The following is a 72,089-nucleotide window of genomic DNA, read 5'->3' on the forward strand; positions in this document are numbered from 1 at the left end:
CAAAAGATACCAATTGAAGCAAGCAAACAAAGGATATCAATTGAACCAACTAGTACAAGGATCCTATGAGCCACATGAATAAAGGAAATTATGATATGAGCAAAGGAGTGTTCTATTGCAAAAGAATGATATGCCACAAAGACCTAACAATGAGAGAAACAAGCAATCAAAAGATACCAATTGAAGCAAGCAAACAGAGGATATCAATTAAACCAACTAGACCAAGGATCCTGTGAGCCACATGAATAAACGAAATTATGATATGAGCAAAGGAGTGTTCTAAAGAAACTAGAGAAGCTCCCCATGATTTGTGCACACATAAGAATTTTTTTATTTGGATACAAAGTGCACAAAATAGGATCATAGCTCCCCCAAAATCAATAGAAACTTACAACAAGTGCAAGTGAGCATATAGGAAACAAGGCCTAGCACTTGCAACAAACACATGGTTGAGCAACATGTAAAAGAGACAACTTAAGAAAAGGCTCAACCAAAACCTATGTGTCTGAGTCAAGGAAATGCACTTGAGAAGACTAATGTGCGGATGAGCATTAAGCATCAATATAGTCTTGAAAGAATGAGATACATGGTGCAAGGCTTGTCATTCCCACACACAACTAGCAAATGGGTTCACAAGTTCACTAATAAGTATAAAAAGAACCTATGCTTGTGACAACCCGTGGTGAAGATATAAAAGAAAGCTTCAGTAAGAGGAGGGATACCAATTGAATTGGCAAAAGTCTCATCATGCCAACCAAGAGGAAGACAATCTTCGCCACAAAAGAGTGCATCAAGATGCAACGAGAAATGACCCGCACTCAAGGCACCCACTTTCACGGAGCCACCAAAGAAATAACATGAGCAAGAATAGGTGGACGTGAAAGAAGGGGATATCAACTATATTCACAATTTATGGTAGATGAAGATCATGATGATATCAATCCACAAAGAAGGATGTACACACAAAATAGTTACAAAAAGGAAAGAATAAGATATCCACAAGGAAGTCATAAATATACCAATAAGATACTTGCTTGAAAGCATAGCACTTGGCTAGATATGGTATTATTGTATATAAATGAAGTCCAACCACACATCCATCAAAGACATCACAACTAGCAACAAGAGATGATCGTTGGGATGCTTTGAGAAAGGAAACAAGTATCACAAGATGGAATGAATATCATGCTCAGATGCAACCTACACAAGGTTGAATGCAAGAAAAGAATGCATGAAGAAATACTTGTTACCGAGATATCATTGGAAGGATGTAGAAGAAACCAATTGAAGGTAGTAGATAGTATTTCATTGAGCATTCCAGCTTGACCCCAATAAGCACATGATGACACCACCTTCCTTGTGAGTGAGCCGAGCATTCAATGCAGCTCCAATTGTTCCTAGATCAACAACACAAACAAAATGGTACCCAAACTCATTGGGACCAAAGAGTTAGAGAACCAACAATACATAGGACAAACTCCACATAAATATGTGCATATAGATATGAAAATGAATTTCATGCACATCCCATCAAATTTGAGATGTGGTAGAGTTTCCCCTATATATTGGGTCAAAGAAAGAAAGCATGCCAAAGAAACTACATGAAGTTAATATGCATGCTCAAGACTTTCAAGAACTGATACCAAAGGACAAAGAAATACCAAGTGAAGAAAAGATACCAAATGAATAAATAATCACTTGGAGGATATCCATAAAAGATACATTGAGGAATGAGATATCCATTGGTACACGCAAATAGAAAGATGTAAAACTCCCAAAGAAGAGAATGGTTCCAAACAAACCAAGTGCTCTACAAAGCTTCATGATGGCACAAAGTACCAAAAAGAAACGGTTTGCATTCTACCAACACACACTTGATAAGGATCACAAGGTAAGCGTTCTAAGAAAAATAGGATAGCTCCCCCAAGCATTGTGCATTATAGAGAATTTACATTTGAATACAAAATGCAAAAGATGGGATCACCACTTTCACTATATCTATACAAACACTAGACAAGCTCAAGGAAATAACAAGACCCACAAGTGGTATCGAATACAATGGGAGATGACACAATCCTAGGCAAGAGATAAGGCAAATAAATGCAAATGCCAATGTAAAGATGATCAATAATTTCTACCGCACATAAGTGAGTACCAATTGTCACAAGACAAGAAGTATTTGGAAATAATTCCTGTTGGTAGATAGCAATGGATATCCAACATCATCTTCATACCAAACACATAAGCAACTTGAAACTTGTAGATCTAACATGCCACCTAGGAGCAAGATAATCTACAATATCAACTCTAGGTGACACTATCTCAAATGTGCACATTTTCTAGGCTAGTAATATACACATAAGATATTACTCCCCCATAATGTGATACCAAATAAAGATAAACACGAGGCAAATAAAATGATCCAACAAGAGATAATTAATGGACTATTTAGAATTTGAATTTCTCATGAGAAGACATACCACATAGCGACTAGATAATCTTGTAGTATCAATACTAGATGGTATTCCTCATGTACACACATTTATAGGATTGTGAGGTGCACAAAGCACATCACTTCCCCAAAATGAGATTTTCCATTAATCTCTCACAAGAGCCAACTAATATACAAACAAGATGCGCAAAGGCTCAACGCACTACACACACGTACATGATGTGCGAACCAACACACACATACTTGATTACTCAAGATAAGCAAATTGGAGGCACAACATATACAAACACATGCAAGGAACAAAACTAAAACATGCAAACGGGCAAGTAACTTTCAATGTAAACAATTTAGGTACAAGTTACCGCAAGGAGGCACCTTGGATATAAGATAGAAACTTGATAACCCAATTGACTTGGCTTGAGACAATAAGAATGATGAAGTCCCCTTAATTCTTCATATTGTAGCCAAGTCTCCAATGCCCTCCAATGGCACCTATTGATCAAGTTTGAGCTAGTTGGTCCCCAACCAAGTTGGGTCCTAAGAAATTAGTCACAATAGGCTTGGCTACCCAAATGGTTCTTTTCTTGATACCACTTTGAGTACCAACAACTTTGGCAAACACATTGCCAACCTTATCCTTCCCAAGAGAATAGATATCATCAATAATAATTGGGTTGGGTAAGTTACCGCTAGTGCATGAAGAAGCAAGGTGACCTTTCTCACGACATAGGTAGCAACATCTACTCTTCACTTTCTTCTCACTTGATTTCTCAACTTGAGAAGCATTAGCTTGATTTTTCTTGGGAAGTGGCCTTTCTTCAACTTGAGGTTGAGCATGCGAATGAACTTGTGGCCGCTTCCCTTGTTGCTTGTCACTAATGGCCTTCTTCTTCAAAGGGCAAGATCTAACATGATGCCCTTCAATTTTGCACTTGAAGCAAATGATCTTGGCCGAATTCTTGACTTGTTCTTGGCCCTTCTTTTTTTCACCTTGGACTTCTTCTTCTTATTATTGGAGTTGAATCCAAGTCCACCTTTGTCATTGGGGGATTTTTGCATACTCAAGATATTGTTGAGTGTGAATTTCCCTTCATGACTCTTTTCCAAGTCTTTCTTCAAAGAAGTGACTTGGGCCTTGAGCTCTTTGATTTCCTCTACATGGTTAGTCTCAACACAAGTACTTGAGGAAGTATAAGCTTCATCGTTAGAGCAACAAGGCAAGGAAAGCAATTTATCACAAGATGTACCAACATTGTGAGTAGATGAATTACAAGGACTAGCACATGGCAATATAGCATTTTGACTAGAAGTAGTGCTAGTATCCATATGAGGCTCACTAGATGTTACCTTAGAAATCATGGCCTCATGGGCTATCTTTAGCACATTATGGAATACTAGAAGATCATCATGAGAGCTTGAGAGCTTTTCATGACTTTCTTCCAATTTCCCATAATTACTAGATATCAACTCAAGTTGAGCCCGTAGCTCAACATTCTCCTTCAAAATGGATGCTTCACTAGAAATAGAGTTAGTAGCACAAGCATCATCAATAATAGCAAGAGGAGAAGGCAACTTGGCAAGCTCTTCAGAATATGAAGCTTTAATTTGAGCATGAGACTCGGTGAGTTTGATGAGCTCACTTTTAATGACCCTTGAGCCATTTTCAAGGTGCCCAAAGTCCTCAAGGAGCTTAGCATGCGCAACTTCAAGCTTCTCACTTTTAGTTTCAAAAATATTGGCCACCTCAAGAGCTCTATCATGAGATTCCTTTACTCTAGATAATTCTAGAGCAAAAGTCTCCTCAAGAGATTCCTTGGTGGTTTGTTCAAGCTCAAGAGCTTTGGAGAGGTCTGCAATCTCATTAGCATAATCACGCTCATGACCTTCCACTTTATCAATGGTGACCTCATGCTCCTCAAGACGAGATTCCAACTCATCAATATATTTCTTGCCCTCAATAGCAATAGACATGATTTCCATGAAGTTGGAACGAGCAATTTTATTCTTAAGAAGAGCTTTAAAAATCATTTCCCCCTTAATTTTTAAGGAGGCAACATTATCATTCTCTTCTTCATAATCAACATCATCATCATTCTTGCCATCATCAATATCATCACAAGATATATTGGGATTCAAAGTGGGAGATACCTTTGAAACCTTCGCCACAAGGCAAAATGCAATAGATGATGGTGTAGGATCCCTTGAAGCACCATTCAAGACCACATCTTGTTCCATGGGGTGTTGGGTTTCCGCTACATTGTTAGCACAACAACTCGAGGAAATACATGCATTTTTATCATGGCAACAAGATATAGCAAGCATATCATCATGAGATTTAGTCAAGCAATTTATACATGATATGCACGGACTATCAACACAAGCATGTGAAACATGTAAGGTGCATGAAGTGTTAAAGTCCAAAGATGGAGCATTGCAATAAGACAGTGATGAAGAGTCATCAACGATAAGCACACTATCATCATTGCAATGACCAACACTACTCGCCATAGCATTACCTTGTGGCAATCCACATATAGGTGAAGTAGAAGAAGTTGAGAAGGCAACACGGCCGGAGGTGGAGGGAGAACAATCATCCCCACAAATCTTGGGCACGCCATATTTATCTTGAAGCTTTGTCCACAACTCATGAGCATCCCGAAATGGCATGAGTTGAAATATAACTACATTGCTCAAAGCATCGAAAAGCACATTAGAAGCTTGAGCATTGAGATAAGAGTTTTTCTCATCCTCTAAAGATAATCTTTGGAGATCCTTTGGAGAAGAAAAACCCATATCTACAATTCGCTCTAAATTTGGGTCGATGACCCTAAAGAGATTAAGCATGTGAATTACCCAAACATCAAAATTTGTGCCATCGAAACTAAGAGTGTCAGAGAATCCTAATCCCCTGGTCGACATCTTTACTCTCTAGACGGTCAAGCCTAATAAAGAGAGACGAGGCTCTGATACCAATTGAAAGATCGTGGATGTCACCTAGAGGGGGGTGAATAGGCGCTTTAAAATATACGGTTTAGGCTTGAACAAATGCAGAATAAACCTAGTGGTTAATTTGTCAAGGACAAAACCTACAACAACTAAGCTCACCTATGTGCACCAACAACTTATGCTAAGCAAGATAAACAACTAAGTGATAGCAAGATATATGACAAGAAACAATATGGCTATCACAAAGCAAAGTGCATAAGTAAAGGGCTCGGGTAAGAGATAACCAAGGCACTCGGAGACGATGATGTATCCCGAAGTTCACACCCTTGCGGATGCTAATCTCCGTTTGGAGCGGTGTGGAGGCACAATGCTCCCCAAGAAGCCACTAGGGCCACCGTAATCTCCTCATGCCCTTGCACAATGCAAGATGCCATGATTCCACTAAGGGACCCTTGAGGGCGGTCACCGAACCCGTATAAATGGCAACCCTTGGGGGCGGTCACCGAACCCGTACAATTTGGCAACCCTGGGGGGCGGTCACCGGTACCCGTCAAATTGCTCGGGGCGATCTCCACAACCTAATTGGAGACCCCTGTTGGAAATATGCCCTAGAGGCAATAATAAAATGGTTATTATTATATTTCCTTGTTCATGATAATTGTCTATTGCTCATGCTATAATTGTGTTATCCGGAAATCGTAATACATGTGTGAACACATAGACCATAACATGTCCCTAGTGAGCCTCTAGTTGACTAGCTCGGTTATCAATAGATGGTTACGGTTTCTTGACCATGGACATTGGATGTCATTGATAACGGGATCACATCATTAGGAGAATGATGTGATGGACAAGACCCAATCCTAAGCATAGCACTAGATCATGTAGTTCGTTTGCTAAAGCTTTTCTAATGTCAAGTATCATTTCCTTAGACCATGAGATCGTGCAACTCCCGGATACCGTAGGAATGCTTTGGGTGTACCAAACGTCACAACGTAACTGGGTGTCTATAAAGGTGCACTACAGGTATCTCCGAAAGTGTCTGTTGGGTTGGCACGGATCAAGACGGGGATTTGTCACTCCGTATGACGGAGAGGTATCTCTGGGCCCACTCGGTAATGCATCATCATAATGAGCTCAATGTGACTAAGTAGTTAGACACGGGATCATGCATTACGGAACAAGTAAAGTGACTTGCCGGTAACAAGATTAAACGAGGTATTGGGATACCGACGATCGAATCTCGGGCAAGTAACATACCGATTGACAAAGGGAATTGTACACGGGATTGCTTGAATCATCGACATCGTGGTTCATCCGATGAGATCATCGTGGAACATGTGGGAGCCAACATGGGTATCCAGAACCCGCTGTTAGTTATTGATCGGAGAGTTGTCTCGGTCATGTCTACGTGTCTCCCGAACCCGTAGGGTCTACACACTTAAGGTTCGGTGACACTAGAGTTGTAGAGATATTAGTATGCGGTTAACCGAAAGTTGTTCGGAGTCCCGGATGAGATCCTGGACGTCACGAGGAGTTATGGAATGGTCCGGAGGTAAAGATTTATATATAGGAAGTCCAGTTTCGGCCACCGGGAGAGTTTCGGGGGTCACCGGTATTGTACCGGGACCACCGGAAGGGTCCCGGGGTCCACCGGGTGGGGCCACCTATCCCGGAGGGCCCCATGGGCTGAAGTGACATGGGAACCAGCCCTTGGTGGGCTGGTGTGCCCCACCCAAGGGCCTAAGGCGCCTAAGGTTGGAAACCCTAGGGGGCCGTTGCCCCCCGAAGGGGCATGCGCCCCCCTCGTTGGAAACCCTGAGGCGGCCGTTGCCCCCCGAGGGGCCGCCCCCCCCCCCTCAGATGGGATCACCAAGGGGGGCATGCGCCCCCCCCATCCCCTATATATAGTGGAGGGGAGGGAGGGCAGCCGGATCCTAAGCCCTGGCACCTCCCTCTCCCTCCCGTGACACCTCTTCCTCCTCCAGTAGCACTTGGCGAAGCCCTGCTGGAATCCCGCTGCTTCCACCACCACGTCGTCGTGTTGCTGGATCTCCATCAACTTCTCCTTCCCCCTTTCTGGATCAAGAAGGAGGAGACGTCTCCGCTCCATACGTGTGTTGAACGCGGAGGTGCCGTCCGTTCGGCGCTAGGATCATCGGTGATTTGGATCACGACGAGTACGTCTCCATCAACCCCGTTCTTTTGAACGCTTCCACTCGCGATCTACAAGGGTATGAAGATGCACTCCCTCTCTCTCGTTGCTAGCATCTCCTAGATTGATCTTGGTGACACGTAGGAAAATTTTGAATTATTGCTACGTTCCCCAACAGTGGCATCATGAGCTAGGTCTATGCATAGATTCTATGCACAAGTAGAACACAAAGTAGTTGTGGGCGATGATTTGTTCAATTTGCTTACCATTACTAGTCTTATCTTGATTCGGCGGCATTGTGGGATGAAGCGGCCCGGACCGACCTTACACGTACACTTACGTGAGACAGGTTCCACCGACTGACATGCACTTGATGCATAAGGTGGCTAGCGGGTGTCTGTCTCTCCCACTTTAGTCGGATCGGATTCGATGAAGAGGGTCCTTACGAAGGGTAAATAGCAATTGGCATATCACCGTTGTGGCTTTTGCGTAGGTAAGAAACGTTCTTGCTAGAAACCCATAGCAGCCACGTAAAACATGCAACAACAATTAGAGGACGTCTAACTTGTTTTTGCAGGGTATGCTATGTGATGTGATATGGCCAAAAGGATGTGATGAATTATATATATGTGATGTATGAGATTGATCATGTTCTTGTAATAGGAATCACGACTTGCATGTCGATGAGTATGACAACCGGCAGGAGCCATAGGAGTTGTCTTAATTTATTGTATGACCTACGTGTCAATGAAAAACACCATGTAATTACTTTAGTTTATTGCTAATCGTTAGCCATAGTAGTAGAAGTAATAGTTGGCGAGACAACTTCATGAAGACACGATGATGGAGATCATGGTGTCATGCCGGTGACGAAGGTGATCATGTCGCGCCTCGAAGATGGAGATCAAAGGCACAAGATGATATTGGCCATATCATGTCACTTTATGATTTGCATGTGATATTTGTCATGTTTACATCTTATTTGCTTAGAACGACGGTAGCGTAAATAAGATGATCCCTCACTAAAATTTCAAGAGATGTGTTCCCCCTAAATGTGCACCGTTGTGAAGGTTCGTTGTTTCGAAGCACCACGTGATGATCGGGTGTGATAGATTCTAACGTTCGCATACAACGGGTGTAAGCCAGATTTACACATGCGAAACACTTAGGTTGACTTGACGAGCCTAGCATGTACAGACATGGCCTCGGAACACAAGAGACCGGAAGGTCGAACATGAGTCGTATAGTAGATACGATCAACATGGAGATGTTCACCGTTGATGACTAGTCCGTCTCACGTGATGATCGGACATGGTCTAGTCGATTCGGATCATGTATCACTTAGATGACTAGAGGGATGTCTATCTAAGTGGGAGTTCATTAAATAATCAGATGAACTTAATTATCATGAACATAGTCAAAAGGTCTTTGTAAATTATGTCATAGCTTATGCTTTGGTTCTACTGTTTAAGATATGTTCCTAGAGAAAATTTAGTTGAAAGTTGATAGTAGCAATTATGCGGACTGGGTCCGTAAACTGAGGATTCTCCTCATTGCTGCACAGAAGGCTTATGTCCTTAATGCACCGCTCGGTGTGCTGAACCTCGAGCTTCGTTTGTGGATGTTGCGAACATCTGACACACACGTTTTGATGACTACGTGATAGTTCAGTGTGTAATGTTAAACGGTTTAGAATTGAGGCACCGAAGACATTTTGAAACGTCGCGGAACATATGAGATGTTCCAAGAGCTGGAATTGGGATTTTAGGCTCGTGCCCACGTCAAGAGGTGTGAGACCTCCGACAAGTTTCTTAAGCCTGCAAACTAAGGGAGAAAAGCTCAATCGTTGAGCATCTGCTCGGATTGTCTGAGTACTACAATCGCTTGAATCGAGTGGGAGTTGTCTTCCAGATGAGATAGTGATGGTTCTCCAAAGTCACTGCCACCAAGCTACTAGAGCTTCGTGATGAACTATAACATATCAGGGATAGATATGATGATCCTTGAGCTATTCGCGATGTTTGACACCGCGAAAGTAGAAATCAAGTAGGAGCATCAATTGTTGATGGTTAGTAAAACCACTAGTTTCAAGAAGGGCAAGGGCAAGAAGGGATACTTCATGAAACAGCAAATCAGTTGCTGCTCTAGTGAAGAAACCCAAGGTAGAACCCAAACCCGAGACTAAGTGCTTCTGTAATGAGGGGAACGGTCACTGAAGCAGAATTACCCTAGATACTTGGTAGATGAGAAGGCTGGTAAGGTCGACAGAAGTATATTGGATATACATTATATTAATGTGTACTTTACTAGTACTCCTAGTAGCACCAGGGTATTAGATACCGGTTCGGTTGCTAAGTGTTGGTAACTCGAAATAAAAAGCTACGAAATAAATGGAGACTAACTAAAGGTGAGATGACGATATGTGTTGGAAGTGTTTCCAAGGTTGATGTGATCAAGCACTGCATGCTCCCTCTACCATCGAGATTGGTGTTAAACCTAAATAATAATTATTTGGTGTTTTGCATTGAGCATATACATGATTGGATTATGTTTATCGCAATATGGTTATTCATTTAAGGAGAATTTACTCTATTTATTTGAATAATACCTTCAATGGTCTTGCACCTAAAATGAATGGTTTATTGAATCTCGATCGTAGTGATACACATGATCATGCCAAAAGACATAAGATAGTAATGATAGTACCACATACTTGTGGCACTACCATTTGAGTCATATTGGTATAAAACGCATGAAGAAGCTCCATGTAGATGGATCTTTGGACTCACTCGTTTTTGAAAAGATTGAGACATGCGAACCATGTCTATTGGTATATATGCATGAAGAAACTCCATACAGATGGATCATTTGGACTCACTTGATTTTGAATCACTTGAGACATGCAAATCATACCACATGGGCAAGATGACTGAAAGGCCTCGTTTTCAGTGAGATGGAACAAGAGAGCAACTTGTTGGAAGTAATACATTTTGATGTGTGCAATCCAATGAGTGCTGAGGCACGCAGTGGATATCGTTATGTTATTACTTCACAGATGATTTGAGTAGATGCTAAGTATATTTACTTGATGAAACACAAGTCTGAATTATTGAAAGGTTCAAGTAATTTCAGAGTGAAGTTGAAGATCGTCGTGACAAGAGGATAAAATGTCTATGATATGTTCATAGAGATGAATATCTGAGTTACGAGTTTGGCACACAATTAAGACATTGTGGAAATTGTTTCACGACTAATACCGCCTGGAATACCATAGTGTGATGGTGTGTCCGAACATCATAACTGCACCCTATTGGATATAGTGCATACCATGATGTCTCTTATCGAATTACCACTATCGTCTATGGGTTAGGCATTAGAGACAACCGCATTCACTCTAAATAGGGCACCACGCAATTCCGTTGAGACGACACCGTATGAACTATGGTTTAGAGAAACCTAAGCTGTCGTTTCTTAAGAGTTTGGGGCTGCGATGCTTATGTGAAAAAGTTTCAGGCTGATAAGCTCGAACCCAAAGCGGATAAATGCATCTTCATAGGACACCCAAAAACAGTTGGGTATACCTCTTGTCTCAGATCCGGAAGCAAAAGGGATTGTTCCTAGAATCGGGTCCTTTCTCGAGGAAAAGTTTCTCTCGAAAGAATTGAGTGGGAGGATGGTGGAGACTTGATGAGGTTATTGAACCGTCACTTCAACTAGTGTGCAGCAGGGCATAGGAAGTTGTTCCTGTGGAGCCTACACCAATTGAAGTGGAAGTTGATGATAGTGATCATGAAACTTCGGATCAAGTCACTACCAAACCTCGTAGGTTGACAAGGATGCGTACTACGTTATAATGGTACGGTAATAATGTCTTATTGCTAGACAACAATGAACCTACGAACTATGGAGAAGCGATGGTGGGCCCGGATTCCGATGAATGGCTCGAGGCCATAAAATCCGAGAGCATCCATGTATGAAAACAAAGTATAGACTTTGGAAGAACTACTTGATGGTCGTGAGGCTGTTGGGTACAGATGGATTTTAAAAGGAAGACGGACAATGATCGTAAGTTTCACCATTAAGAAAGCTCGACTTGTCGTTAAGATGTTTTCCAACAAGTTCAAGGAGTTGACTATGATGAGACTTTCTCACTCGTAGCGATGCTAAGAGTCTGTTGGAATTATATTAGCAGTTACTGCATTATTTATGAAATCTTGCAGATAGGATGTCAAAACATTGTTACCTCGACGATTTTCATGAGGAAAGGTTGTATGTGATACAACCAGAAGGTTTTGTCAATCCTGAAAGATGCTAACAAGTATGCAAATCTCCATCGATCCTTCTAAGAACTAGAGTAAGCATCTCGGAGTTGGAATATGCGCTTTGATGAGATGATCAAAATTTTGGGTTTATACAAAGTTTATGAGAAACTTGTATTTCCAAAGAAGTGAGTGGGAGCACTATAGAAGTTTTGATGAGTATATGTTGTTAACATATTGTTGATCGGAAATGATGTAGAATTTCTGGAAAGCATACAGTGTTATTTGAAAAGTGTTTTTCAATGGAAAACCTGGATTAAGCTACTTGAACATTGAGCATCAAGATCTATAAGGATAGATCAAAAACGCTTAATAGTACTTTCAAATGAATACATACCGTGACAAGATTTTGAAGGAGTTCAAATAGATCAGCAAAGAAGGAGTTCTTGGCTGTGTTACAAGGTGTGAGTATTGAGTAAGACTCAAGACCTGATGACGGCAGAAGAGAGAGAAAGGACGAAGGTCGTCCCCTATGCTTTAGACGTAGGCTCTACAGTATGCTATGCTGTGTACCGCACCTGAAGTGTGCCTTGCCATGAGTTAGTCAAGGGGTACAATAGTGATCCAGGAATGGATCACATGACAGCGGTCGAACTTATCCTTAGTAACTAGTGGACTAAGGAATTTTCTTGATTATGGAGGTGGTAAAAGAGTTCGTCGTAAAGGGTTACGTCGATGCAAACTTTGACACTAATCCAGATGACTCTGAGTAGTAAACCGGATTCGTATAGTAGAGCAGTTATTTGGAATAGCTCCAAGTAGCGCATGGTAGCTGCATCTACAAGATGACATAGAGATTTGTAAAGCACACACGGATCTGAAAGGTTCAGACCCGTTGACTAATAACCTCTCTCACAAGCAAGATATGAACAAACCCCATGGGTGTTGGATTCATTACAATCACATAGTGATGTGAACTAGATTATTGACTCTAGTACAAGTGGGAGACTGTTGGAAATATGCCCTACACGCAATAATAAAATGGTTATTATTATATTTCCTTGTTCATGATAATTGTCTATTGTTCATGCTATAATTGTGTTATCCGGAAATCGTAATACATGTGTGAACACATAGACCATAACATGTCCCTAGTGAGCCTCTAGTTGACTAGCTCGTTGATCAATAGATGGTTACGGTTTCCTGACCATGGACATTAGATGTCATTGATAACGGGATCACATCATTAGGAGAATGATGTGATGGACAAGACCCAATCCTAAGCATAGCACTAGATCGTGTAGTTCGTTTGCTAAAGCTTTTCTAATATCAAGTATCATTTCCTTAGACCATGAGATCGTGCAACTCCCGGATACCGTAGGAATGCTTTGGGTGTACCAAACGTCACAACGTAACTGGGTGGCTATAAAGGTGCACTACAGGTATCTCCGAAAGTGTCTGTTGGGTTGGCACGGATCGAGACTGGGATTTGTCACTCCGTATGACGGAGAGGTATCTCTGGGCCCACTCGGTAATGCATCATCATAATGAGCTCAATGTGACTAAGTAGTTAGACACGGGATCATGCATTACGGAACGAGTAAAGTGACTTGCCGGTAACGAGATTAAACGAGGTATTGGGATACCGATGATCAAATCTCGGGCAAGTAACGTACCGATTGACAAAGGGAATTGTATACGGGATTGCTTGAATCGTCGACATCGTGGTTCATCCGATGAGATCATCGTGGAACATGTGGGAGCCAACATGGGTATCCAGATCCCGCTGTTGGTTATTGAGCGGAGAGTTGTCTTGGTCATGTCTACGTGTCTCCCGAACCCGTAGGGTCTACACACTTTAGGTTCGGTGACGCTATAGTTGTAGAGATATTAGTATGCGGTTAACCGAAAGTTGTTTGGAGTCCTGGATGAGATCCCGGACGTCACGAGGAGTTCCGGAATGGTCCGGAGGTAAAGATTTATATATAGGAAGTCCAGTTTCGGCCACCGGGAGAGTTTCGGGGTCACCGGTATTGTACCGGGACCACCGGAAGGGTCTCGGGGGTCCACCGGGTGGGGCCACCTATCTCGGAGGTCCCCATGGGCTGAAGTGGCGTGGGAACCAGCCCCTAGTGGGCTGGTGTGCCCCACCCAAGGGCCCAAGGCGCCTAGGGTTGGAAACCCTAGGGGCCGTTACCCCCCGAGGGGGCATGCGCCCCCTGGTTGGAAACCCTGAGGGGGCCGTTGCCCCCTGGGGGCCGCCGCCCCCCTCTAGATGGGATCTCCAAGGGGGGCATGCGCCCCCCTAGCCCCTATATATAGTGGAGGGGAGGGATGACAGCCGGATCCTAAGCCCTGGCACCTCCCTCTCCCTCCCGTGACACCTCTTCCTCCTCCAGTAGCGCTTGGCGAAGCCCTGCTGGAATCCCACTGCTTCCACCACCACGCCGTCGTGTTGCTGGATCTCCATCAACTTCTCCTTCCCCCTTGCTAGATCAATAAGGAGGAGACGTCTCCGCTCCGTACGTGTGTTGAACGCGGAGGTGCCGTCCGTTCGGCGCTAGGATCATCGGTGATTTGGATCACGACGAGTACGACTCCATCAACCCCGTTCTCTTGAACGCTTCCGCTCGCGATCTACAAGGGTATGAAGATGCACTCCCTCTCTCTCGTTGCTAGCATCTCCTAGATTGATCTTGGTGACACGTAGGAAAATTTTGAATTATTGCTACATTCCCCAACAACCCCGACGCTTGCCCGGAGCTTTACACCGTAATGATTGAGCTCCGAACACCACCAACTGTCTAGGGCGCCCAAGCACCCAAGAGGAACAAGCTCAAGGGTACCAAGCACCCAAGAGTAATAAGCTTCTCAACTTGTAACTTCCACGTATCACGTGGAGAACTCGAACCGATGCACCAAATGCAATGGCAAGGGCACACTAAGTGCCCAAGTCCTTCTCTCTCAAATCCCACCGAAGCAACTAATGCTAGGGAGAAAAATGAGAGGAAGAACAAGAAGGAGAACACCAAGAACTCTAAGATCTAGATCCAAGGGGTTCCCCTCACATAGAGGAGAAAGTGATTGGTGGAAATGCGGATCTAGATCTCCTCTCTCTTTTCCCAAAAACTAGCAAGAATCCATGGAGGATCAGCAATGGGGGAAGAACACGAGCTCAAAGAATAAGGTTCAATGGGGAAGAAGACCTCCTTTTATAGGTCCCCACGAATCTGCCTGTTATGTGCAGAAAACTGTAGGACCGGTACAACCGGTCAAAGTAGAGGAAAAATCAACCCGTAGGAAAAAGGCCTAAGCGGTACAACAGCCCGGGGAACCGGTAGTACCGGTTAAACTGAACTAACTAGTACAACCGGTCAACAACCGCCCAAGAACCGCTCCAAAACAGAAACTAGTCGGGTGGTAGAGCGGTACATGGCTGGTACAACCTTCGGACCAATTCTGGAGTGGTACAACCGCTCCAAACACCGGTTGTACCGGTCACAACCGCTCTAAGGGGCGGTACAACCTCTCTATGTAAAACAGGTAAGATCAAAACAGCCACAACTTTCGCATACGAGCTCCGAATTCGACGAAATCAAGTTTGTTGGAAAGCTAGCGACAAGGGCTAACACAACCTTGATAGAAATAGCAATAAGAAGGAAATTAGAAAAGGCCCATGAGAAAATGGTGAGAACCCTTCCTCGAATAAGACCAGTAAAACCTCCAACACCGAAATTGCAATAAAAGAAGCATATGAAAACCGTTTTCGATGTACTAGAGCTTGTCACGAAGATAACCACAAGCTCTAAAACCTCAAAAGAAAATACAAATAAGAATCAAGAAATATGATGGAAGGATGCAATGGTTTGAGCTCTCGATGAACGATACGATCAAGCTACTCACGTGAGAGCCCCCCTTGATAGTACGGCTATCTATCCTATAACCCGGTCTCCAAACTATCACCATGAGACCGGTAAAATATAAAACCTATCAAGGGAAAACATTTGCCTTGCACGAAGTCCACTTGAGCTAGATGATGACGATCTTGACTCCCTCAAGTTGGACCACCTTTCTTGATTGTATTCGCTCGATGAAGACTAGTTGATTGCTCCCCCATACTCCACTATGGGTGAGCCACTCTTTGGCACATATTCACAAGTCCATTGACACCATAATGGACGGCAAGCTACAAGCATGATTTCTTCGTGATGCTCCACTTGACTTGCACAACACAACCTTGATTTGATGTCATCCTCCATGGGTTGTATGTGATCTTCCTCTTGACGCAAGCCCACGGAAGCAAACCTAACCCCACATAGGACTCTCACAAAGACCATGGGTTAGTACATAAAGTACAATGGACAATGCTTACCAAACCGTGAGATCACTTGATCTCACTCGGTGTATCTTCTACGCTTTGTGTGATGATCAACTTGAATCACTCTCTGTACTTAGTCTTGATCAACCTTGACTCTTTCCAACTCTCTTCATTTGGATGATGTCTTGAAGGTAAACATGAATGATCACACAATCTTCTTCTTCAAGACATGCTTGCAATAAGCTCAATACTCACATGACCAATCTTTGGATAATTCCTTAATAGCACCTTGGTCAACTCATAACCTCCTTGAAACCAACACACGGACTTCAAAAAATGTTTATGGACAAATCCTTCAAATATAACTCAATGCAACCATTAGTCCATAGAGAATGTCATCAATTACCAAAACCACGCATGGGGGCACCGCATGTCCTTTCAACATAGAAATTTGCTAAATACATAGGATCTAAATGCGACAGACCCGTTGACTAAACTTCTCTCACAAGCAAAACATGATCACACATTAGTACTCTTTGGGTGTTAATCACATAGCGATGTGAACTAGATTATTGACTCTAGTAAACCCTTTGGGTGTTGGTCACATGGTGATGTGAACTATTGGTGTTAATCACATGGCGATGTGAACTAGATTATTGACTCTAGTAAACCCTTTGGGTGTTGGTCACATGGTGATGTGAACTATTGGTGTTAATCACATGGTGATGTGAACTAGATTATTGACTCTAATGCAAGTGGGAGACTGAAGAAAATATGCCCTAAAAGCATTAATAAAGTTGTTATTTTATATTTTCTTATTCATGATAAAGGTTTATTATTCATGCTAGAATTGTATTGATCGGAAACCTTAATACATGTGTGAATACATAAACAAACATCGTGTCCCTGGTAAGCCTCTACTAGACTAGCTCGTTGATCAAAGATGGTTAATGTTTCCTAACCATAGATAATGATGCCTGCATAACGATCGGGATCACATCATTAGGAGAATGATGTGATGGACAAGACCCATCTGTTAACTTAGCATAATGATCGTTCAGTTTTATTGCTATTGCTTTCTTCATGTCAAATACATATTCCTTCGACTATGAGATTATGCAACTCCCGGATCCCAGAGGAATACCTTGTGTGCTATCAAATATCACAACATAACCGGGTGATTATAAAGATGCTCTACAGGTATCTCCGAAGGTGTTTCTTGGATTGACACTTATCTTGGGACGAAGGGAATGCTATTTAGTGTCGAATTTATCATTTTTGATTTCAGAGTTATGTTTTAATTTTAATTTGAAATTTTATAACAAACATAAATTGATGTTCCGTGAATTTGACTTAAAATAAAACTAATATGTGAAAAAAGAAAACAAAAAAGGCATAAATATGATGCCTGCGTCTAAGGCGACCAATGGCGTCCATCATGCATGGGCGTAGGCGTGGACGTGGATAAACACGTCCAGGTCGAGGACGGCATTCTTGTGTAGCTGCCAACTCGCCGTCCTCCAGAGCACGTACCCCGTCGCCATCCGGAACCTCCCCGTGCCGCCAACCACCGACAGCTCCTGCAGTGGCTCGACGATGTTGTCGTGGCCGACGACGGTGAAGGTGCTCCCGGAGTACGGCCCCGCCGTGAGCACCACATTCATGCAGGAGAGCACCGCCGGGTCGTGCATGGCCGCGAAGACGTACATCCCCTGCGCGCGCCCCACGGGCCTCGACGCCCGGTCCGCCCCCTTCGTGAGCGCGTCGTCGATCACCACCACCTGCCCGAACCGCAGCGGCGGCTCGCCCCCAAACAGTGGCGGCCCCGTGCCGTTCACGACCTCGACCGCCGTGGCGCCCGGGCCGGTGAACACGTCGTGCATGGACAGGCGCATGCGGGCAGGCCGGGCGGGTGCCGCGGCAAGCCATTGCCAGGACGCCGAGAGCAGCACCGCGAGCGCTGCCGAAGAGGCGAAGTACACGAAGACGAAGAGGGTGCTCCTCTGCCCATTGTGTCATTGAGTGTTGTTTGATGGTTGAGCTACAAAAGTATCAATAAGCCTATAGTAAAAACGGAAATTCCATATTCACGGAAACGAAAAGTTCCGTTTCCACATCTGTTTCACCGGAAAACACTGTTCCGTATTTGTTTCCGCTTCCGCATAAAAATTTCCATTTCGATTTCCGTTTTGCAAATTTTTGTTTCCTTTTTCATATTTCCTCTCCCTTTTCATTTTTCCTCCAGAAAAGCGGAAAGTTTCCACTCCATTTTCATCCCTAATATCTACATAACATACTTAAAGATATTATAATTCTAACAAAATTCTAATTATCCATAAAAAAATTCCTAGGCCTATCCCAACACTGAGTTTTAGGCAAAGTTTTTGTTTTGGAACTTACATGCAGGCAAAGCTTTAAATGATCGTGAAACCATTCCTACTCAAAACCATATTGAAACGTGTTGGTATTTGATGTTTGTTTTATAACCGGGGCGTGGGCATGTTGTGCAGCCCTTTTTTTTTTGCATCTTCTTTAGGTGGGCTGGAACGTCTTCCCCTTCAAGAATGCCCTATATATTTATCCGTCGTGGTATGGCAGGGTAGCAGCCTACAAATCCCCCTACTTTAATGCGATTTAATTACCAAGTCACCGTCCAATTGGATGGTGCTGGCTGCGAGGCAGCCCACCTTCTCATTTATTTTCCTTGACTCCCCTGGTTGCCTTTCTTTTTCAGGCAACCTGTGAAACATATTTGAATCGGTGGGATTCGTTATCTCTATTTTTAATGGAGTAGCTGGTAGTCTTCGCCGGTCAATTTTCGTCCCACCTATCATGGTTTTTTTTATCCCATTTTCGCTGGGTTTTTTTCGTAGATTTTTTTTCGTCTTCTCCCCCCACTTCATCGGTTTATTTTCGCGTCACCCTCTCACACAACGAAAAAAACTGAATGGATCAGAACTTTCCATACTGACGCAAATTATTTAGTATTGTCTTTATGTAAAAGAATCAATCACAATCAATCTCTAAAGATCAAATCTGAATTAATTAATCTTCATAACGTTTGTTTCCTTCCGAATCATGTGCATAACTTTTCTTCCTTGTTTGGGCAGAAATTGTTTTGTAGCAGAGATTAGGAAGCTTCCTATGACCGTAGTAATAGGAAGTATTCTTTTTCTTGATGATTCGTTTCCATGCATGATGATAGTAAATTAGGTCAATATTCATCACTATTTATCAACGTCATCAATCGTATCCATTCCTACCAGTTTGCTACGTCTTTTTTAAGGGGATCCGCTCGCTACGTCGTCGTCGCACGTTATTTTCACAAGCAATTCCCCTAAAAAAACACAGCACCCTACCTCGACTTCCCTACCTGGACGTCGCCGCCGCCGCCCACCGATCTCGCCGCCTCCCGGCGATCCCCTCCTCCCTCCCGCAGCTCGAACGACCCACTTTTTTGGCCACGAGCACCACCTGCCTCTTCGCCCATGCGTCGCCCCTCCTCTTCACCATAGCCACGAGCACCATCCGAGGCGGAGCCGCGGCGCCTCCACAGATGCGGCGGGGACACCATATCCAGTTGAGACGGCGGTGTAAATCTTCTCCCACTCTGCTCCTTCCCCTGGTTACCGGCCTGCTCCACCTCCCCTCTGCTTCGTGTGGATCTGCTCATGTGCAGCAGTAAACTTTATTTAGGTAGAACTATTCTTCTAGGCCTTTTTTTGTTACTTACAAATTAACTTTTTAGCCAATGCTTACGGCATGAAGTATTACCTAGAGTTCCTTAATCAATCTGCTTGTCCATCGTTTCATTTGGTTCAATTACTATCAGCAAGAACGCATTGTGAAACCGTTAGCTTATGAATGTGTGCTCTTTCTGCAATAATAACATTTGCAATGTAAGGGCCGAGGCACACCCATGCATCAGGATGATGTGCACCACGTGGGAACTAATACTATGGCCTAAGTGGATAATGAAATATCCAAAGATACACTTGACTGGATCAATTTTTTTCTCTGGAATTGTTCCTCATGATGCGCAGATGTAGATGCTATATTTTTAAAATTTCAAATCACCTATGCATGCCAATGTGATTCTTATCCTTTTCATTAGACAGTGTGTTACCATCAATCCATCCATGCACCAAACCGATTTTTTTTACTCTGTTCAGGTTGCAATTACGAATGAGTAGCATATGTATGCACTGAACTACTTGCATAAGACAGTGAAATACTTCTTACTCGCGTGAGTGGAATTTTGGAATAGAGAAAGAACATACAACAGAGATTGTGTAATTAATTGATTACATAAACCAAGATAACGTAAAACAAGTTTGATAGGTCCGTTGCATCGCACGGGCATTTTTGCTATATGTACTATCAGGTTCTATTTATTTCCTTTGATCGGTCAACACTCCTATGTCCTATGTAGGTAAGAAGGAAAGAAAACCTAACGGTACAGCCGGCAAAACAGTCAACGGTGAGCTTCATCGCCGCGTACGCGTCGTAGTACCTGGCCATCACCGACTGGGGCATCGAGGACTTAACGCTGGTGAAGAAGGCGTGGGTATTGGTAGAGCTCCAAGAAGCTGCCCTTCGTCCTGCCCGCCGTCTTCACCATCGGTGCCGGGTGACCACCCTGGAACTCGGCAACGCTACCAAGGCGACACGGTCCGGGTTGGTTCGGTCCCTCATCGAGCCAGCATTTGGACCGGCCAACCACCACCGGCGTCAACGTGCTGGGCCAGCGGCGAGGTGGGCTGCGTGTGCGGGTGCTGTGGCGAGGTGGTGGACATGCGGGAGTGCCAGCGATGAGGTCGGTGATGTGCCGCGGCAAGTGCGCGGCTGTTAGCCATGAACCTTCTGTAGCAGTTTTTTTCATGAGCCCATGTTTTTTTGTGTTCGGGCCTTGCCATAATTAGCGGATTAACCATGAAAAAAACATGACGTTCAGTTTGTTGTCAAATGGTGCCGTGATTTTCGGATCAAGCCATGTTTCTCTTGTACTTCCTATTTCCTGTTCGACTGAATAGAAGTGCAGAAAGTGAACACACCAACACAACTGAAATCAGTCATATTCAGTTATAGAGGTATACATTTATACAAGATATACACAGGCAGGTGCCGCCAGTAACCCAACTAACTCCTGAGCTGACCTTGCTAATCCTTTACTCGCGATAAAGATGCAGATGATAAGGAAAGGTTGTTACGGAGAGAGCAATGGAAGAGAGAGAATCACGTGGCGGCAGGTGGACCTGAACATATGCTTCAACAAAGAAAACGGCAGCGTAGGATCATGGTGCGTGATTATAGGCGGAGGCTATTAAATCTCATGCGGAAATCACGGCTGAGCGATTCTCGCACGATCCGAAGTTCACACTCAATCGACTGTTTTCCCTAGTTGATGGTCTGCATGTGTGTTGTGCTAAAACGGTCGCTGCCATGGCAGCAAAACCCGCAGCTAGAACGCTGTCGGCGCCAAGTTGAGAACTCGAGATCGTCAGTGGTGCATGCACGACAGCGGTGGTGAGAGGCTATGGTGCATGGGGAGGAGAGAAAAGAAGGAGAGGGGAAGCTTGGGGACATGGTAGTTTACCCGGGGGCTGCCGGTCGGCATGCTGAGAACGAATGGCGGCGGCAGTGACATTTTTTCTCAGTCCTCTTGGTCGGACCGGTTGAAGACCAGACCGGATCGGACCGACAATTTTCCAGGCCAATTTTAGCAGACCAGATCATCCATTTTCTCTAACAAGCCAGGACCGAGCGTGTCAAACACCGATTGAGCCACGAGCGGTACGTCCAGCCCTGCCCACCGTCGAAGCGAAGCTCCTACTCTACGTGAAGTTGATCGCGCTGTTGCACTCGTACGGTAGGAGCCACGGGCACGACATGGTGAAGGGCTAAAGGGCTGATCGAGGGTGAGACCCGGATGCTGGTTGCGCAGCTAACCATGGACGAGATCTTCACCCGCACCAAAAAGTTCAAGCAGGAGGTGTTCAGCAGCGTGCAGAAGGAGCTGGACCAATACGGCCTCTTCATCTACAATGCCACCGTGAAGCAGCTGCTGGACGTTCCGGGGCATGAGTATCCTACCTCGGCGAGAAGACACAACAGGAGGCAGCGAGCAGGGCCAAGGTGGATGTTTGTGGAGCGGGATGGCCTCACGTGCCAGAACGCCGCCAAGGTGGACGCCGTAAACAAGGTGCTCTCTGTGTGGCAGCAGGGCGAGGCGCTCAAGGAGAAGGGCAAGGTCAAGGCGGAGGTGCGGGTGTTTGAGAACACTAGGAAGGCCGACAACGCCGCCTCAATGACTGACCTCGCCATGAAGGGGAAGGCTGGGACTGGCAGGCCAAGGTCGCCGAGGTTGAGGCCGCCAAGGTTGTCGCCATCCGCGATGCCGAGCTACAGATGGAGGTTAAGACGAAGAACGTGCTCTGCCAAACTGACAAGCTCAAGGTCGAGCAGCTCAGCAAGTCCACAATACACTATGACACACAGGTTGGTTATGCAATAAGCATGTATAAAAATATAGTACTAGGGACAAGAGAAATTCATACTTATTGACCTCAGCATTTTATATTTTGTAGGTTCAAGAATCGAACACGCTCTTCTACAGCTGGCAGAAGGCGGCGGATACGACATTGTATAAGGAGATGAAGGCGGCGGTGAGGTGAAGCGGCCGAGCAGAAACACATGCATGTCTCGATATGGGAGGAAAGGGAGGGAGATAAGGTGAGGGTTAGCGGTGCAACATGCCACACGAGCAAAGGGGTGAAGAGATGACCTTGAGGAGGGAAGTGAGCTCGGTCCATGGCATGGGTCAAAGTAGAGGAAGGTTGATCCATGGTTTGGCCAAAGGGGTGATGAGCGAGGGAGAAGTAGAAGGCCCCCTCTCATATCTTGGTGCGCGAGCAAGTCTGTCGAGGTGGAAGAAGCCTGTCATTTCATGACGGCGTTGGTGACCTTGGCGTGGTGTTGTTCGCCGGTTTGTGGGCGGATCAGGCAACCGTCTGGTCTCTCTCGATCCCCCCTTCACTAATTTTGGTGAGAAGAGGGGAGGGGTGAAAGGGTGGAGGGGTGGGAGAGGGGGTCGCCGATTCTGTTGGTTGTGGGGGCGAGGGCGGAGAGAGGAGAGTGAGGGACGCCGGTGAAGTCTATGGATCTAGAGAGGGAGGGGAACAAGAGAGTGAGTGGTGCGGAGAGGGAGTGGATAGAGTGCGGTCGTGCGGGAGAGGACAACAAGTCGTATAGGAGGGGTATAATGGGAATATCATAAAAATAAAGCTTTATTTATACCTATATACTATATATATTCAGAATAGCATAAAATATTTTCTCAATAAATTACTTAAAAATATCCAAGAAATTACTGATGACTGACTATCATTATATAAAGGGGAAATCCGTTCTTTGCTCGTGGAGAAATGTAACATAGCATAGTTTTTTATGGGCAATATACCACATACCCTAAATAGTAGATATTCGTGAGAATAACCATCAACATGTGATTTAGAGGTGAGCCTAAAATTATTAAAATTGGGATGCCACTCAATCTACTAGAAACTGCTCATTTCTAGCATTTGTCCAATGAATATATATTTTCCATACCACCATCATAAAAAATTATTCTAATCTTTGTTTATATTAGAATACCTTTGTAGGTCATAAAACTGATGGATTTGATTGTGCTTCGGAGATGTCGACTGACAAAGACCCTGATGTAACGATGATGGAGGGGGCTAAGAATTCAACGAGTTTTACACAACCAAAAGAGGTGCATGCAAATAATTGTTCTTCTTTGTATGTATGTTGCACATGATATAATACTCAAAAGGTATATTTCTATATATATTTAATTTTGTAGAATATGAGAGAGATGGAGATGGATTATGTCGGGGTTCAAAAAGGAACCCATTCAGAGGGTTTTTGAGGCGACGTCATTGGAAGGGGACAAAAATTCACCATGTTTTATACAACAAAAAGATGTGCAAGTGATGATATCTCACAACAACGACGCACTCAAAATAAAGCAAACCGGCTGGAATTACGATAAATGTTTATGGCAACATTTATTTCCAACTGGTATTCCGATGAGTGAGTTCAATGATGTTCACATAACTCAAGGAAAATATTTCAAAAGCCCGTAGTAACACACGGGCATTCTACTAGTAAGGGACCAATGTGGGACTATTTAACTGTAAAACCCAATATGTCATTTGTCATTTTTTTTTTTGGAATATGTTCTCTATATGTTTCTTATACTATGATTAGAACCCTCTCTAGAATTCACATGTCATGTCTCAATTGGTCAACGGAGCCTTTTTTTAAAAAAAAAGGTAAGAATTTATTTCTCAAATGATGGATAGGTCTTTTACAATAAGGTGAGAAATAAAATCGGGAATAGAGGCTTCCCAAAATTCATAACATCTATTACTAAAAGAATGATTTGCTAGTGTATCAGCTACCTCATTAGCTTCCCGGAAGCAGTGATTGCAAGTCACCGATGCAAACTCCCGCCGTATATGATTGCACTCTGTAATCACAGCAACGTCAGGTCCATATGTTTCAGGCTGGTTAACAGCCTCAAGTGCGTTTGAGCTATCAGACTCAATTATCAAAGAGGTACACCCAATCCTCTGTGCTAGCCAGAAGCCGTTTCTTATAGCCTGAATCTCTGCCGAGTCAGCTGCACACACATGAGGCAAAAACCAAGTGGCTGCTGCTATAAATTCGCCCTTGTCGTCCCGGGCAACAGCTCCTGTAGCTCCAGCCATTGTTTGAGCGCAGAATGATGCATCAATATTGACCTTCACCGAACCCCGGATCGGTTTCTTCCACATGTGATCTCGTTTCCTAGTGGGATATTTTGGCGTTGATGATCTGACGAAGTTGGTACACAGAACCTTGATAGAGAGCGCGGACCGATCCGGCGTTTGTACTGATTCTTCTCTCATGATCCGCCGCCGCTGCCACCAAATGTACCATGCTGCTATCGCAATTAGCTCCGGCTTTGGCAAGTCGCCGAATGAGCCATCGGTTCTACCCAAAATTTCCGTAGTCACAGAACCTGATTGGTCTTGGGTCACTGCTCTGTCAATTTCCTCTGTCAATCCTAACTCGAACCAGATTTCCTTTGCTCGAGAGCAGGTAAATAAACAGTGCTGGATATCTTCCACCCCTATGTTGCATATGGGGCACTGAGCACTCGTTGGAATGTGTCGCGATGCTAGAACACCAAAACAGGGCAGAACACCTTTCAATACTTTCCAAACAAAATGTTTTACCTTCCCAGGTACATATAGGTGCCAAGCCGATTTCCAGATAGGGTTAATATGCATACATCCTTGACCATCCTGCCGATTCCAGTGCTTTCCAAACTGGTGTTGGAATTACCTCAGCCATGGCCTCATGGAAGCTCGTGAGTTCGAGTCCCACACCATCAATTATTATTTTCAGCCAGGCGCAGCTACATTTAAATTTGGGCTAGCGGTGGGCGGGGGGTCCAAGTGGGAGCGTTGATTGTAGGCTTGTAACCCAGCTGGACTAAGGCGGGAACCTGGCCCAATCAGGCATGTACGAAACTTGCTCATGCTGGAGCACTTACGATGGCCAGCCGGATGATGATGGATGGTAAAGAGTGACCTACGAAAATTATTGGCCCGACAAAAAGGGCAGGCCATCTGTAGCACTGCGGAGGGCCCAAGTGGGAGCGTTGATTGTAGCCCAGCTGAACCGAATCGGGGACCTGGCCCAATCGAGCGATGTACGAAACTTGCTCATGCGGGAGCACCAACGATGGCCAGCCAGACGATGGTAAAGAGCGGCGTACGAAAATTATTGGCTGGGCAAAAAGGGCAGGCCACCTGTAGCACGGCGGGGGGCCCAAGTGGGAGCGTTGATTGTAGCCTTGATTGTAGCCCAGCTGGACCGAGGCGGGGACCTGGCCCAATCGAGCGATGTACGAAATTTGCTCATGCGGGAGCACCAACAATGGCCAGCCGGACGATGGTAAAGAGCGACGTACGAAAATTATTGGCTGGGCAAAAAGGGCAGGCCACCTGTAGCACGGCGGGGGGCCCAAGTGGGAGCGTTGATTGTAGCCTTGATTGTAGCCCAGCTGGACCGAGGCGGGGACCTGGCCCAATCGAGCGATGTACGAAATTTGCTCATGCGGGAGCACCAACGATGGCCAGCCGGACGATGGTAAAGAGCGACGTACGAAAATTATTGGGTGAACAAAAATAAGTGAAGAAACAATCCTTATTTTAATATTAGGTATAGATATAGATATGGATAAGCAATTAGTTGCGTTATTTGGGTGTCTCCACATTGGTTAGATTTTTCATTCAGAGAAAACCAACATCCATATTATTTTTTATAATGTTGTAATATTAACAAAAAAACTCGTAAATGCTTTTACTTATAAATCTCATGGTACAGGTTCGTAATTCTTATACAAATCGTAAAAATGACAAATGAAGATGTTACATGTGGGCAGGCCATTGTTTTACTAGAAGAAAACATGGTAAAAAATAGAGAAATGTTAAAATCCCCCCTCCGCTCGTAATGTAATCGGTAACCCGCCCTTGTAATGATACCGGTTCACCGGACGGCGTAGCAAATTTTAAAATGTTAGGAAAAATCTGAAGAAGAAAAACATCTAAGACATTAACACAACATTAATGTATGTTGTCATAAAATTTCATATCAAAATTTGAAACATTTCCCGTGACACAAAAATGACAAACTTGACATCAGTGTGATAACGTGCCAAATCAGAAGCCGAAAATATGTTATGTACTATTTAGTCTCGAATTTATCATTTTTGTTTTCCAGTTATGTTTTTAATTTTCATTTAAAATTTTAATCATTGATATTGCGTGAACGTGTTATTTTTCAAAATTTTCAAACATTTTAAGATATGCCATAGGAGTTCGATGCACTGGTGCGCCACAAGCACCGGTACACGAGAAATCCCCACCCACCACCGCCACCGCCACCCTCCGCGTGCACATGCACACAAATTTTACTGAATATATGAAGTTTCAGTGGTAGTATTCCGTCCACTTCTTTTTATTTTTAATATATATTTGATTGATTTGAAATAAAACTAATGTGTGAAAAAGAAAACGAAAACAACCGAAAAAAACGAAAATGCCATAAATAGGATGCATATGCGATGCGTCTAAGGCGACCGATGGCGTCCATCATGCACGGGCGTAGGCGTGGACGTGGATAAAGATGTCCAGGTCGAGGACGGCGTTCTTACGTAGCTGCCAGCTCGCCGTTCTCCAGAGCACGTACCCCGTCGCCATCCGGAACCTCCCCGTGCCGCCCACCACCGACAGCTCCCGCAGTGGCTCGACGATGTTGTCGCGGCCGACGACGGTGAAGGTGCTCCCGGAGTACGGCCCCGCCGTGAGCACAACATTCATGCACAAGAGCAACGCCGGGTCGTGCATGGACGCGAAGACGTACATCCCCTGCGCGCTCCCCACGGGCCTCGACGCCGGGTCCGGCCCCTCCGTGAGCGCGTCGTCGATCACCACCACGTGCCCGAACCGCAGCGGCGGCTCGCCCCCGAACAGCGACGGCCCCGTGCCGTTCACGACCTCGACCGCCGTGGCGCCCGGGCCGGTGAGCACGTCGTGCATGAACAGGCGCATGCGGGCGGGCCGGGCGGATGCCCATTGCCAGGACGCGGAGAGCAGCACCGCGAGCGCCGCCGAAGAGGCCAAGTAGACGAAGACGAAGAGGGTGCTCCTCTGCTTCGACTTTGCAACAGGCATGATTGGCGATGAATTGTTGAGGTGTGCTACACGTTTGTTGACGTATATATATAGCACGCACAGATGTGTTGCTCGCTATAAGACGTGTTTGATTTGACCATAAACCTGCTCCACGAGTAATTTGGCAGTTTTACTTTTGACGAATGTGCTTTTGCGCATCACATACATGTGCCTCTTCAAAGCCTCCCTAACTGAGATTTTGGCACTTCTGATCATTACTTTGCGCTAGCAACGCATCCATGCTCTCGTACACGTCGGTGCCCACTCCCTTGTGCTTGCCACTACATATGCCGCGGGTTCCAATTTGTGCCTCGAACTCGCTTCCGCATAGGGATGTCAATTGATAGGGTATGGGCGTGAGTACAATCCTCTTCTACCTAAACTCTGCTGAAATTTGAGATGGGCTCTAGGCCCATGTAGCAATTTCTGAAAAATCTCTAAGGGCCCATGTAGGTTATATGGCACTAGATGTAGCGGGAAGTTTAGTCCCACCCCGAAAGTGGAAGAGGAGTTGGACCTCCTTATAAGGGTTTTTCTTCTACATGCTATTGGAGCTTGAGAAGAGAAGAGGCCCTCGCGCACTCCTCCTCCGCCCGCCTCGGCACGACGCGCCGCGGGTTGCGAAATTGAGCCGAGCTTACACCTACGCGCTTATTTTTGCCAGTCACTAACGGAGAGTTTTCTGACAGCTGGGCCACGATCTGAGACGTCGGATCGTGGGCTGTCACGGACTCGGACGTGGGTCGAGCCCACGTCTCTCCACGCGGCTGCGCCTATAAGTGTGCGGTGTCTCCTCACCCTAGCCGCCACGAACAGATCACATCTGCTCCACGCGCACGCCCACCGTCGTTCCCTTGCTGCTGCTGCTGCCGCTGGTGACTCCATCCCGTCCGCCGCGTACACGGTCAACGGGAGAGCAGGTCTCCGAAACCACGCCCTTCTGGTTCCTGTACGGGGTGAGGGGCGAATAGGTTTTTGGGCAGCGATTACGCGACTGCTCACTTCCGATCGTGTACTTCCTCTACGTCCGCGTCGCCTTCATCATCACCATGTCCACCGACGCCGAACGTGCCGCCGCCGAGAAAGCTGAAGCTGACAAAAAGGCCGCCGAGGACGCCGCTGCTGCCACCAAAGCCGCGGCCTCTGCATGGCCTACTGGAGGGTATAACTCGTTTATCCCGCTCCTACTGTTTTCTGTTTTAGCCATGCTAGCGTTATACGTAGATCTTTCTGCAATTAGCGTAGTATGTGCTACTTTGGCTGAATATCAGTATGCGATCATATGTGTCAATGCCATGCTAGTGATTTACTCGTGGATTAATTTAATCGAGAAATTGCCTATTTACTCAACAAACTCATATCCATAAGAACTTTTTATACTCACGCACTTCAATATCCACTAGCAAACATGCCCGTGCGTTGTAACGGGAGAAAAAACTTACCCCTCAAACACACTGGACGGCATTAGCAAAAGTCTTTTCTTTTTTTTTGAAACGGAGGCAAAAGTTTTGCCTCATCTATTAAATAAGGGAGAATAGAGTTTGTTACAGGTCACCCAATTACACGGCATGCGGACTACTTACGCAAAATTAAAGCCCCTAGCCTTTTTGCACCGGCGACGATCCAAAGGTTGGCCTCTGTAGAGATGGAGGAGAGCAAGATTGTCGGTGGGATGCTCTTATGTTTAAAAACTCTCGCATTACGCTCGTTCCATATTGTCCATGACTTGAGTATGGTGAGGGATGCCTTGGCTTGTCTGTTTGGCATGTCGTCGGTGCAAGTACTCATCCACCAATCTTTAACTGAATCAAAGGAGGGCCAAGCGGAAGTGTCTAGCCCGAGTATGTAGTATTTCCCAATGACCAATGACCAAAGCCTTTGAGAGTAGCCCGAGTATGTAGTATTTCTCTTGGAATTTTTCATGATGCTATACCAAGCAACATGATAACTGGTGTTGTACAAAAACATAAAGGTAGGATATTTTTTAAATGTACTCAAGGTGTTTACAATTCATTATACAACATAAATATCTACCTAGTTGCCGACATATGTTTACGCCTTTGTTGTCGTTTCTCCTTAGTGATGCCAACAAATATTCATTATAATGCAAATAGCAACTATATTTTAGTATTCAATGATAGCATGTGCATAAGAGCATTATTTTTGTGTCATTGATATATGTGTTTGCAACTGTAATCCAAATCAAGACTTAATTTAGTTGCAAACATATTAGACAGCTCCAGTGAAAACAATTAATCTGTAAGGACATGCATGCCAAATTTTCAAGGTTGCATATCAACATCGATATTCTTAAACAATAAACTATGGACACAATTTCAAACAATATGGAAATGAACGTTAAGCCCCTGGTTTATATAAAGCTTGTATCAGCAGTTTCGTGTACATCACCGTATATAGGATGATTATTGTGCACTGTGCGAAATAGAGATGATGATTATGTACGTGTTGTAATCTTTAACGTATAGTATTGATAGAAATCAACATCTCATATATAATAATTTTTGTGAGAACATCAAATAATCGTATTTACTCCATTCAAATGAGTTGGAAACATATATAATAGACATTTTCAAAATACCACATATAAAGAAGGTATTAAACTATTAATTAAGGTTGCACCCAAAGCATAATTTAAAAATGATTAACATGCAAGATAATGGCATATCTGGAATCTACATATTTTTTGTGGCATTTCCATATATAATATGTTAAATTTAAAGTTAGGGTTTAAAAGATATGAATATTTTGAAAAGCATTTTGAATCTGCCAAAGAAAAAGAAAATAAAAAGTAAAACAGAGTAGCTGGGCCAAATAGAACAGCCCATCAGTGACGTTCCAACCAACACTACACCACGACACCAAAAAGAACAGCCCATTAGCTGGTATATGCCAAGTTGCCAACCTATTTACCTTGTTCACTATGTAACTTCTTTTATATAGCCTATCTGCCTGAATACCATTTGCACAAATCTCTCTGCATTTTGAAGGTGTTCTTAGTATTGGGCAATTTCTTATACTTCAGTCTTTAATGATGTTACAAATTTAGAATAATTGTAGTATAGACATCTGAAACTAAAAAGACTCATTGGTTATATACAGTCACTAAGATGTGATAAATCATGATGGCACACTATCAACTTATATAAGGTCCTTGAGGGTAAAAGCAAGTAATGAACAAGGTACTAGCTTTCTAGCCGTTATTTTCTTGTCGTGATGGAAGATGTAACACCATTTACTTGCTAGGTATCTTTCTTACATTTTCTAAACAGATTCATCCGAGTTTAGATTCTAAATCAGATTTGCTTACTATGGATATCAATAATTATGCTAGGTCTGTGAATAGTTTAGTGGCTTGTAGATGAACTGAGCGCATGTAGTAATTAAATGGACTATAGATGAACTCAGAGCGCATAGTAAATGGCAGGCATGATTTTATTATAAATTGTGTGAATATCATCCTAGCAATTACTCACACTAGACAGTAAACAATGCCTAACTAGAGTGCATATGTTGAACCAAGATGCATGTGCAAGCATATGGTCTTCGAAATGGCTTTTTTTTCACCAAGTGCACTTCCTGCTACCATGTATATGACTGCTGGTACATGTACAAGTGCATATCTGATTATTTGCTGGTTGAGGAACTTCAAATACAAATCTTTAAAGTTACAATAAGAACCCTATTCGTTATGCCTTTTAACAGATCCAAGTCAATGTGTGCATAATTTTCTATTAAGGCATGTGATATGCTAGTTGCTAGCCTGACTTTTGTTGATGCTTTGTTAAGGATGTCTTCTGTAACAAACTATTTGTAGTATATCTTCTATTTTTAGATCTTCGGGATCAAGGGCACCTCACAAATTTGAACAAATTCTCATTTCTAAGATTGCTCAAACATTTAAGTTCTTTTGCAGCGACAATGGCACGTCCACAAGTTGATACAAGATGTTCTGATGATCGGTTTTGTTCATAACATGTTTGACACATTTTTTGGATATGGAAGTTGCGGTGATTGAAGAGATTTGGTCTCTTCCTTAATATCTTGTAGTAGTCAAGCGATCGAACAATTGGGTTTCTTAGGAGCTTAGCCATTATATTTTGTAATAGACCACGTCTTGTATGTCGACTTACTTATTTCCTTATTGGTTGTAGCTGACTTGAGTGTAGCAAACTAATGAATCTTGTATATATGCTTGAATGAATGTATTAATCAATGGTATCTTGTGATGAATCGAAAAGTGTTTTGTTCATATATGCATTGCACACTGAACATACACTGGTGCGCGTCGGTTCTAAACAAACGGTTTAAAACCCCTTTCCGTGACGACATTTGGAACCGTCGCCAAGTGAGTGTGGGCGATAGGGGGGTCCTTCCCACACGACCCAGAAATCGTCAGGGATAGGCCCTCGTGGGACCCAGGCTGGGGCCGTGTGCGATCGGGCGAGGCATGGAAACCCAATCATTTCCGTAGGTATGTACATCCCACACAGTGAATCCCAGAAATCATTTCCGTAGGTATGTACATCCCACACGGTGAATCCCACAAATCATTTCCGTAGGTATGTACATCCCACACGGTGAATCTCGGAAATCATTTCCGTAGGTATGTTCATCCCACACGGTGAATCCCAGAAATCATTTCCGTAGGTATGTACATCCCGCATGGTGAATCCCCGAAAATCATTTCCGTAGGTATGTACATCCCACACAGTTCTTTGTGTGGAAACGTGTGTGCAAGGTGGCCTAACGCAAACAGTTCGCTGCCGGAAGCCGTGTGTGATTGTTAGTTGATCGAACACGCCTACTTTCTAGAAACCATGCGGGTTGTTTGAGTTCATCGTCCACGGTGCTGTCTGAGTAACCGTTTGCAATAGAAAACCCCAATATGCAGGGTAATTAGCCTATTACTGATAATCCATGTACTAATCAAACTGATATTTCTTATAAAACACGCCAAATATTTCATATCAGTATAAATCAACAAGGATTTCATAATCGAATTACATCAGATAGCTTCGGCACTCAGTTACGCCATTACACAACAGCACCAAGTTTCACATGCAGCATCAAAAACATTTGGAAAGTAGCATCATACACGGTAAATAGATAGATGAATCTCATCTAGGAAACTGCAGAAGCGGAACGCAAATATTGAGCCTTCAGTGATGTTGAATGTCCTTGCAACTTTAGGCCAGTGGCTATGGATAATTGCCCGCCCAACCTTCGTCCTCTTCAGCAAGACTTCAATATTGTACCGTGGGTGTTGAATGAATACCTTCCTCGCCTCTTGACCATGCAGGTGGTTTGAGAGGTAATCATCGGTGAACTGCTTTGAAAAGTACTGAAAACAAAGCTATGCATAAATCGCTGTTGTAAATTTTGAAATGGCGCAAGGGGTAAAAACAAGGTAAAAGAGTTGGTACCATCCTATAATTGACTGATGTCTTCTTCATTGTGCAAACAAAGATCTTGCTATTATTCGTCGCAAGTTTCTTCATCCTATCTGAGTTTCTTGACTTGACTGATATTCATGGACATCTCATTTCCCCATATGCAAAATGGGTCGAACAGTGGGTCCGAGCCTCTAACAGCAAGACCTACATGTGCAAGACCAAATTGTAATAAACCTAAATATTAGAATGATTCCTGCAACTGCACAATAATGTGCTACTAGCCAAAGGACCCTGCTTGAACAAACCTCGATGGTAAACCGCAGTGTCTCCCATTGTTTCCCTGCAACACACATAAGGAAGATCTTGATCAGGTTAACTGAGAGTTGCCATACTATCAGTAGAATATGTATTGAGTACAGCCAAATTCGATTGGTGTCACATGCATAACAATATAAAATTGTACCCACAACAAATGAAAATCAAACTACAAAACTGAACCAAACAGTTAAATGGACAACAGACCAAATGAACCAAAATAGTTAACTGAGCATGACATTGCAGAATAGAAACATGTATTAGAAGATAAGACAGTTAACAAAACAAAGAATGCTTGAGAACAGTACTACGAAATGTAGCAATTGTTGGACCAAAGTGTTAACTGAACATTACATTTCAGAGGACCAAACTGTTAACTGAACATCAGATTGCATATTAACATTACAGAGGACAAATCACTAGAAGGCACTGGCGGTGGCCTCGAGAAAACATCACGAACTGTATTTTAAAGTAGACAACTGCGCGGCGGTGTCGACGGTGGCCTCGAAGACGAGGTGCTCCTCCAAGATCTGGCGGTCGACACGCATGTCAGCCATAGCGACCTCGTTCGTGCATGCAGCCGCATGCTACTCAGCTCCATGTTATACTGCGTGTAAAATGGCTGTGGGCGACGCTTAATTGGAGGAGGGGCAGTGATTTCGGTGGAAGGTGTCGCTCCGTCAGTCGGGGCATGTGGGACGGGAAAGGAGGAGGATGGTGTGGGTGGGGTGTGGATTACCTGATCATATCGACGAGGCCGCGCAGCAAGAAGAAGGGTCAGCGGCGAGGAGGCCGCGCAGCAAGAAGAAGGGTCGCCGGCGAGGAGGCGGCGCTGCAAGAAGAAGGATTGCCGGCGAGGAGGCGCCGCTGCAAGAAGAAGGGTAGCCGGCGAGGAGGCGGCGCTGCAAGAAGAAGGGTCGCCGCGAGGAGGCTGAGCTGCCAGTAAGCAGCAGTGAAGGTTTGAACTTGGAAAAGCAAGGAGGAACAGTGGAAGTGTGGCTTTTGGTAGGAGGGAGGGGGCGGGGAGATAGATATTTCCGCGGTGGCAAAAAAATTTCGCTCGGTGCCGCGAGAAACTGGCGCGCAGGTCTGGTTCAAGCGGGGGTGGTGGACTGTAGACGATGAAGCTTCCTGCGTAAGCCAGACAAGACGGTGCGCCAAGATATTTTACATCACATCCCACACGATTCTTTCTAGTAAACTGTTTGTGGTATACCTGATTTTTCATTATGTTTTGAAAGACAAAATGGTGATACGGAGGGAAATGATGGTGTTTGAATTGCTAGAACATTTACGTACAGTGAACATGCAACTAGTACATGAGTGCCGTTTTTAAGTTTGGAATTATTCCGGGTTCGTTTGGCATTTTTATGCATTAATTAAGTTTCTGGACATTTAATGTGCATAATTCAAATTTGAACTACAAGCACATGCTCCAATGCACCAAAGTTTGCAGAAAAATCACATGTGTATCTTTGGGTGAATTTATAGGTCCCATGCAAGAAATGGGAATAATATTCAAACATCTGGGTGTCGTGGCTCAGCCGGAATGATTGAGAAACTTGGTTTTTTAATTCCTGTAAATCCAAAACACGGCTGAAAACCATGAAACTTGGCATGGTGTCATGACATGGCACCAACATGCTGCAGTATATTTTTTGGCTGAATTGGGACAAGCTTTGGTGTAAGCTTCTTGCAAACTAGAGCTTCCCTCAAGAAGGCTCGTGGTTCCGAGAGGGAACGTGTCACCTCCGTGTGCGAAATGACATACTTACACTGCCTTCTCCCGCCTTAATTTTTTTACACAAGCAGATTAGACCAATAGAAGTATCGTGCTAAATTTTGAAATTATTCCATGTTCGTTTGCCTTTTTTATACATTAATTGAGTTTCTGGGCATTTAATGTGCATAATTCAAATTTGAATTATAAGCACGTGCTCCAGTGCACCATAGTTGTTTGAAAAATCACATGTATGTCCTTGGGTGAATTTCTAGGTCCCATGCAAGAGATGGGAGTGAAATTCAAACATCCGGGCGTCGTGGCTCGGCCGGAAAGATTGAGAAACTTGATTTTTAATTCCTGTAATTCCAAAACACGCCTGAAAATCATGAAACTTGGCATGGTGTCATGACATGGCACCAACATGCTGCGGTAATATTTTTTGCCGAATTGGGACAAGTTTTGGTGTAAGTTTCTTGCAAACCAGAGCTTTCCTCAAGAAGGCTCGTGGTTCCGAGAGGGAACGTGTCACCTCCGTGTGCGAAACGACATACATACACTGCCTTCTCCCGCCTTATTTTTTTACACAGCCAGATTAGACCAAATAGAAGTACCGTGCTAAATTTTGGAATTATTCTGGACTCGTTTCGCCTTTTTTATACATTAATTCAGTTTCCGTGCATTTAATGTGCATAATTAAAATTTGAACTACAAGCACATGCTCCAGTGCACCAAAGTTGTTTCAAAAATCACATGTGTGTCCTTGGATGAATTTCTAGGTCCCATGCAAGAGATGGGAGTGAAATTCAAACATCTGAGAGTCGTGGCTCGGCCGGAAAGATTGAGAAACTTGGTTTTTTAATTCCTATAATTCTAAAACACGCCTGAAAATCATGAAACTTGGCATGGTCTCATGACATGGCACCAACATGCTGTGGTAATTTTTCTATCCGATTTGCGAAGGCCCACACATTAACAATCAACAAAGTTATTTTGGAACAAGTGTTGTCACATTACAAATCGGAAACACAAGTATTATTGAAACCGTGGGCATTCGACTTACCAATTACGTGCGGCCACGCGTCCCCTTTTTTATTGGCTAGGAGGTACCGTGCGGGGTAGCTATTTGAGTATGGGAGGCATGCGATCAGACCCCTGCGCGTGCTCATCGGGAGGAGAGCCCTTTGACCGCCAGCCGCCGCGCACCTCCCTCCCAACATCTCCATTAATGGCGCCCAAGCACATGTTCTATGGCGTGGTTATATGTCTCACTGGACTGAGATTTAAAAGAGAAAAATTAAAATCTGAAAAGAAAGTTTTGCACGGATCTTGATGTAAGATCCGGCGGACCTATATAGCATCAACTGCGACTTATAGCAAGCATGATGAATATAAGAACGATGACAGTGGATAATAATTGTCTTACATATTTAGAAACATAATTAAAAAAAGCCACATGCGGCAACGCTCGAAATACACAAGGGCAAAAGAAGAAGGAAGACAACGATCTGGCTCGCTGGTCTCTACTTTCTTGATGCGTTGCTGCAGGCCGCAGGAACTAGTCTCTGCGGCGAGCGGCGACGAGCTCTTTCTTGTCCTCAAGATGCTGCTTGAGAGCATTCACGGATTCCTCCACTAGCCTTCTGCGCTTGATGCGCAGCTTGTTATTCTCGTCCATAAGTTTCTCGATGATGACACCGGTCATCTTCAACAAGGCAGTGGTCTGCTCCTGCTTCTCCGCACTTCCGACGATCTTCGCCCTCAGCAGGTCGCGCTCGGCCTGAAGCTTCGCATTGCTCTCGTTTAGTTGCCGGGTGACATCGGTAGACTGTTCAAACGAGGCTTGCAGGTCATCCTGCAACCTCGCCCACCTGGAGATCTGATCCATCTGCCTATGGACGAGGGCACGCATGCGCCTGTAAGAGTCCTCGCCTGCCCGCGAGGCATTTTCCCAGGCCGTCGCGGCAAGGGAGGACATCTCTGCTGCATTCGCGGCGCGGCGGGACATCTCTTCTGCTTCCGCGGCGCGGCCGAACCAGTCTGCTACATTGACGGTGCGGCGGGTCCTCCATGCTGCTTCGGCGGTGTGGCGGGACCTCTCTGCTGCTACGGCCGTGCGGTGGGACATGTTGGCTGCTATCGCAGCGAGGCGGGACAATTCTCGTGCTCCCGCTTCCAGGCTCGCCTCTCCCTGGTGGCAATCTCTCGACCCAGAACTCACGCTGGCCATGGCGGACGCAAGGGAACGATGATGAATGACTTGTTTATTGTGGATGAGGAGTTGAGGAGGAATGTGCAGTCATCTTGGAGTAGTAGTATTTATAACCGCGTAGTAATACGCTCCTAAGTGGGAAACCGTTTAGGTTTTTATCGGTGTGAATAGGTTTGGAATTTGAAATGTGACGGGACGCATGCTCAAAATTTACTGACAGTTATAAGTGCGGCACTATTCCCGGAAGGCGTAACGTGGGCACGTACGCCTTCTCGGCCGCGTACGTGGAGTTTGCACCATAGGGTGCACCGCAATAGGCAATGTCAGCACACGTCTTTTAATTAGAATGGGTGTGCCCGTCTAGCGCACACACGTTGATCTATCTAACTATTTCAGTTTGTTGTGGCTAATCATAAACAGTTCATCCATGTGAAGTGTATGCCATCAATCGCAGACACTTTGATCTGGCTTACCCGTTTCTGTTCTGTTGCTTAATCACAAGCAGTTAATCCTTCTGAAGCGTATGCCCTCAATCACACACACCTTGATCTGGCTGACCGTTTCTTTTGTGTTGCCTATTCACAAACAGTTCATCCGAGTGAAAAGTATGATGTATATCGCACACACCTTCATCTGGCTGCCCGTTTCTTTTGTGTTGCCTAATCACAAACAGTTCATCCGAGTGAACCGTATGCTCTATATCGCACACTCCTTCATCAGGCTTCCCGTTTCTTTTGTTCCGCCTCATCGCAAACAGTTCATTGGACTGAACCGTATGCCCTGGATCATACACGCAACTAAAATCTGAACCGTGTTTGATGCATCCTCCATTGCAAACGTTTTCACCTTTTTGACGGTTTTCATACAGAACCGTTTGCGATTATGGCATCGCACACAGTTTCTCGAAGGGTCTCTGATCGTAGTGTTGCGTTAGCAGCATCCTACAGTAGTGATAAATTGAATATTATGAATGTAATTTCATGTTAAAATATGGTGCATTTGCGTTTGTACTGAAACGTAGAACGCTGGCAGTGAATGTGTCGGCAAAACTATTGATTGTCGCACTATCTGTCGGCATAGCACGCTGACAGATAAATTGTCGGCATAGCAATGGGTGTCATAGTATCTGTCGGCATAGAACACTGTCAGATGATCCGTCGGCATAGCATTGTCTGTCGGCGTAGACCTCACCAAGCCAGTCATAGTATGTGTCGGCGAAGATTTATCTGTCGGGAAAGACCTATCCCAGCAGGACTATAGGCGACAGCTCCTTTCTGTCGGCAAACGTCTTTGCCGACACTAAATGTGTCGCCTTAGGTGACCTATGCCGACACGTTGTTTGACGTTGTTTTGAGTGTCGTGGTGTGGTTCAATAGGACGCCCATGCAGTTTTGTAATATTGGAGGACCACTTCGTCTTAACCATTGACAACAGTCAATGTAAAAAACAAATCGTGTTCCCACTTACCGGTGGCATGGTGGGTAATTATTCGCATCTTCGAGGGAAATTTCGGTGACGGACGACCAGAAGCAATAGCCGCTTTACTATTAGGTAAAAATAAAGATTGACAGAAATTGACACTCTTGCTCATATTCATCGGGTATCCTATACCCAATGGATATCCGGTGAGTACAACATAGCATTTACATTTTTAAAAAGTAATGAAATGGTAGAATTCAAGTTATAATAGGCGATCAGTCTAGTAACTACACGACATCATATAGTGAGTGCCTCTCGGAGACGGCAAGGGGGTACGAGCAGTGGTGGTGGAAGCCCGACGCATTGGGAGGAGGCGGGAACTAGGGAACGATGGATCGAGAGTTGGACAAGAGTCTTATGGCGATGAGTCAAGATTTCATCGTTTCGAAGAGTCACATAGGACGTACGAGGAGTGGTAAGCTGGTGGCTTTGGGCCTATGAGCTATGGCCGATTTAGGAGAATAAGTGATTTAGGGTTGGATCATAAGAGCTTGATGTTGACCGCACATGTTATAGGAGTTATTTTCATTTATTAACTTTTCTTGGGTATCCATTGGGTTATCCATGGGGCGCAATTTCATACCTATGCCTACTGATATATTGTATGGGTATGGATACCCATTATCCGTGGGTATAAAATCTCACCAAAGCTTGTCCATGTGCGCTGTTTTCGGATAGAGTCCCACGGGTACCCATAACCATGGAAAAAACTGATATCCCTACTTTCACACTTCCTCATTTCCTTTTTTTCTTTAATGTAATGGTTTGGTTATTTTCTTTCGAAGTTTTGCTTCGGTACACCCTCTGAAAAGTTAACATGAATCTTAAAGTAACTTAAAAGAGTATTCTCGTATATTCATGATCAATTATTTCTAATCTATTCTTCCCTTGATCAAACAAGGGTCCACCTCTGCATCGAAATCTGTAAACTTTTCTGGGGTTATACCGAAGCAAAACTCCTTCCATTATAAAATTGATGGAAATACGACTAGCCTGGTTCTAAAAAGTGTCGTTGTCCCATTGTCTTGCTTCATCTCACTTTGTCAATCTATTTGTACTTGATCTTTTCTCCATGTTGGCTGATGACGTAAATGTTGGTCGTCCCTGAAAACATTTGATGTTGTGTCTCTACTTCGACCGATGAAGCTGAAAGATGCTCTTTTTCTCTAGTCGTGTAGGGCATGTGTTCCCCAAAAAATGCCAACGGTGCCCGAGCTCCTTGGTGGCCGTGTTTAAAACACCATTTTCTACAACACATAAAGTTTCAAATATTTTTTAAACATGCATACACGTGTAAACTATGCATGTGCGAAATTTCATAACATTTTACTTACACATGTGATCTACCAAAAAAGACAAATGTGTATTTTCAAATTGACTTTTTTTTTGTTGGGTCGGAATTTTTTTTGTACATCTTACGAATTGTTATTTTTTCAAACGAAATTTGATGTATCTGTAGTGAACACATACAGGTTTTCATGGTTTTTTTTTTCTAAATATGGTTTTTGATTATTATTATTTTTAATACGGGCCTCCATGGTGCCCGAGCACCATAAGTCCACACTCATGTGTTTCCTTCCTCTACATCTGCTTTGAAGGTGACTAGTCCCCTCTCCACGACCTCTCCCCCTTCTCTCCACTCAAAGTTCTTGGTTGGCCTCCTCTCTAGCAACCAATGTTCCGTGGCTTCGCTCCTGTCGGTACCTGGCTTCCTTTTCAATGGGTTTTTCTCCCACTCTTTAGACAGAGTAGCAGGGAAGAAGCGCCGGCACGTTGCGCCCATGTAATTTCCCATTGTTGGGTTAGTTGTTGTTCATTTGGTTGCTCTTTTTTCTAAAGATCAAGCAGGAGCAGTAGAGGAGACAGGGGTAGATGAATGATAAAATACAATATGAAACATTGATTTGTGGAGGTACGGGGTGCACTATGTGGCTAGTTGGAGCATGAAGCTAGGAGTGTATATTGTGTGGCTAGATGGTACATGGTAGCAAATAAGAAAGAACAACAGCGTAGTGAATCATGGATTGTCGATTTTCTGAGTGGTTTGCTTCTAGTCTTCATGCCTTGTCATACTTTTCTTTGTTGGAAGATTGAATGACTATTTATGTGAGTGGTAACTTGGGTTGTAGGCTTTTCAGACTTCTGTTTTACTTGGATCTCTATTTCTTCAATCCACATCTGTTGGTTTTCTTTGTATCAAAGGAAATGATGGTGTATTCTACTGTTGTTCTTCTTCCTCTGCCATCATTTATTTCCCATGGAAAAGGGTTATAAACAGAACACATGGTGAATGTACCCTTGAAAATATAAGGCACCTTCAAGAAATATAATAAATTTGATAATACTTGTTGTGGGCAAAATATCACATAAAAATATAAAATATCAAGGTTATTGAGTTCAATATTACATTGTTTCATACCACCAGTAAGTATTCCGTCAATGATCCATGAATTCACTTCACAGTTGTGGCCTAAGATTACCTCCTCTAGTTGAGCACATGAATGCTTCAGAATTCACGATTGAATTGTATTTTCATCCAAAAGTCATTTTACTAAACATAGCCATACAAATCCAGGACTTGACACTTTGGTGTTAAGGACAAGGATAAATATTTGAATGTAATCCTCTATATCTAAATATAAGATATTTTAGCATTTGATCTAAGATCTGTTTTATTCTCAGTGGAAAAGGTGAGAAAAAAATCATATGAGCAGTAAGAATTTCCTCCAAATGTGCAAGAGAAGCTTACCTATGCAAGGCGTGCCATTGCTGCAACTTCAGATGGGGCAACGGTGTTAGTGTGGTGCACAACCGGAGAAAGTGTTATGGGTACTCGAAATCCAGATGGCAGGTCAATGATCCCAACAAAAGGCGATCCAACAAGCCTTGAACAAAGAGCTAAATAGAAAGTTCACAAAAATGCAAGGTAAAGTTTAGGAAAAAGTATTTAGAAGATCACTGCGATGGGCTTTTAGGACCAACAGAATGGACATAGCAAGGCATATTTCTATGAAAGCACGGTGGACCTTTTGCTGAAAGATGGGGACGCGGAATGGGCTATTTTCTGGCATCGCTCGCTCGGGCTTGCAGATAGATGGATGAAAGACGAACAGTATAATGTAAGAAAGAAATAAATATTTACCCAAATGTATAGAAAAAATTCCAATAAGTATATGACTGGCTGAAGATTTTTTTTCTTGTTATACATTACATAGCTAGATGTCATACACCCCGATAAAGAGTAGAACTTCCAAAGAAAACATAGAATGGACAAGAAGAAATTTTCAGAATTAATAACGAAGAAAAATAGAAATGTTAAGCAACCTCCGGAGGTATCCATTTATATGTGTTGTGAATTTTCAGTATCTGGATCAAGAGTACTGAATAAGCCTCTTGCTTCTTCTGTTCTCCCTACTGTAAGGTCCGCTCAAAACAAGAGAACCATGTGACCCCCCCGATTTGACCGTACACTAATCATGCACGCAAATGTGTACGATCAAGATCAGGGACTCACGGGAATATATCACAACACAACTCTAAAACATAAATAAGTCATACAAGCATCATAATACAAGCCAGGGGCCTCGAGGCTCGAATACAAGTACTCGATCATAGACGAGTCAGCGGAAGCAACAATATCTGAGTACAGACATAAGTTAAACAAGTTTGCCTTAAGAAGGCTAGCACAAGCTGGGATACAGGTCGAACGAGGCGCAGGCCTCCTGCCTGGAATCCTCCTAACTACTCCTGGTCGTCGTCCGCGGCCTGCACGTAGTAGTAGGCACCTCCAGTGTCGTAGGAGTCATCATCGACGGTGGCGTCTGGCTCCTGTACTCCAGCATCTGGTTGCGACAACCAGGTAGAAAGGAAAGGGGGAAAAGAGGGAGAGAAGCAACCGTGAGTACTCATCCAAAGTACTCGCAAGCAAGGAGCTACACTACATATGCATGGGTACATGTGTAAAGGGGCCATATCAGTGGACTGAACTGCAGAACGCCAGAATAAGAGGGGGCTAGCTAATCCTGTCGAAATCTACGCTTCTGGCAGCCTCCATCTTGCAGCATGTAGAAGAGAGTAGATTGTAGTCCTCCAAGTAGCATCGCATAGCATAATCCTACCCGGCGATCCCCTCCTCGTCGCCCTGTTAGAGAGCGATCACCGGGTTGTATCTGGCACTTGGAAGGGTGTATTTTATTCAGTATCCGGTTCTAGTTGTCATAAGGTCAAGGTACAACTCCGGGTCGTCCTTTTACCGAGGGACACGGCTATTCGAATAGATAAACTTCCCTGCAGGGGTACACCACGTAACCCAACACGCTCGATCCCATTTGGCCGGACACACTTTTCTGGGTCATGCCCGGCCTCGTAAGATCAACACGTCGCAGCCCCACCTAGGCACAACAGAGAGGTCAGCACGCCGGTCTAAATCCTATGCGCGCAGGGGTCTGGGTCCATCGCCCATTGCACACCTGCATGTTGCGTACGCGGCCGGAAGCAGACCTAGCCTAGTGGCGTTCCAGTCCAATCCGGCGCGCGTCGCGCGGTCGCTGACGTCACGAAGGCTTCGGCTGATACCACGACGTCGAGTGCCCATAACTGTTCCCGCATAGCTGGTTAGTGCGTATAGACCAAATGGCCAGACTCAGATCAAATACCAAGAACTCGTTAAGCGTGTTATGTCGAAGTAACCGCGGACGCCGTCCAGGGCCAGGCCCACCTCTCGCCTAGGTGATCTCAACCTGCCCTGTCGCTCCGCCACAAAGATCCACTTGCGGGTACTCCTACGAGCCGACCCGACTTTAGTCACCACAGGTGTCATGTATATAGTATATAAGCATATACCCGTGATCACCGCCCAAGTGATCACGGCCCGATAGTATAGCACAGCAGACGGACAAGAATGTAGGGCCACTGATGGAAAACTAGCATCATATACTATGCATGTAGGATTGCAGGTAAAGGTAACAACAGTAGAAGCAAGGACAGGCTATGCATCAGGATAGGATAACGGAAAGCAGTAACATGCTACACTACTCTAATGCAAGCAGTATAGAGAAGAATAGGCGATATCTGGTGATCAAGGGGGGGGCTTGCCTGGTTGCTCTGGCAAGTAGGAGGGGTCGTCAACTCCGTAGTCGAACTGGGCAGCAGCAGCGTTGGTCTCGTAGTCTATCGGAGAGAAGAGGGGGGAAGAAACAGTAAATACAATGCAAACATAAGCATGACGATGCGTGACATGACAATGAGTGGTGCTAGGTGTGCCCTAACGCGGAAGTAGGTGGTACCGGCGAAGGGGGAAACATCCGGGAAGGTATTCCCGATGTTTCGCATTTTTGAACAGATGAAACGGAGGGGGAAAGTTGCGAGTTCGATATGTTAGGGATGTGTGGCGGACGAACGGACTACTTATTCGGATTCGTCTCGTCGTTTTGAGCAACTTTCATGTAGAAAGTATTTTCATCCGAGTTACGGATTGTTTTATATAATTTTCTAAAGATTTAATCATTTTCTGGAATTATTTAATTTAACAGAAAAGGAATATGACGTCAGCATGACGTGATGATGACCTCAGCAGTCAACAGAGTGGCTGACCAGGTCAAACTGACCAGTGGGTCCTACCTGTCATAGACAGTGGACTAACAGAAGTTTAAACTAACTAAATTTAGATTAGTTAACTACTGGACCCCACCTGTCAGTGTCTAATCAACTAAACTAATTAGTTTTAATTATTAAAATGTTTTAATTATAGGATTAAGCGGTGGGGCCCGCACGTCAGTGGCTGGGGCCTGCCCAGTCAGCAGTTGACTGGGTCAACCCAGTCAACTGGGACCCACGGGGCCCACTGGCAGTGGCTCTGGGGTGGCCCCAGGCCAGCCACGTCGGCGGCCGGCGCCGGAGTTGGCTCCGGCGAGCCAAATCGCGGCGGAGGGCGCCGGCGAGCCTTGGGATTTCGCCTCGGTGGGTCGTTTCGTGCGCGGCTACCCGCGTTCAAACAGGCGCACGCTTGAGCATCGAACTGTGGGGGTGGCTTGGCCGGAAACGGCCGAAGACGGCGGTGGCGAGCGGCGGAGCGGACGCCGGAGTTCGGGCATCGACAGATCTAGAGCTAGGGGGTACGGGGAAGCACGGGCTCGTGCTCGTTGGGCTCCTGGGAGCACCAGGAACTCGACCGTGGGCTTGCGCGAGCGTGACGGCGGCTGTGGCCACGGCGGCGAGGCGATCTGCGGCGACAGGCTCACGGCAACGACGACAAGGTAGTTACGGGGCGCGAGAGGTCAATGAAGAGGAGCAAGGGGTGAAGAAGCTCACCGCGCGGCTGACACGTTGGCCCGTGACGGTTTAGGAGCGCAGAGGTGGCCGGAGACGACGGCGGTCACCGGCGACAGAGAAGATGGGGACGAGCTCAATCCCGGCCGTGCGGTGCTCCTCGGGCTCGATGGCGAGGCGTAGACGAGGTAGAGGACGCCTACGGCATGTCGGGGGTGCAGGGCGATGACGGTGGCCGCGGGAACGACGGAGAACGGCGGCGATGGCGCTCGGGTGAGGCGGGCGAGCGAGACAGAGAGGGGGGGAGCGCGTGGATCTGGGAGGCGCAGGGGCGAGCGAGGGGGGGGCAAGTGGGAGAGATGGGTGGAGGCCGAGGCGTCGGGGCGGCCTTATCCCCTCCCGGCGTCGGCGCCGGCGAGGTGGTCGGGCGGGACGTGCCCCTGTTGCGACCCCGGTCGGGGGAACGGGGGGCGACCCGGGGAGGGGCTGGGCCGGCGGTTGGCCGGCTGGGCCAGGTGGGCTTGTGAGCTGGGCCGCCTGGTCCAGTGAGGGAGGGGATCTTTTTCTTTTCTTTTCTTTATTTTCTTTTCTGTTTTATTTCAATTTAAATTATTTAGGCATTTTATAAAAATGTGTTTATTACACCATATTTACTTATCCAAAATATGGCACCTCCCGAACATTTTTGTTTTAAATTTTGAAAAACTTTTATCGTTGACATTAATTTGAATTTGAATTTTTAAACGGTTTGACCTAACGGTAGATTAGCAAAGTAACCGTGGTGATGTGGCACCATTAGCGTGGGATTACTGTAGCATGATTATCCGGGTGTTACAAAACTCCTCCACTACAAGAAATCTCGTCCCGAGATTTAGGAGGTAGAAGGAAAAAGGGCGGGGTATTCATCACGCAGGTGATCCTCGCGTTCCCAAGTGGCTTCATCTTCAGAATGGTGCGACCACTGGACTTTGAGGAACTTGGTCGCCTTCTGACGTGTGCGGCGTTCAGCTTGGTCGAGAATGCGGACCGGATGCTCCTTATAGGAGAGGTCCTGCTGCAATTCGAGCACTTCATGATCCACTGCTCGGATTGGGTCCTTGAAGCAACGACGGAGCTGTGACACATGGAACACATCGTGAACCTGAGAAAGGTTCGGCGGAAGCTCCAGTCGATATGCCACTTTTCCACGCCTTTCGAGAATAGTGAATGGGCCAATATAGCGAGGAGCTAGCTTGCCCTTGATCCCGAAGCGGTGAGCACCCTTCATTGGCGTAACTCGAAGATAGGCCTTTTCGCCTGGTTGATAGACCATGTCTTTATGATGACGGTCATACTGACTCTTCTGACGTGACTGAGCAGTCTTGAGATTCTCACGAATAATGCGTACTTGTTCTTCGGCATGTTGGATAATATCCGGACCGAAGAGTGGACGTTCCCCAGTTTCTGACCAGTTCAGAGGGGTTCGGCACTTTCGTCCATATAACACTTCGAAGGGGGCCATCTTCAGACTAGCTTGATAGCTATTATTATAAGAGAACTCAGCATACGGGAGAGATTCCTCCCATTTCTTGCCGAAGGAAATAACACAAGCTCGAAGCATGTCTTCGAGAACTTGGTTGACGCGTTCAACTTGCCCCTGCGACTGAGGATGAAATGCAGTACTGAATGACAGATGAGTTCCCATAGCTTCTTGGAAACTTGCCCAGAATCTTGAAGTGAATAAGCTGCCACGGTCTGAGCTGATAACCAATGGAATACCGTGGAGTGAAACAATCCTGGACATATAGAGCGTTGCCAGCTGACTAGCAGTGATCGTTTCTTTGACCGCCAGGAAATGTGCAACTTTGGAAAGCCGGTCAATGACGACAAGAATAGCATCATTACCTTTCTGTGATTTGGGAAATCCAGTGACGAAGTCCATCTCAACATGGTCCCATTTCCATTCAGGAATAGAGATAGGTTGCAGAGTTCCAGCAGGCCTTTGATGTTCTGCTTTGATACGACGGCAAACGTCACACTCAGCAACATAACGAGCAATGTCTTGCTTCATATTAGACCACCAGAATCTCTGACGGATGTCTTGGTACATCTTTGTACTACCAGGATGGATACATAGAGGCGTATCATGAGCTTCTTTCATAACTTCCTGTGTCATATCCAGGTTTTTCTCTGCACATGGCACCACTAGGCGGCCCTTGAAGTACAAAGTGCCATCTTCAGCAATAGTGAAGAATGAGGGCTTTCCTTCTGCGAGGTAGCGCTTAATCTTGTGGGCTTCAGAGTCATACTTCTGTAGCCTTTTGATGCTATCCACGAGATCTGGTTTAGCAACTAGGGTATTGAGGGAACCCTGGGGAACAACACGGAGGTTCATCTTGCGAAACTCCTTAGGAGGGGGAGCGAGTGCACCCGGAGGAACAATATGGAGGTTCAGCTTCCTGAAATCTTCAACAAGGGAGGGCTGAACTTTGTGAACCTGGAGGTGGTTGCAGTAAGACTTGCGGCTCAAGGCATCAGCCATTACATTAGCCTTGCCTGGCGTATAGGAAATACCCAAGTCAAAGTCTGCAACAAGCTCCATCCATCTCTGCTAACGGAGGTTCAGGTCTGGCTGAGTAAAAAGATACTTCAGACTTTGGTGGTCAGTGAAGATCTCGCAACGATTACCGAGAAGGTAATGTCGCCACTGCTTCAGCGCATGAATGACAGCAGCAAGTTCGAGGTCGTGAACTGGGTAGTTCTCTTCGTGAGGGCGCAATTGCCGAGAGGCATAAGTAATCACTTTGCGGTCTTGCATTAGGACACAGCCTAATCCTTGACGGGAAGCGTCGCAGTAAATGACGAGCCTTCTTAGTATCAGGTGGAGCTAGCACTAGGGCAGAAGTCAACTTGTCTTTGAGTGCTTGGAAACTTTCCTGACATTTGTCTGTCCATTGGAACTTGACGCCCTTATGCAACAGGTTAGTCAGAGGCCTGGCGATCTTGGAGAAGTTCTCGACGAATCGACGGCAATAGCTGGCGAGACCGAGAAAACTTCTGACTTGCTTAACGTTCTTGGGAGGAGTCCAATCAAGGATAGCCTGGACTCGTTCAGGGTTGACGGCAATACCATCCTTAGAGATGACATGCCCAAGATAGGTTACTTCGGGTAGCCAGAATTCACATTTAGAGAACTTGGCATATAGTTGATGCTCTCGTAGCTTTTCCAGCACAAGACGAAGATGTTCAGCATGTTCCTCTTTGTTTTTGGAAAATACCAGGATATCATCCAGATAAACCACGATGAACTTGTCGAGGTAATCCATGAATATATAGTTCATCAGACGAGAGAAGGTGGCTGGAGCATTGGTTAAACCGAAAGACATGATGGTGTACTCGTATGAACCATATCGAGTCACGAAGGCAGTCTTTGGGATATCCTCTTCGCGAACACGGATCTGGTGGTAACCCAACCTCAAGTCGAGCTTAGAGAACACTGATGAACCCGCCAGTTGATCATATAGATCATTGATCCGAGGAAGAGGGTATTTATTCTGAATGGTAGCTTGGTTTATAGGACGGTAGTCTTGAACTAATCGGTTTGTCCCATCCTTCTTCTTGACAAAGAGAGAAGGTGCTCCCCAAGGAGAGCAACTTGGGCGAATGAATCCTTTGCGAAGATATTTGTCGATTTCCTCCTTAAGCTCAAGGAGTTCATGCGGCGGCATTTTGTAGGGTCGCTTGGCTATAGGAGTGGTGCCTGGTTTCAAGTCGATGATGAATTCGACAGCTCTAGCAGGGGGAATCCCTGGAAGTTCTTCAGGGAAGACGTCGAGGAATTCACGCACGACGGGAATGTTTTCAGTGCCCTCGAGTGGTGCGGCGTTCAAGGCATTCAATGCATAGAGCCTGGCCTCGGCATTTTGCACCAGATGAGCTTGGTAAGCAACTATTTCATCTGAAAGGTGAAGTAGACGGACGGTCTTAGTGGCGCAAACTATAGAAGCAGTATGCGCTTTCAACCAATCCATCCCCAAAATGAGGTCGATGTTAGACGACTTCAGGATAATGGGAGAGGCATAGAATTCCAGCCCTTCGATTTCCACGGGGACGTCGATGCCAACCAGGGAGGTTTGACACTGTCCCACGGGGGTTTTGACCAATACCGAGGTGTTCATCTCCTCACATTTAACGTCGTGCTTGTATGCAAAATCTTCTGACATGAATGAATGCGATGCACCTGTATCAAATAAAACAGATGCTGGTACTGAATTTACGAGGAGTGTACCCATCACAGTAGCAGGTTGGTCTTGAGCTTCATTGAGATCAACATGGTTGGCATGAACACGACCATAAGACTTGGCCTTGTTGCTGCGGGGCTGGTTGCTTCCATGGCCAGTTGCTGGAAGGGCCAGTTGATTCTGGTTCTGGTTGCATTCTCTAGCACGGTGTCCTGGTTGACCACACCTGAAGCACAAACCATTATTGGGAGTGGGAACCGGAGCTTGGGGTGGTGGAGCTGGAAGTCTTGACTGCCTAGATGGTGGTGGAGGCAGACGAGGTGCAGCATAGGTCTGCCTTGGGGCAGATGCATTTGGACGGTACATGCTATTCGGGATCCATATCTTACGCTTCTGTGAGGGCGGGCCCGAAGATGAGCCCGTGTCACGGTTGCGCCTGTGGGAGCTCTGGTATTCCTGCAGACCAGTTTCGACATTGATGGCCTTGTTCACCAGGGTGGCGAAATCAGCAAAGTCATGCACTAGAAGTGCGAGCTTGATGTCAGCTTGAAGGCCATCACGGAACTTCTCCTGTCTGCGTGCATCAGTTGCAATGTCCTCTTCAGCATAGCGAGACAAGTCCAGAAACTCCCGCTGATAAGCTTCAACAGTTTTGTTGCCTTGGGTGAGGTTGCGGAACTCACGCTTCTTCCGGTCCATGACTCCCTGAGGAATGAAGCGGGCACGGAAAGCTGCTTGGAAGTCTGACCAGGTGATGATTGTTCCAGCCGGTAGAGTACGCCTGTGGCTATCCCACCATTGAGCTGCGGGTCCCTTCAGAAAGAAGGAAGCAAAGTTGACATAGCTGGCAGGGGCTACATTGGCAGACTCCATCTCATAGGTGATGTCACGGAGCCAGTCATCAGCATCCAGAGGCTGAGTTGAGCTGCGGTACACAGTTGGGTTGAGGCGCATGAAATCCTGCAGAGTTACTGGGGTTGGTTGCTGGTCCATATTGGGGCGAGGAAACTGAGCCATCATATTTTCCATGAATTGGCGGTTCAGTTCGAACTGTTGGATCATACCAGCCATGTACTCAGGTGGTGGTGGGGCATTGCCACCACTACCACGACCACCTGGTCTAACAATCGTGCTAATATATAACAGGGGTAGTTTAGCATTGAGAAATTTGCAAAGACAAGAATCATTCATGATAAAACATGCATAATGAAAGGAGCACGATAGCTACTGCATAGTAGTCGGCATAACTTACAAAAGGGGTCATGCATAGAGTTCAGTACACAGAGTTCAGTACATAGACTAAAACAACATAGGCGGCACACAGGCTCGCGGCGAATGCATCTAACACTACAAGCAAGCCTACATCAGTCCCAAGAGGTACTGTGGAGGTAGGTGTAGCCTGAAAGCTGGTAGTGTCGCATCGGGAACTCCACGTCAGCAACCTGGGGTCCGCGAATACTCTGGTGCAGAACCTGACGCTCAGGTGGCAGAAGAGGTCCAAGTGCGGGAGAGTGGCCTCCCACATCTGGCCAGCCGACACCCTGGGGCATCACAGTCCTGGCTGGGTAGATCGCAGAACGGGGCAGCTCCCTAGATCGGACAAAGGGGTGCAGCAGCGTCAGAGCACGGTAAAGGTGCTGACGGGTGGTGTACAACTCGTGGCGAAGAGCTCGGTTAGCTCGATCCAGCCCATCAGCATGCAGAACCAGGTTCTGATGGTAGAAGGGCTCTCGGGTGACAGTGGAGTAGGCAGCAGTATAGTATCCCTCCGCACCAACATCAGATGCGATAGCAATGTGCCTGAAAGGGGAGGTGTCCAACTCCCGATACTCTCCACGAAGACGTGTCAGAGCAGCATAGGCAGCATCGTGGATAGCCATATCGATGGTCACTCCAACACCATGAGCGATGTGCAGCACAGTAGTGGAGTCATACTCCCGCGAGTAGAGGTGGACGATGGCACGGTACTGCTCCTGGTTAAAGTCCTGGTACTCCTCGTAGACGGTGTACTCAGGGTGCCAGCGATAACCCAGATAGGTCATCATCTCAGCTAGCACAGCAGGTGATCCCGAGGCACCAATGGCCGTCGTGTGGCGCACGACCTGCCTCGTGGGTTCCATCTGAAAGCAAAGACGTTTCAAAGGAGTCAAATGACAGTGTGTGAATTGTTCAAAATACTATTCTAAGAAACAACTATGGCTTGTCCAACTTTGGGGTGAATGCGGTCACGGGATCCTAGTGTTAGAGTTAGCAAATTCGTTTAACCTGAGTAGAAGAGAGTTCAGAGTCCTAGAGTAAGGGTCAAGGAGTAAAAGATCCTAGTACCACCCAATGGCGACTGGGCCCGTAAGACACACAGCCATGTTAGTAAAAGTTTTGTAATGTCTAGACTCGACTTCGGCCAAGGAGTGTGGAAAGGGGGATTCCTACAGGCAGTCGGCTCTGATACCAACTTGTGACGCCCCCGATTTGACCGTACACTAATCATGCACGCAAATGTGTACGATCAAGATCAGGGACTCACGGGAAGATATCACAACACAACTCTAAAACATAAATAAGTCATACAAGCATCATAATACAAGCCAGGGGCCTCGAGGGCTCGAATACAAGTGCTCGATCATAGACGAGTCAGCGGAAGCAACAATATCTGAGTACAGACATAAGTTAAACAAGTTTGCCTTAAGAAGGCTAGCACAAGCTGGGATACAGGTCGAACGAGGCGCAGGCCTCCTGCCTGGGATCCTCCTAACTACTCCTGGTCGTCGTCAGCGGCCTGCACGTAGTAGTAGGCACCTCCAGTGTCGTAGGAGTCGTCGTCGACGGTGGCGTCTGGCTCCTGGACTCCAGCATCTGGTTGCGACAACCAGGTAGAAAGGAAAGGGGGAAAAGAGGGAGAGAAGCAACCGTGAGTACTCATCCAAAGTACTCGCAAGCAAGGAGCTACACTACATATGCATGGGTACATGTGTAAAGGGGCCATATCAGTGGACTGAACTGCAGAACACCAGAATAAGAGGGGGATAGCTAATCATGTCGAAGTCTACGCTTCTGGCAGCCTCCATCTTGCAGCATGTAGAAGAGAGTAGATTGTAGTCCTCCAAGTAGCATCGCGTAGCATAATCCTACCCGGCGATCCCCTCCTCGTCGCCCTGTTAGAGAGCGATCACCGGGTTGTATCTGGCACTTGGAAGGGTGTATTTTATTCAGTATCCGGTTCTAGTTGTCATAAGGTCAAGGTACAACTCCGGGTCGTCCTTTTACCGAGGGACACGGCTATTCGAATAGATAAACTTCCCTGCAGGGGTGCACCACATAACCCAACACGCTCGATCCCATTTGGCCGGACACACTTTTCTGGGTCATGCCCGGCCTCGTAAGATCAACACGTCGCAGCACCACCTAGGCACAACAGAGAGGTCAGCACGCCGGTCTAAATCCTATGCGCGCAGGGGTCTGGGCCCATCACCCATTGCACACCTGCACGTTGCGTACGCGGCCGGAAGCAGACCTAGCCTAGTGGCGTTCCAGTCCAATCCGGCGCGCGCCGCGCGGTCGCTGACGTCAAGAAGGCTTCGGCTGATACCACGACGTCGAGTGCCCATAACTGTTCCCGCGTAGCTGGTTAGTGCGTATAGACCAAATGGCCAGACTCAGATCAAATACCAAGAACTCGTTAAGCGTGTTATGTCGAAGTAACCGCGGACGCCGTCCAGGGCCAGGCCCACCTCTCGCCTAGGTGGTCTCAACCTGCCCTGTCGCTCCGCCACAAAGATCCACTTGCGGGTACTCCTACGAGCCGACCCGACTTTAGTCACCACAGGTGTCATGTATATAGTATATAAGCATATACCCGTGATCACCGCCCAAGTGATCACGGCCCGATAGTATAGCACAGCAGACGGACAAGAATGTAGGGCCACTGATGGAAAACTAGCATCCTATACTAAGCATGTAGGATTGCAGGTAAAGGTAACAACAGTAGAAGCAAGGACAGGCTATGCATCTGGATAGGATAACGGAAAGCAGTAACATGCTACACTACTCTAATGCAAACAGTATAGAGAAGAATAGGCGATATCTGGTGATCAAGGGGGGGGGCTTGCCTAGTTGCTCTGGCAAGTAGGAGGGGTCGTCAACTCCGTAGTCGAACTGGGCAGCAGCAGCGTCGGTCTCGTAGTCTACCGGAGAGAAGAGGGGGGAAGAAACAGTCAATACAATGCAAACATAAGCATGACGATGCGTGACATGACAATGAGCGGTGCTAGGTGTGCCCTAACGCGGCAGTAGGTGGTACCGGCGAAGGGGGGAAACATCCGGGAAGGTATTCCCGATGTTTTGCATTTTCGAACAGATGAAATGGAGGGGGAAAGTTGCGAGTTCGATATGTTAGGGATGTGTGACGGACGAACGGACTACGTATTCGGATTCGTCTCGTCGTTTTGAGCAACTTTCATGTAGAAAGTATTTTCATCCGAGTTACGGATTGTTTTATATGATTTTCTAAAGATTTAATCATTTTCTGGAATTATTTAATTTAACAGAAAAGGAATATGACGTCAGCATGACGTGATGATGACCTCAGCAGTCAACAGAGTGGCTGACCAGGTCAAACTGACCAGTGGGTCCTACCTGTCATAGACAGTGGACTAACAGAAGTTTAAACTAACTAAATTTAGATTAGTTAACTACTGGACCCCACCTGTCAGTGTCTAATCAACTAAACTAATTAGTTTTAATTATTAAAATGTTTTAATTATAGGATTAAGCGGTGGGGCCCGCACGTCAGTGGCTGGGGCCTGCCCAGTCAGCAGTTGACTGGGTCAACCCAGTCAACTGGGACCCACGGGGCCCACTGGCAGTGGCTCTGGGGTGGCCCCAGGCCAGCCACGTCGGCGGTCGGCGCCGGAGTTGGCTCCGGCGAGCCAAAACGCGGCGGAGGGCGCCGGCGAGCCTCGGGATTTCGCCTCGGTGGGTCGTTTCGTGCGCGGCTACCCGCGTTCGAACGGGCGCACGCTTGCGCGTCGAACTGTGGGGGTGGCTTGGCCGGAAACGGCCGAAGATGGCGGTGGCGAGCGGCGGAGCGGACGCCGAAGTTCGGGCGTCGACGGATCTAGAGCTAGGGGGTACGGGGAAGCACGGGCTCGTGCTCGTTGGGCTCCTGGGAGCACCAGGAACTCGACCGTGGGCTTGCGCGAGCGTGACGACGGTTGTGGCCACGGCGGCGAGGCGATCCGCGGCGACGGGCTCACGGCAACGACGACAAGGTAGTTACGGGGCGCGAGAGGTCAATGAAGAGGAGCAAGGGGTGAAGAAGCTCACCGCGCGGCTCACACGTTGGCCCGTGACGGTTTAGGAGCGCAGAGGTGGCCGGAGACGACGGCGGTCACCGGGGACAGAGAAGATGCGTACGAGCTCAATCCCGACCGTGCGGTGCTCCTCGGGCTCGATGGCGAGGCGTAGACGAGGTAGAGGACGACGGCGGACGCCTACGGCATGTCGGGGGTGCAGGGCGATGACGGTGGCCGCGGGAACGACGGAGAACGGCGGCGATGGCGCTCGGGTGAGGCGGGCGAGCGAGACAGAGAGGGGGGAGCGCGTGGATCTGGGAGGCGCGGGGGCGAGCGAGAGGGGGGGCAAGTGGGAGAGATGGGTGGAGGCCGAGGCGTCGGGGCGGCCTTATCCCCTCCCGGCGTCGGCGCCGGCGAGGTGGTCGGGCGGGGACATGCCCTTGTTGCGACCCCGGTCGGGGGAACAGGGGGGAGGCGACCCGGGGAGGGGCTGGGCCGGCGGTTGGCCGGCTGGGCCAGCTGGGCCTGTGAGCTGGGCCGCCTGGTCCAGTGAGGGAGGGGATCTTTTTCTTTTTTTTCTTTTTTTTCTTTTCTGTTTTATTTCAATTTAAATTATTTAGGCATTTTATAAAAATGTGTTTATTACACCATATTTACTTATCCAAAATATGGCACCTCCCGAACATTTTTGTTTTAAATTTTGAAAAACTTTTATCGTTGACATTAATTTGAATTTGAATTTTTAAACGGTTTGACCTAACGGTAGATTAGCAAAGTAACCGTGGTGACGTGGCACCATTAGCGTGGGATTACTGTAGCATGATTATCCGGGCGTTACAAACCACTTGCAGGAGTCCTGTTTAGAAGCATTAACTCTTAGCCGCAAAGTTGACATCAATTCAATGTGCAGAAAAGAGTTCAAAAGTTTGAAAGAACATAAACGTATCGATGAATTTGGAAGAAGACTTCCAAGTAATCTGCTTCCTTTCCTGACAAACTCAACATACATGGGAAGATTTATGCAATCGATTTGATTGGAACAACATGAACATGGGAACAATAAGAAATATGAGTACCTTATAATTTTCTTTTGATGGTCAGACCCAAGTGGCCTAGTAGCTTCTAAAATCCAATTGATGATTTCACTTGGAGAGCATGCGGAGGTGAATCTTTTCTCTCTTCTATGTTCCTGCCAAAAATTTGTAGAGATTAGCATATTGCAATGAGCTGTAGCCTCTAAAAACTTTCCATAATTCCATTTTTCAATTTTCAAGTGAAAACCGACAGAAGCTAACTATAGGGAGGTAAAACAACAAAGCGAGGTACATTGACAAAAGCATTTTATAAAGATCAAATGAACAATAGCATGAAGTTTGAGTCGTGTTACTTATATCCCCCTCAATACTCTCACACAGCCACACCCTTCTACAGGATATGCTGGTGTGAAAGTATCAACTGTGCAACGATATGGGGAATCATGCTACACCTATATCAATTAGTCCAGAGCCCAAGCAAGCACGTTGTAGGCTCATGGCAGAATCATATAATTATTCAAATGGCATGTTATGTATATAACATGACATGTAAAGTATTTTCCAGAAATAATGACAGTCACCTTACATCAATTTGCCACAATTCTTAATTAATGATCAGTGCATAATTGTTAGCTTATATGTAGTTGATTATGTTTTCCTCTCAGATATATATGGATCATGTTCCAAAACAATTTTCATCTAAACTGAAAAGATATATCAAATCATAGTTCTCATCCCAAAAATAGTTTACGTCAAAATTAGTTTCAATCTAGTTATGCTTATTCTAGGGTAATACACTTAACTCCTCATCAAAATAATTGTTCATGACGGTAGTCCCTAGGTACTGATAGGAATGAATTCAAAAAGGGACCACGATGTAACCTAGAAATTGACACAGTACCACCACAATTTTCAGCACTTGTAGGATGCCCATAATGGGAGTATGATAGGTAGTATCATGCATGCCAACTAGGCAATTTTGATGAGGTGACATAGAATTAAATGAAGAAAAAGAAGGTTGAATATCATATCATGACACCGTATCATATTAAATGATGTGCTACTCTGTGTCATGCGTGCCAATAAATAAAGTCATCTATGATACCAACATATGATACTATGCACTAGGATGTAGTATCATACAATGGTATCATATGCATGATACTAGTATATGATACTCCCCACTACGACCAGCTTAACTCTCCATAGCCCAAGCACATCCAATGCTTTAATGACTCTGTATATTCGAGGTGCACAAAAAGGGAACAAAAATGAGATCGTAAATTCAATCAGGCGCGAGCACACGTGAGCATTGTGATAGGAGTACACTTGCTCATATAATCCAGGCCACACGTGAGCATTGTGATTCGGGGGTACAAACATATTGCTTCCTCCATTCCAATGAATAAGGCGTGCGTGCTTCTCAAAATCTAACTTTGGCCGTAAATTAGATCAATAAAAAATTATGACTTCAAATTTATATCATTAAAAACTTCTTTTCAATATGAGTTCAGTGGCATAATTTTTATCAGATACAATCAACATTTGGTTGGTCTAATTTATAGTCAAAGCTGAATTTGGGATACGTGCGTGCCTTATTCATTGGAATGGAGGGAGAATGTGTTGTATGTAGAAGAGTATTTTGCCAAGAGGCATGTCCCACAACCGGCCCGTCGTAAATTCAATCAGGGGAGAGCCTATTTGCTTGTAAATTAATCTATTCTTAGTTTGCTTTTCTCAACTATACATTGTATTTGTTGTACTTTTCATTTCTCGTGGCCACAAAAAAATCTTTTTGCGGCCAAATAATAAGGAGAGGCAAGCATTCACATTGCACTATGTGGACCTTTTATTATTATTTTTCTTGAATAAAACGGGTTTCCCCCTACCCCCAACGTTTATTAAAGTCAAGGTAAAGATACCAACATTTCACATCTATTGGCTGCAACCAAAGCACCTGCAGTGGACTTACTACAGCTGCATCTCAGCGAACAAGTTTTGCAAGTCTCGGGCTTAAGAGAGGAATACAAAATCACAGCCACAAATGTAATCCTAACTACAACCTCGAAGAAGATCCCTACCAAGCAATTCTCCTCACCGATGATCGAGCAGTCTTAGGCATTCGAGTAGTAGAGTAGCTTTGGCACCTGAACACATAATCTTCCACTGACGAACCAGAGAACATACCAAACCCAGGATGCATTTCACACTTCGCCATTCTTGCCCCTCAAACGCAAAATCACTGCGCAAATGCCATAAGCCCCACAAGGTGGCAGAAGTAACTGAGTTGATAGCATCAAATCCTTTTTGTGCTTCCAGAAGGAAGACAAGGACTCAAAAGAGCATGGCGCCGATATGAAGTATTTCGGCAACAACCTACCAAATATATTGTGTAACAGTGCAATAAAAAAAAGGTGTTGAATGGTTTCAAGCTCTGTGTGGAAAACACAGGAGGGTTCTGAAACCTGACGACGTTTAGCTAGGTTATCCCTAGTCAAACACTTGTTATGAATAATAAGCCACAGGAAGACATGTATATAAGGGGGCACCTTAATTTTCCAAACACAATTTCGAACTATATAAGAAATCCCCCCAAAATTGATCAACCTGTAAAACAACTTGACATAATTTGTACCAGAAGGCTCAAGCATCCCAATAGGGATATCCTTAGCAGAACATTTCATTATTTGTAAATAAGAAGGAATATTATTTCATTTATTTGCTAAAGTTTTGAAAAAGGTGTGCACTTTTGAAGTGTCGACAATGCCAGAGTAAGGGCGGATGAAAACAATGGAGGCGAAGGAGAAGGCAAGGTGGGGAGAAAGATGATGCTTTGTCTTCTATCAGAGAGGGTGGTTAACGAGACATAACAATTGATGTGGTGGAAAGTAGAAGATATAATTAATATTTGTCGCAATATGAGTAGTAGAAAAGATGTTATGCTCATTTTTTTCTGAATTAGAATAATTTTTTGAACGGAATTGTTGTGCATGCGATCTTTTTCGTATGACACGCATTCGATGCTTCCATAGTAGTGGATATTATTGATCGAGGTTCTTGATTTGCACCGTCGGACGAGTGTCGGATGAAAAACATCGAACGTGTAGCAGCACTCTTGTTTAAGTCCATGTTTTTTTTATTTCATGACAATGCACGGGCCTTCAACTAGTAAACTTAAGTGTTGAGTGATAACGGCTGAGTTGTGTTTGCATTTAAAGCTAGATTACCGCCAAGCATGGACATAGTAGTATTGCTGATAGGTTGAAACGAGTTTGAGGTTTTGAAATTTGGTGTACGCGGGTGGGAATGGAAATGGAACTATGAACTGTGCACAAGCAGCGCAGGGTGCCAATGGTCCAGGAAGCCATGCAATGGTACGCCTCGTCGGTTAAGATCTAAGACAGGGTCGGCACGCCTCGTCGTTTAAGATACTCCCTCCGTTCGAAAAACACTTGTGAATGTATCTAGCATCAAGTATGGGACAAGCTTTTTCGGACGGAGGGAGTATGTGAAGAGATATGATGCTATATACAAATTGAAATACTTCAGGAGGCCCCATTCTTTAAGAGAAAGAATGGATTGGACAAGGGGAGCATCTATGCTCTAGCACGGAATAACACTTTTGATAAGGTATCCCTGGTCTTCTTGGAGAAGACTCGCTTTAATTTGCCGAGATATTCTCTTCCTCAATTTCAAACTTATCTCCATCAGAGCATAATAAGTCATTAATATTAGTGTTAATATCAGTATCACTAGTGTCAGTACGACCAGATGAGCTGCGACCCATTTCTTCATTATCGCCAACATCCTTATTCAAAAGCATATCAAGCCTAGCCACCTCAATTTTTCTCATAATGTCAATATTGCAACCGATCATTCCTAAAGTGCATCCCGAGTAAATACCAAAGGATGTGCGTCAACGGTGCGGGCGGGTTGGGGTCCTTTGGTGAACTCGGGTGCATGGCAGGGCTGCAACGCAAGCATGCAAAAGCAAGAGGGTGAACTTCACGGTCGAATGCGTCGCGTGAACTTTTGCTTAGGTCGTATCGTATCCTAATCGGTGAGAGAATCTAGATGGGGCGTGGGGGGTGGCAAAGGTGTTTCACCCTCTTATGTTAGTGTACAAGCCCGGCGTGCCCGTGCCCTTTCTCCGCATGATTGCAATTTGCTACTAAGTCACAGCTTATCACAGGGCTTCGTCACCCCTTCCACCACTAAACATCTGCACACTCGTCCACAGACAGTAATCGATCACCCCTTTTTTATTACCTCCACGATCTTCCCTTCATAGGCGGCGGAGTACTAGCAATTACATAGATCAATACATCCAACAAACGGACATAGTTCATAAAACCAAAATATATATGGACATGACTAGATTCATACTAAAAAACTAGATAAACGGAGACGGGTAAGGGGGGACGAAACCACCATTTCCACGTCGGCCCCTTCCCCTTGCGGACGCTAGTGCAGTTGTACGCCTCCGTGTAGGCGTCAACGGCGGAATGGCAAAATAGTTGAAGTCGAAGCCGTCAGAGTCATCGGAGGAGGAGATCATGCCGGTCATCCAATGGACAGCACACGCCTGCTCCTTCGATAGCCGGGCCGCCTTTGCTTTGGCTGCCGCATCCTCCGCCGCCTTGCACTCCGACTGCTCGATCGCGAGCCGGATTGCCTTGGCGAGTGATCGGCGGAGGACCGCGGCGAGGAGCTGGTCGTCCAAATCTACCGGCGCGCGCACGCGGGATCTGCGGGAGGACATCACTTCCGCCACCGCCACCCTCTCCCTTTCCCCGCTGCCTCTCGCGGCATGCGGCGCGAGCCTCCGATTTCAATGTATACCTCTGCGTTCACGGCGGCACCAACACAGGCACGAGGACCCAGTGGTGGCTGGGGACGCTAGCAGGAGCAGGTGCGGAAAGGGGCGGGGGCGGCGGACCGGGAGCTGCGAGGGCGCAATGGGCCAGCGTCGTTGTCTGCACTACGCCACCGAGTGATGTGGGACAGCGCGGGCCCAGATCTTCCGTTGCCGCCCTTGTCCAGTTGCGACCGGCGCTGCGGATGCGTACAGCGAACTCCTCATCGTCGTCCGCCTTCACCTCACGTTGCAGCGACTCTCGGTCGATGAGGTCTTTGCTACCAGACACTGCGTTGCGGGAGCTCGACATTGAATCAGAAAGGCAAGGGGACGAGGAAAGGAGATGGAGAGTGCAGTAGAGACGAAGAGTGTGGTTTGACCCGGGTCTAGGGTTCATCTGGGTGGTATTTGTGGGATCTGGGTGGGCCGGTTTAACGTGGCGGACGCGTCTGAGCCTCCACAATCCTCAAATTCGTCTCAGATTTAGGCTGGGTTTGAGAGGTGCCGGTTCGTATAAGGCCGGTTTAGGGAAGACTGGCTTGGTCACGTTTTCTAACAAGGGCACTGACCGGGCGATTCGCATGGGTAGTTTGGGGAGCCTGGCCGCAGATGGTCCCTTGTCAATGATCAAGAGGGAGCTGCGAGCGGGACGTACGTACTTGGCGGGCCGGCGTCTTGATAAATCCCCTCGCCAAGTCACAGTATCACACACACACACACACACACACACACACACACAGGACACACATCAACTTGAAAGGAGAAAGCTCCGAAGATCCACGAACATGTTCCTAGGGGTGCAGGCCGTCCTCAGGTACGATAAGGTGCATTCTGATTTCTGAACAAGAACAAATCGATATCCGACCCTGCCCGGCGCGTGTTCCTGGATTACGAATAAGAAGTGAAGCACGATATGATCTCTCACACCCGAATTTCTATGTGTTTGTCTGCGTGTGTGTGCAGGAGAAATGCCGTTCCTGGGCCGGCCGCGCTGGCTCGCTTCGTCAGCCACTGTGGCTACTCCACGGCCTCCAACTCCCAAAGGTTGGCCGGGAAGGTGGCCGTGATCACCGGTGCCGCCAGCGGCATCGGCAAGGCGACCGCCGCGGAGTTCGTCAGGAACGGCGCCAAGGTCATCCTCACCGACATCCAGGACGACCTCGGCCGCGCCGTCGCCGCCCAGCTCGGCCCGGACGCGGCCTACGCCCGCTGCGACGTCACGGACGAGGCGCAGGTCGCTGCGGCCGTCGACCTCGCGGTGGCGCGCCACGGCCGGCTCGACATCATGCACAACCACGCCGGCGTCACCGGGCGGATGGTCCTGGACTCCGTCGGGTCCCTCGACCTCGCCGACTTCGACCGCACCATGGCCACCAACGCCCGGTCCGCCGTCGCCGGGATCAAGCACGCGGCGCGCGTGATGGTGCCGCGCCGGAGCGGGTGCATCATCTGCACGGCGAGCACCGCGGGGGTGCTGGGCGGCATCATCGCGCCCACGTACGGCATCTCCAAGGCCGCCGTCATCGGCGCCGTGCGCGCGTTCGCCGGGGAGCTGGGCCGCCACGGGGTGCGCGTGAACGCCATTTCGCCGCACGGCATAGCCACGCAGTTCGGGCTTGGCGGGCTGGCACAGCTGTTCCCGGAGGCGAGCGAGGAGGAGCTGAGGCGGATGGTGGAGACGGGCATGAACGAGATGGGCGGCGGGACGGTGCTGGAGGTGGAGGACATCGCCAGGGCCGCCGTGTACCTGGCGTCCGACGAGGCCAAGTACGTCAACGGGCACAACCTCGTCGTCGACGGCGGGTGCACGGTGTGGAAGGGGGCCAACAAGCCGGCACCGGCGCAGTAAGACACGTGGTTTACTCCGTACTACAAGTGTGCCGTAGTAGTGAGTCGACGGTGCAGAGCCCGGGCGTACTAAGTCATTGTTGTCATGACTAGTTGAGATTTGATTAGGTTGATTAATGAGTTGATCCACATCCACCAGTCAAGTGTGCCGGCAGTTAGGCTTTGCCAAACGAAGCAACGGTTGCTCGCATGCTGGCGTTGCAATAAAGGTGAAAAAAAAGTTTTTTTTTCGCTAGAAAGTTTTTTTTTTGGAAAAACTTCCAATCTATTCATCTTCAATCATGGTAGTACAACGAACATCAGAAATAAAAATTACATCCAGATCCGTAGACCACCTAGCGACGACTACAAGCATCGAAGTGAGCCGAAGGCGTGCCGCCGTCATCGCCCCTCCATCGCCGGAGCCGGGCACAACTTGTTGTAGTAGACAGTCGGGAAGTCGTCGTGCTAAGGCCCCATAGGACCAGCACCCCAGAACAGCAACCGCCGCCGATGGAAAATAGCGTAGATCGGAAGGATCCAAACCAAAGACACACGAACGTGGACAAACAACGACGAGATCCGAGCAAATCCACCAAAGATAGATCTGCCGGAGACACACCTCCACACGCCCACCAACGATGCTAGACGCACCACCGGAACGGGGACTAGGCGGGGAGACCTTTATTCCATCTTCAGGGAGTCGCCGCCGTCTCGCCTTCCTGAGTAGGACACAAACCCTAACAAGATTGAAAAAAAGACTAAAAACGGAGCCCTCCCGCTGGCCCTTGCCAGGATCCACCACGCCTCCATAGCCCTAGGGCCACCAGAGATGAGGCGGACCTGCCCCGGCGCCGACGAGAGGCACGAACCCTAACTTCCTTTCTTGGAGGAGGAGGAGGAGGCAAAGCCGTAGGGTAAATAAAACTGCAACAGAGTTCATTTCATTTTCAACCCAGTTGTAGACGCAGATCCTTTAAAAAAATCGCAAACGCAGACGCTCACACACAGGTAGATCTACACTGCAAGTTATGAGCACGACATGTCGAAAGAGCTTTTTCATCACAGGAAAGGATAGAAGGAGATTGAGAGGTGAGAATTCCTTGCTCCTTCGAGCCGTTGTCATCGTCCCTTCACCATTCATCCACCACTGATATCTATATGAAATTCTTGACGAGATGTCAGTATCCTAAAGGGTGTGGTTAGGTCTCAATCAACTGAGATTTAACCAAGTCTCAGTCAAGTGACATAACATGCAAAAGAAAAAAATAAAAGGAAAAAATTGAAAAGAAAATTTTGCATGAATTTTAATGTAAGATCTCATAGATATAGCATTGATTGAGACTTCGTTAAGTTTCAGTCGACTGAGACTTAGCAAGACTGTATCCTAAATCCTGTTTTACAGGTTGCTTGATTCGGATATCCACATGAAATTCTTGGTGAGGTGTCAGTATCCTCAATCCATAGCAAGACGCAACGTGTATTGTCTGTGACTTAAAACAGTGGAGACAGATGCAGTACAACGCACTTGGTGGGGTTCCTTCTGCCAAAGGCTTACTCCAGCAACCATGATTGCCATGTGTTTTCATTTAAGATTTTGCATGATCTCAGTCGATGTAACTGGTAGCACACAAGATAGTTGATGAAGTACGCAATCAACTAAAGATGGAATTTGAAATGAGAATTTGGGCAAAACCAAAAATTTCCTTGGGCCTTTAACTCGAACACCTTAACCCTGGTGTGATGGTACTCCAATCCACAAAATATTGGATAAATTCAATATGCCAGGTCATATCCATCTAAAACTCCAATGATTGTTTGACCTCTAGACGTAGATAAAGATCCATTCAGGCCATGGGAAGATGAAGAAGAGGTGTCGGGACCCGAGGTTTCATACCTGAGAACTTGCCCAGAGATGAGAGCCGAGTGTCTCAATCCTGATATCAACTTTGTTACTGTGTGGTGCAGCAGCAGCTGCTGCATCTTTTTTTAAACATCTGCCTGGCAATCTTTGAGATGATACAAGCACCATTAAGTACGAACTGAGGCGCAGATTTACAGAGTCCAAACTCCAAAAGGAGGTAGGATGTACAATCAAGACGGTAAGTGTGGCATCTCCTGACTTGCGTTCGAGTTGAAGCATCAGAACTCAACTGGATCACTGGGTCAAATTTTTCATACATGTTATGACACCAACCAAATGGTATAAGGTACACAAGGGTGGGCAATTTAGGCTCTCGGCTAAGCTCTATGAATATTAGTGATTTACACTGAGGTAATGGTTAACTGTACAATGTCATTCACAGGAAAAATGCAGAGAATCTTCACATCGACGCCTTCATACCTTTACCACAAAAGAAACACATGCATTGAAGGTTCAAACGCGCATTGGACAAATCTGCAGGCTATACTCTCTTCTGGGGTTCTCTGACTGATATCTCATCAAGCCCGGTGCACGGACATGTCCTGTAAAATCTAATAATCGTTGGCCTTCTCCCGCAGCTCATTTAACTCCCTCTCGATATCCCTGTCTCGAGGAGTAGCGGTTCTACCTTGAGGAAGTTCACCTTTCTGCCGTTGACATGAAATTATAGTCATGCAGTATGGAACGAACAGGAAGCACTTACTAGATTATTTTTTTTGTTTTTTTAGTTGGCTGGCAGCTTATGATCCATGTTTGCATATCCTACTCTATTTCTCCAGTGATTATGTGCATGCCATAGTGCACATGCCAGCAGAAGAGAGGAAAATCTAAAACACACAGGTTTTAACTTGAAAGTCAATTATAGTTTTCAGTACAAAAAAATGACACATACCAAAGAGCTCCCAGACAGTTCTTTTCTCATTTGTGCAAGATCATCATCAACCGATGTAGTCTCAAGCATAGCGAACTGCCCACAAATAAATACTGGTGATCAGATCTTATTACAAAAAGGAATGTTACTAAAAAGTATGCAGTTTCCAATTTTACCTTTCCTTCTAGATCATCTGCTCCTAACTGACCAAGTGCCTCAGCTTGGGATTCCATCGTCATAACTAAAAGCATAAAAAACACTACTTGTAAGAAAAAAGTGTTCAAATAATTTTCCATGAGATATCACTTGCCGCTGATGAACACAAGCAATAAGAGAGGCTAGTGCATATGCCATTCTAACCAATTGAAAAAACATACGAAAAAGAAGAATTAAAGACATAATTTGCCAAGGTCATGCTCAGAACAACTCAAGTGAGAAATCAGACCATATGCCAATCAAAACAATTATTATAAAAACTCAAATTTCATTCGTGTGTTCGAAGTTATGTGCGGTTGTACAAGTGGCTGAACTTCTCATCGCTAGAAAATTACCACCCAAAAAAGGCAAGTAAAACAAAAATTGAAATGTGCTTCTATGATGCCACAGCCAGCAATAAAAGAAGGTTCTAATTGCTACCTGCTGCATTATGAATATTTCGGCACTGATATTAATTTGATAACATTTTGAGGTTCTAGCCTCTACTCGGTCATAAAGGTAACTTGCTGACTACTATAGTGTTTATTGCTTAGTATGGCAGCTTGTAACTGTATACTGAGATGCTTTAACTTGAACCATAACAATAAAGATATCTATGTCTATGTTTGATATAGAGCATGACCTCTGGCCTAAGCCGAAATTATTGTCCATAGCCACCACAAAAACACGGACATGATACTATACACAAAAGAAAAAAAACGCTGGTGAGACAAAATCAGTAATGAAGAGAATACCTTTTTCCTCCATTTTCTCAAATGCCGACAGGGCACTACTTGTATTCACATTCCCCAACATTTCACTCACTTTTGTTGCAGTTCTGTAAAAAAGGCCAATTGTCAGAGCATCCAAACTATGAAGTAGCAGATGGTCAAACAATCAACAAAGGAAAGACGCATACTTGGCTGATTGAGCACGGGCTTTTAGGGTATCCTTTTTCTGCCTGGCCTCTGCTATTTTGCTCTCAAGAAGCTACAGAATGATGTAATCAATATGTTAACAAAGGTGCATAACAAATACCTATTAAATGTGAATACGTACTGTCTAGCCTGTGCTGCACGTGGGCCCAGAAAGATATAGATTTATATGACATGCATAATGCACATAGCGAAAAGAGCATTCCAGCTATTATGTTCACCTTGGTATTTGAAACAAGATTTTCAACAACACTCCTCTGCTGATCAAGCTGGGTCTTTAAGGAGCTTGCATTGTCCTAAGTACAGAAACAAACAAATAACCATGAGTTTAATATTCAAATTAACATGCGTTGCATGCAAGAACTTTGCTTCTAAAAACATGTAAGATCTTTACTAAATAAATGTAACACCTATATACAACATACATGTTAATGCCATAAGAAGGTACAAAGGTACAACACATTACACACCACCAGAAAGAATTATATTTTCTACCAGCAAGTAACTCCCTACACTGTAGCTAAATAGTGTGACTGGGCAGACATTTGATCCAAAACTCTAGATCTAAATGATACCTACAGCATATGATTTACGGCGTTTCAGGGCTTCACGTGCAAGCTCCTCATCGCCCTTTTGAAGAGCAAGTTGAGCCCTCCGATACCTACAATTGTAAGAACATATTCATCCTGTAAAAAAAAGATGGTAGGGCTCAAAGTAAGCTTTAGAGTTATGGATAACATGATTACCAGTCAGCATCAGCTTGTTGAGCCGCTTTGCACTTGTTCTCAAGCCGCTTTTGGGATGCCAAGACCTTCCAAAACAAAAATCCATATTAGGAGGTAAAATGAAATAGAACATGTATAACACGCTCACATTTTCATTTAAATAATTATACAGGGAGGCCCAATAAACATACAAGAATCTGGTACATGAGAGGCAGATAACCAAAAAAGCAACAAAATCCTAAAGAACATGTAGCAAGGACTGTTTAAGATAACAGAACAGAAGAAAAAAGAATAGAAAAAAGAGCATGTACTGTCAGTTATCAAATTTTGTGATTAAGTACAGTCACAACAAACCTGTGCAGTGGCCTGCCGCATCTTTATTAAATCATCATTCATCTCCAGAACCGCCTGATCTAGGATCTTCTCGGGGTCTTCAAATGAACTAATAACTGCATTTGCATAGGACTAGATAACCAAGAGGTCACAGAGCTCCCATTAATTGAATAGAAAACTTTGCTAATGCATAATGAGGTAATGATCAAGGGTATCACTCACCCTGGCAACCCTGGTTAATCTATCGAAGAGGTTACTCCGTATGACATTGCACTTATATCTCTTGACATTTGGTTGGCGGCGGAGCCTGAATTTTGCCGTGAGGGGGGCCGAGAAGATATGCGAATTCATCTACACAATGTCATCATAATGTAGATGCTTTGAGCTACTCATAGAAACAAAAGAACATCAAAGAACAATTTGAGTTTGAAATAACCATGATGGAGCTTAATTTGCACACACTTAATTCTTTTTCAAAGTCACTAAATGGCAAGGCCTAGCGCGCATTTATACGGGGTTATAGTTTACCAAGTCAATGGTGTTGCGATGAAAACTAGACATGCGCATGAATCAGTTGATCAAGAGCTAAACTCGCAAGACAGATGAAACATTGGAACATTCTTCCGGGGAAATTGGTCTACTTCTGCATAACATGCCTCCTCGAATGTTCAATAGAATTACATTGTCTACAATATACAGCATGTGTGCATGGATAATGAATGAAATCTTATGCTTTGCAGCTTGCACTGCTACTTATTCAGGTCGAGATTAGTACTAGCGAAGCTATAACCCATGCATCTTATTCAAAATCAGGGATACGCAGGATTGATTAGGGTCGGGGGGGGGGGGGGGGGGGGGGGGGGGGGGGGCAGGCTGCTTGCACAGCTCAAAGCTCCATTACAGGATTGGCTCGGGCTCGGGCTCCATCTAGATTGGGGTTCGAATTTCATCCCCTCATTCTCTGTTCGATTATCAAGATAGGAGCGGCGTACCGCAGGCGCCGTTGACGCCGTCCTCGCCATCGCCACCGCCACTCGACCGTGTTGTCGCCGGAGCCGGAGGGTGGGCGGCGCAGGGGAGATGTGCGGGTGGGCCGCTGGGCGGGACGGAGCGGTGGGCAGGCGCCGCACCGAGAGGAGCATGAGGGCCGGTGGGGTGGAAGGAGCGGCGGCGCCGGCGAGGTAGGGCAGGGAGAAGGCGGAGCACGGCTGAGCTCGGGGAACGGTGGTACGCAGCGAGGGAGAAGTAGTGGCTGGGCTGGCCCAAACCTTATCTTTCTCGCATTTCTTTCTATTTTTAATGGAAAATCAGATCTTTTTTGTCTATAAATATCCTATATTGACAATATAAGTACAGTAGTATATGAATGTTGAAATCAAAAACAGACATGTGCTAGCTAATTTCTCTTTTAATAAGACTTATTGTTTTAGACCCCTTAGCTCGCGAACTTTCGTCATAAGGGGTGGCATTTGCGTACGATTTCGCTGCCAATTTTAGTTGTGAGGGGTGACAATTTTTGTAGAGCGACATTACAGTTTCTGTAAGAGACAGCGATTTTTTATTTAAAATTGCCACTGTTTTATCTCTTCTCAAAACTAAAACTGTCATCAAAAGGGGTTCGTTTGTCTTCCCTCTCCCATCGAACGTTAGACAGAAAAGATTTCCGCTAGTTTATGGATGGACGAGCCTCTAGATTTTCTGATTACTAAGCTCGTAGATGATGTATCCTTACTTTATAATTAATAAATTTATCCATAATGATCTTCCCTAGGAAAATATACAACATGATACATCATGCCAGTGTAACCACGGCCGGCAAGACTGGTTAGCTATCATAAAACCAACAATCAACTATCATCCACCGTCTTTTCTTTGGGTCCGATGATTGGACGATTTGGCTTTGCTTACGGATTTCTTTGGTTCGGCCATGGGTTTAAAGAAAACAATTATGGAAAATTAGATGTAAGTTTTATCTTATGAGAAAGTTGTAAAATCTTTGGTAACTAGATGTCGAATTGTGGCCATGAAGACAATGTCTCAAATATCTATGATATCATATCATAACACGATGTTGGTTAGAGTTCAAGATCACTATCTTTATATAGTGGCCAAAACATCCTTATCCAAAGTTTTTTTAGAAGAAATTAAAGTGATTTTTACTCTATCATGATCCTCCAACCAAACATCGTATTACTATTCAGGATACCAATTTTTGTTCCCCTAATGAGACACTCAACTAGGCAATGTCGTTTTATTCTATTCCAATTCCAATATTGGGGTGTGCTTTGGTACACCCTTCCCCTCGACCCAATTTTGTTGAAAGGGTACTTTCATCCATCACACGAAGTAGGAGATTTATCCCTCAATTACCGGGTAATTATTAGTGTTTCACACCTAAGCTCCATCTAGAACATGCCTGACATCTTCGCGGGCACAGAGTAGCCTATGAGCTACAGAGTTGGTGTGCTCTAGGAAGTCGTAGACCACCTCTAGCACCTACAACCTCCTGCTAAGCTCGAATATCTCCTCCTTCAACATGGCATCGTCGTCACTCTCGGCGATGTTGATGACCACATTGTTATCTCCATAGTGGTTTTCACGGCATCATAGTGAGTCATTCCCTTGGTCAACTCGGTAGACTAAAGTTGTTGCCATTTCATGAAATTGTCCTCGTTCCTCACGCACCTCGTAACCACTGAAGCTCTTGTCTTGCCCTCCTCCTCGTCGCCGCCAACTTGTTCTTCTTCGGCGTCAATGGGCCCGGTTCTCAAGGCGAGCCGACTTCTATTTGAGAACCAACAAAGCTCTTCCGTCAGCATCCTCAGCTCCTTCTAGACGTGCGTATTCTCATCAATGTTGAAACCATCAGAGGTGTGTACCGAAGCAGTTCAATTGGATTCTACCATAAAAAAAATACACCAATATACACAGGTAAGGATGTCATTTTTACCCGTGTGAATGATACGAATGTGTGCCCGACTCGCATCGACAGTGTTCGGGCACATTAATCCGTGGGTACAATTATTTGCCCACCACTGACATGCCTCAAGCCTATAGGTACAACTCATGGAGAGTGCCAAACCCTATGGGTACAACTCTTTGACCACCACTGACATGACTGAAGCCAACACAACAATCTCCTAACCTATCAAAGTCACACACTTTAATCGTAACATGTGAGCATGTCCATGAAGCCGTTCGTTTGATCTTTTGGCTGAACTTCTCTGTTTGAAAGGCTGAATCTCGTTTATTTGACCCATGAAACTAAGTTTAATTTCTTTTTTTTTCTGAAACCAGTTCAATTCCGTATTTTCTTTTCTATCAAAAGTCTATTTCGTAAATGTGTTGAACTGTCTGTTACCATGTGATATATGTGGTAAGCAATTCAAACAATTAAAAAAGAAAGTACTCGTTGTTTATACATCGAAGATATGAGCACGTGCATTCAATGGGAGGATGCGTGTCGACCATAAAAGAAAAGAAAAAAAATAATGAATGCGATGATTTTGTCAATCTCAAAATGATATGCTGGCTCAGTCTTTCAGATGTGCTTATAGACGTAGGACGTGTATGGGTGTGTTCATAGGAGGTGAGTATATGCTCGCAACTTTGATTGTACCGTGTTAAAAAATATGGGCACGGTCATGATTTTTACTCGCTGGGTCTGAACAGACATTGGTGCTACGAGCATGTCTGACAACAGCTGCTGTCTGCAACTACTGATGAGACCAAAGTACTGCACTGTTTCTTTCTCTTCAGATTTATATTCGCTCGCTCTGTTCCTTGGTAATTTGTTGTAACCCGACACGATTCCCGCCGTCGTCAGTTCGCCGGCACGTTGAGCGGCTTCGCCACGGAGAACCCGCCGTCCACCATAAGATTATGCCCGGTGATGTACCTGGCATCGTCGGACGCCAGGAACACCGCCGCCCTCGCGACGTCCTCCGCGCGCAGCACCACGCCGCCGCCCATCTCGTTGAAGTCCTCCTCGAAGACCCGCCTGACCAGCTCCTCCTCCTCCTCGTCGCCGGCATTCCGCGGCGGAAGCCCCAGCATCTCCCTGACGGCGCGCGCGCCCATGGACGTGGCGATGGCGTACGGCGAGATGGCGTTGACCCTGACGCCGCGCGCCGCCAGCTCCGCGGCCGCCGACCGCACCATGCCGACGACGGCCGTCTTGGAGACGCTGTAGGCGTGGGGGCCCGACCCGGCCAGCGCGCCGGCCGTGCTGGAGGTGCAGAGGATGCACCCCTGGCCGCGCGGCGCCATGGCGCGCGCCGCGTGCTTGATGCCGGCGGCCACGCCGCGGAGGTTGACGGCCATGACGCGGTCGAAGTCGGCCATGTCCAGCGACTCGATCGGGGCGGCCGCGTAGCTGCCGCCCGTGATCCCGGCGTTGTTGAACATGATATCGAGCCGGCCGTGCCGCGCGACGGCGAGGTCCACGGCGGCGGCCACCTGCGCCTCGTCGGTCACGTCGCAGCGGGTGTAGCATGCCGTGTCCGTTCCGCCGAGATCGGCCGCCGCGGCGCGGCCCAGCTCGTCCTGGA

The 72,089-nt window shown here is 45.9% G+C and overlaps 4 protein-coding genes and 1 pseudogene across 4 annotated transcripts in view; 2 read left to right on the forward strand and 3 right to left on the reverse strand.

Annotated features, from left to right (window-relative positions):
* The first annotated feature begins 20,502 nt into the window (after positions 1 to 20,502).
* LOC109784448 (flotillin-like protein 2) lies at positions 20,503 to 22,804 on the forward strand (annotated as a pseudogene).
* A 4,350-nt stretch (positions 22,805 to 27,154) lies between these two features.
* On the reverse strand, positions 27,155 to 28,007 carry LOC109784446 (dirigent protein 1). The gene has a single exon (XM_020343043.4). The coding sequence runs from the start codon at positions 27,917 to 27,919 to the stop codon at positions 27,338 to 27,340; it is 582 nt and encodes a 193-aa protein (XP_020198632.1). The 5' UTR covers positions 27,920 to 28,007; the 3' UTR covers positions 27,155 to 27,337.
* Positions 28,008 to 61,377: 33,370 nt separating this feature from the next.
* LOC109784454 ((+)-borneol dehydrogenase 1) lies at positions 61,378 to 62,834 on the forward strand. Its single transcript, XM_020343053.4, has 2 exons — positions 61,378 to 61,543; positions 61,693 to 62,834. The coding sequence occupies exons 1-2, from the start codon at positions 61,515 to 61,517 to the stop codon at positions 62,576 to 62,578; spliced, it is 915 nt and encodes a 304-aa protein (XP_020198642.1). The 5' UTR covers positions 61,378 to 61,514; the 3' UTR covers positions 62,579 to 62,834.
* Positions 62,835 to 64,690: 1,856 nt separating this feature from the next.
* Positions 64,691 to 68,832, reverse strand: LOC109784453 (membrane-associated protein VIPP1, chloroplastic). Its single transcript, XM_020343052.4, has 11 exons — positions 68,532 to 68,832; positions 67,762 to 67,890; positions 67,561 to 67,671; positions 67,228 to 67,292; positions 67,061 to 67,142; positions 66,703 to 66,777; positions 66,466 to 66,536; positions 66,302 to 66,384; positions 65,528 to 65,592; positions 65,373 to 65,447; positions 64,691 to 65,127 (listed from the first exon to the last, which is right to left on the reverse strand). Exons 1-11 carry the CDS (start codon positions 68,679 to 68,681, stop codon positions 65,032 to 65,034), a joined length of 1,002 nt encoding a protein of 333 aa, XP_020198641.1. The 5' UTR covers positions 68,682 to 68,832; the 3' UTR covers positions 64,691 to 65,031.
* A 2,315-nt stretch (positions 68,833 to 71,147) lies between these two features.
* The window catches only part of LOC109784452 (momilactone A synthase), a 1,327-nt gene continuing 385 nt past the window's right edge, over positions 71,148 to 72,089 (reverse strand). Inside the window, exon 2 of the mRNA XM_020343051.4 lies at positions 71,148 to 72,089. This exon is cut by the window's right edge and continues 179 nt beyond it. Coding sequence (XP_020198640.1) covers positions 71,362 to 72,089 — 728 coding nt within the window. The 3' untranslated portion in view covers positions 71,148 to 71,361.

Source organism: Aegilops tauschii, chromosome 2, assembly GCF_002575655.3.
Source record: "Aegilops tauschii subsp. strangulata cultivar AL8/78 chromosome 2, Aet v6.0, whole genome shotgun sequence".
NCBI lineage: Eukaryota > Viridiplantae > Streptophyta > Magnoliopsida > Poales > Poaceae > Aegilops > Aegilops tauschii.

Bases quoted from the DNA above. Each gene is read 5' to 3' on its own strand.
- LOC109784446 (XM_020343043.4), bottom strand. From the start codon at position 27,919: ATGCCTGTTGCAAAGTCGAAGCAGAGGAGCACCCTCTTCGTCTTCGTC.
- LOC109784454 (XM_020343053.4), top strand. From the start codon at position 61,515: ATGTTCCTAGGGGTGCAGGCCGTCCTCAG. The intron at 61,544-61,692 runs GTACGATAAGGT...GTGTGTGTGCAG, and splicing joins GGGGTGCAGGCCGTCCTCAG to GAGAAATGCCGTTCCTGGGC.
- LOC109784453 (XM_020343052.4), bottom strand. From the start codon at position 68,681: ATGCTCCTCTCGGTGCGGCGCCTGCCCACCGCTCCGTCCCGCCCAGCG. The intron at 67,293-67,560 runs GTTTGTTGTGAC...TTGTTTTGGAAG, and splicing joins TGCGGCAGGCCACTGCACAG to GTCTTGGCATCCCAAAAGCG. The intron at 66,385-66,465 runs GTATGCGTCTTT...CCTTTTTTACAG, and splicing joins GCCCGTGCTCAATCAGCCAA to AACTGCAACAAAAGTGAGTG.